Genomic DNA, 72,089 nt, shown 5'->3' with positions numbered 1-72,089 from the left:
CTATTTCTAAATGTTATTCTTCAAAGAAGCTACAACATGATATAGCCTCCCACATAGATTTAGAGAGTAAAATTGTGAAAGCTGATATAGCTGAAGAAAGAGCGGCCGAATTGATTCATGAGCATCTGTAAGGGAAAAAATGTTTGATTGTACTAGATGATCTATGGGCATTGTCTCTAGAGGAAAATATCTTATATAAACTTGGTCTACCCAAGCACACAAATTGTAGAGTTGTGTTGACCACAAGAAATAAGCAGGTTGCTCAAATTTCAAAAGCTCATATTTATGACATGAAGTTTTTGTCAGATGAAGATAGTTGGAAGCTATTTTGTACCTATGCATTTCTGGATTGTAAAGAAAATAGAGCGCCATCTGACTTGGAAGAGGTGGGTAGTTGGATTCTGAAGCAATGTGGACATTTGTCACTCGCTATCAAAATGACAGCAGCATCTCTTGCCAACACTAAATCTCTCAGCAAATGGAAGTTCAAGCTTCATTAGCTGGAGAAGATAGTTACGCACTTTGGTGAGCATGACGGTGTGATTGATATATTAAGATTGAGCTATGATTCCTTGCCTCAACATCTCAAAGTTTGTTTTGCTTATCTTTCTTTATTCCTTGAGGATGCAAAGATAGAGTGTGAATATCTGGTGTGTCTATGGATAGAAAAGGGGTTCATCCCAATAGGAGCAGGAGATCATTTGGAATATCTAAGGGAATTATGTTTATATGGTTGTCATTGTGTTGATTATCCAGAGTTGCAAACAATGCCCAATCTAGTGATGTTGGTGTTGCACATGAATAACCGGTACAAAGAATTACCAAAGGTGTTTGGAAAGTCGGGAGCGTTTCCAAGCCTCTGCTTCTTCATAGCCATTGGGTTTAGAGAATTAGAGGAGTTTCCAGATTTGGCGGAGGGAGCGATGCCAAATCTTGAGGATTTGTAACTAATTATTTGTGACAGACTGAAGAAAGTGGGAGGGGGACTGGAACGTCTGAAAAGATTAAAGGAGTTCACTTATTCAGGTATCAAGGAATTGGTGGACAGATTATGGTGGAGAATATTGTAACAAATCAAAGCCATGAACTCCCACCTGACATTGAATGACTGGTCTAGCTAGCTGGTTTTTAAATTAAATTTTCTTAAATTGTAACAAGAAAAATAGTGTTTTATAGATAGAAAAGAAGGTTGTAAAGAGAGAGTTAAAAGAAAGTATATTAATATAGTAAAGGTACAATGATTTGTAAAAGTAGACATTTTATAGAAGTAAAATTTAATATAAACAATGTAAATCTAAAAAATATATTTAAAATAACAAACATAAAAAACTAAAAACTAAAAATTAAATTTAAAATTTTATTGAGTAAAATTTTATAAATTTTTTTTTTAAAATATAGAATTTGTTAAAAAATTTGTATATGTGTTTAGAAAATGTTTATTTGATTATTATCCATTACATTTTTTTAAAAATAAGTTAAAATAAATATGTTGACAAAAATATAGAGCAACGATGAAATTCTAAAAAATAATTTCACAACATAAATAAATAAATTAACATACAAAATAATAATAATCATATTATAGCCAAATAAATTTAGGAGAACATTTTTTATTTTTTGGAGAATTATTAAAAAGTGGATTAGAAATATTAGAAATGAAGAGAAATATATTGATTTCAACCCATAAAATCAAAATTATTTTGTTGATTTTTAAAATCCTCTAATATAATAAATAATAATTAAATTAAATTGTATATGTTCAATAAATCTTGGAAATAGTGGCGACTTTATTGTAAAAAACTCCTCTAAATTGCTTAACTATATAATCTCAAATTTGTATTTATCTTTTTATTGTAATTATTATCATTGGTTATAAGTTCATACAAATATCATGGCCCAAAACAATATAAATAAATAAGTATGCCGAAGGCGTACTATACTGAGGAAACCAACATATCATTTTTGATCAATGGTTTATAGGTCATTAAACTTCTTGCAAGATGTTTGCAATCACTATGGTCATTAATTAGCCCTCTTCCACTTTACTCGCACAAAGCCTAAATTGCAAGTGACCATAATTGTTCATTCACATGAGGAGAAAGTTATGTGTTTGACACAACTATTGATGGCAAGCTCTGTGTATCTACGTAGGCCCCATGTTTGAATTCCACAAGTCTTGAAACGTTAAAGAAATAGCTACCTACGCTAGTGACAAGTTCAGATGACCTTGCATCCAGCATGGAATTCAGGGGTCTCAAAACATTATGTTGAGGTTGTAATCAAACATTTTAATTACTTAGGCATGTATGTCACGCTTCCCTCCCTCTTCTCCAACTATAATTGATGTGTGTGCAAAATTCTCCACTTTCCTTGCAATTTGTAGTGGTTTCCTAATGTTGCATGCTCTTTTGTTATAGTCTATAAATGTCTTCCTTCCATCTTTAGAAAATTACATCCATGACAATGACATTTACAATTACGTGCAAGGAATTTTAATTTGTAAACTCTTACTCAAGTGTTCCAAGATGATTGAACTCATTTCATCCATGGCCATTATTGGATGCACTCTTCAAATCCACATTTCATTTGTGGACATTGTTGGTTGAACTCTTCAAAACCTTACATTAGTAAGTTTGATTTTTATAGCCTATGTTTGCAAGTTCCAGAATTGCATTTACTATTGAATTTTTCTTATTTCCCTGGCCATTTATTGTTATCTTTTGATTGATTGAGTAGATTTGCATTTGTTTATGAATGGAATGAATTATTTCTTCCCTCATCAATTATGTTTTTTCAATTGGTTTTCCTCTTCATTTCTATGTATTTGATTGAAGAAAGATGAATAGTTTCTTTGTATATGGTATATTGTAAAGTTGTTTAACGGTGTTCTAGTTGTTTTGTGTATGCATTTCTAATGATTTATGTACATTATATGAAATTCATTGTCTGAATTGTTTGGAAAATAGGATGAAAGTGTTTGTTTGTGGTTCAGGGGCTTGTGATCTACATATTTTATTTTAATTTTATTGAATATCTAGATCTTATTTTACTACTATTTATTGTTCATGATTCTATGCTAAGAACATATTTATTTTTGTAAGAATTTGGCTTAGGGTAGAATTCACCCAAGACCAAGGAACTCAGACACAAGCACAACAGTAGACCAAGAATAGAGAGTATTATCAGAATGATGATATTCATTCAATATGCCAGCTTGAGAGTACACTAGGAGTGCCTGTATATAAAGGCCTCAGGAGAGCTTCTAGAATGCATAGAAGTCAGCAACATGATAAGTCATACAACCAGGCACATGTCCACCAGATATGGATTATCCTCCATTAAGCATGGGATTGAGTATGATGATGTGAGGATAAGCCTACAATGGTGTATCATGAAAATCAATGATGTAGACAACATGTGCTAAATTAGGAGTACAAATAACTATGTTGTCAACACGACAACTTAGTGAATGATACAAACTCTTGTGTTGTAGACACCATGTGCTTAATTAGATTTGTGTAACTCATGAGAGTACACAAACTCCTAAGTGTCTCACCTAAATAAATAATAAAATAATGCAAAATAATTAAATAATGCATTAACCTAAGTAAACTTAAGTAAGTGTAAATAGTAAAATACTTATTTACACCAACACCTCCCCTTAAGTGCAACTTAGGGGAATGCCGTTAAGCTTACGAAATCTAGGATGATATGTAGGATGGGTCCCGACTAATAGGCCATGTTAGGTACACATGTACATAATAATATGCAATCTCTCATAAAGTGGGAAAAGAGGGAAAACTTCATGGGAAAAACCCTTCCCCCAAAAGAGAGATAAATAGGGATGCATGGATGGATGGAGTAATCAAGACCCCCCCATTACGACATACATCCAATATATACATAAAAGAATGATGAGAAGAGGAAGAGAGATAGGATAGGCTCCCCCCCCCCCCCCCCCCCCCCCCCAAAAAGAAGAATGTTGAACAGTGACTGCTTCGATGAAGAAGCTGATCCAAGATTGTAGAATGGTGTTCCTCCCCTTAGGAAGAAATAATGCCAAAGGTACAAATGAGACACTCCTACTATGCATGGAAAGAATCTCATGGATAAGTGATGTCTCTGAAACTTGCTCAATTGACTGAAGAACTTGTCTCAAAGAATTGTTTGTCTCTACAACTGATGAAGAACCCTATTGCAACTATTGATCATCAGTATCCACAATCACTTCAACCTGTGAGAATCGATCATGTAGGGAATGAACAAGAGAGTCAGATGGAGCCCTCGTGATAACTAAAGAAGGTGCTTTTGTATCAAGAAGAAGAGGCAGATCATCAATATTGTCCCCCAAATCTGTCACTAAACCTATATCTAGAAGATGGATGTACCCTGTTGTTGTAGACCTATCATTGTGGCTATGTATGCATGTGGACTGAATTGATGTAGTGACCCCTCACTGCAACTATTGATAGAACCCTATGTGTCTGAATCTATTGAAGCACTATCGTTGGTGTCACTATCAGTTTCCACACTGTATGATGTGCAAAGAAGAGTAGATGACAAGCTTGGTGAACTTTCTTCAAAGATACATTCTTCTCCACAAAAATCTAATGTGTCTCTAGATCTAGAAGTTCGTATGCCTTCACACCCTCTTCATAACCAATGAAAGTACAAGGCTAAGGTGACTGTGCCTTGCATACCTTGGAAGACATCTTTGCCCATGTAGGACAATCGAAGACTCTGAAGTGTGTCATAATAGGTTTTCTGTCGCACCATGTCTCAAAAAGAGTTTTTTCATCTAAGGTTGGATGAGGAGAACGATTAAGAATGTGAGTAGCACTAGAGATTGCTTCAACTTCTAATGATGGATCTAGAGACTTGGCATGTATCATGCAACTTGCCATAGACTTAAGAGTTTGAATCCTCAAAGCTGCAACATTTGTCTTATGCAAACTGAATGTTGGTGGATTCTGAAGATCAACTCTCTCAAGTCTACATAAGTCCATATGTCTTCTATTCACATACATGCTTCCATTATCCATTTGGATTATTTTGATGGCTTTCTTGGATTTCTGTTCTACATGAGTCTTGAAGGCTAGAAATTTGTCCAACACTTCATTCTTGTTATGAAGAAAGTAGACCCAAGTGAACCTTGAAAAGTCATCAACAAAGGTAAGTATGTAGTGACCTTGGTTGAATGCAAAAGGACCTGCTAATACCATGTGAACCATTTGTAGAACACCTAGTGCTCTTGAAGACTTCCCTCTTTGTAACTTTCCCTTTGGATGCATATCCACTAAATCTATTGAACATTCTGTTAGGAATAAGGTGTCTCAACCTTGGATAATTCCTATTCTTATTTGTTTTGTAAAATGTATTTATTACAAATAATGTTGATGTGTCGGCATCTTGAATTGTGTATAAGGAGATCATCGCTAAAATGGTTATGATAGATTCCTATGACACGTAAGAGCTATGTCAGGAAGATTCAATGATAGGTGAAGACATGTGGCAACTAATAAATTTGAGTACTATACACTCTACACAAATTTTTGGTGTTCCTATTTTCTTGGAGAATGGTAAAACCCTAATATGATTACCTTTGGGAGTAGCCCTGAAAGTGAAGCGCATGTTATAAGAGTTTTTAGGGTTGTGAAGAGGGGATGCAAGAAAGTGTATTGTTGGTACTGTGATTTGCTACTGGAGTCTTCTGTTGTCACTGTTGAACTTGCATTGCAAGTGTATTGTAACCTTGTGTTGAAGATAATACATTGTGCAGATTCTAGAGGGGTGGGGTTGTTTTACTAAAAAGTTTTTCCCCACCCAAAAATCTTTGTGTTATGTGTTTTCTTTCTCTATCTATTTTTTTTATGCTTGGTTGGCTGAAATATTGTTGTTTACATGACATTGAATCTGTAAGTGTAAAAGAATTTAATAGGATTTGCACCATACTTCTCTTAAGAGATTAGTGTAGGAAGTTGTTTCCGCACCTAAGTTTCCTTACAAGTGGTATTAGAGCCTGATCAACTTTTGATCCTAGCTGTTGGGTAGGGTTTTTTGAGCTAATCTCAAGTTGAGTGGGAGTCTTGTGCAGAGCATCCTGAATCTTATTTGTAGATTGAGATGCTTCATCATATGGAAGAATGGAGGTGGAGAAATTTAATGGCACTAATTTTGAGTTGTGGAAACTCAAGATGGAAGACATGTTGGAAGATCGTGACCTATGGGAAGTGACTTCAAGTGCTACAAGACTAGCAATTGTAGCTCAAGTAGATTGGGATATAATAGATCGTAAAGCTAAGGGTCTCATAAGACTCTGTTTAACCAATGCAGTTCTTCTGAATGTTCTAGATAAGAAAACCACATATAGTTTGTGGGAAAGACTTGGGGCCATGTATCAGGCCAAATCTTTGGTGAACAAGTTGTTCCTGAGGAAGAAGTTGTACTCTCTATGAATGGAGGAAGGTGGATCCTTAATGGATCATTTAAATGCATTTAACCTGCTAGCTGCATAGTTGACATCAGCTGGTGTCAAGTTAGAGGAGGAGGATCGTTGCTACACACTTTTGTGTTCTTTACCAAATTCATGGGACCATCTTGTGATGGCTCTCGAAAGCACATTAGTCACTTTCAAAATGGATGATGTGGTTTTTTCGCTACTATCAGAGGAGATGTGGAGAAAGGCTTCCATTTCGAAAAAAGAAGACCTTGCTATTCATGGGAGATCGATGGAAAGAGGGAAGAAAAATGACAATAAGGGTAGATCCAAATCCCGTGGGAAGTCAAAGACTTCCAATAAGTCCAAGGCAAAATGTTGGAACTGTGATAAACCTAGGCACTTTCGTAAAGATTGCAAAGAGCCGAAGAAGAAGAAGAAAGGTTCAGATTCAGCTTCAGAAAGATCTCAAGAAGATGGCGATGCATTCATCGTAGCTTTGGTAGCCCATGCATATGATGATGTGTGGTTGGTTGACTCGGGTGCATCTTTTCACATGACCTCTCATCGAAACTGGTTCTCAAAATATGAAGAGTTCGATGGTGGAAAGGTGTACTTGGGTGATGATTCTCACCTAAAGATAGTTGGACATGGAAGGGTCACTATCAAATTTCTTGATGGACAAGTAAAGGGAATCAATGGAGTTATGCACATTCCAGGTTTGGCACGAAACCTATTATCTGTAAGTATGCTGAATGATGTAGGTGTGCAAGTTGTTTTTTCGAAAGAAGGATGCAAGATGATGAGAGGATCGATAGTGCTTGCAAGGGGTACTAGGAGAGGTACCTTATTTCAGCTAGATGCATGTATTCCTCTATGTAATAGTTCTTCATCCACACCATCTGAACAAGCAGTGAAGAATTCTGTGGTTATTGGTTCTGATGGCAATGCAAACGCTTTGGAAGGAAAGCTTTTTGCAGAGAAGACAATGTTGTGGCATATGAGATTTGGTCACATTGGTGAAAAGGGTCTCAGAACCCTGAAAAATAAAAATCTCGTTGAGGGGTTAAATGATTGCAATCTCGAGTTTGACTTCTGTGAACACTATGTCTATGGTAAACAAAATCGTGTTCAGTTTTACTCTAGTTCTCACCAATCTTCTGATGTTTTGGATCTTATTCATTCTGATGTATTTGGTCCTGGAAAAGTTCCTTCAATCTCCAAGTCTGTATTTTTTGTATCTTTCATAGATGATTATAGTAGAAGGACATGTATTTATTTCCTTAAAAGTACTTGACACAAGTCTTTAGTCGATTCAAGGAATTTAAAGCCATTGTAGAGAATTAGACTAGTAAGAAGATTAAGTGTGTGAGAACTGATGATGGTGGTGAGTTTTTCTCAACAGAGTTTGAACAATTCTATAAAGAACAAGGTATCGAGAGGCATAAGACAACTCCTTATACCCCATAGCAAAATGGAGTTGCAGAGAGAATGAATAGGACACTGATGGAGAAGGCTAGGAGTATGCTTAGTGGAGCTCGTTTAGAACAAAGGTTTTGGGCCGAAACTATGGCCACTACCTGCTATCTGGTTAATAGATCTCCTACATCAGCCCTTGTTGGTAAGACACCCATGGAGGTGTGGTCTGGTAAGAAGCCTTCAATTAGACATCTTTGTGTTTTTGGTTGTGAAGCTTATGCACATGTTCCAAAGGAGAAAAGATCTAAGTTGGAAAATAAAGTTGTTAAATTTATTTTCATTGGATACAGTGCTGGTGTGAAAGGATACAAGCTTTGGGATCCTTTGACTAGTAAGGTGTTGTATAGTAGAAATATTATTTTTAGAGAGCAAACATCTTCTCCTATTGTGCTACAACCAAATGAAAAAGAAAAGGAAAAAGATGTTGTTCAGTTGCCTCCTACCCTTGAGAAGACTAAACAGAGAGACCATGTTGGGTCTAATGATGAGGAGAGCTCTAGCAGCTCTGATAGTTCTAAAGAAGAGGAAGAACAACCTCAACCATAGCCCTTGAGGAGATCCACAAGCAAAAGAAAGCAACCAGAAAGGTTTGGTTATTCTATGTTAGATTCTAGTTGTGCTTTTTCTTTGATTACTAACACTGATGAGCCTAGATCTGTGAAAGAGGCTTTGGGCATGGAAGATGCAATTTCCTGGATTGAGTCTATGGATGATGAGATGGCTTCATTAGAGAAAAAAAAAATATGGGACCTTGTACCTTTTCCTAAAGGGAGAAAATCTGTTGGCTATAAATGGGTGTTCAAGAAGAAATTATGTGCAAATGGCAGTGTTAAAAGGTACAAAGCTAGATTGGTTGCAAAGGGGTATTCATAGGTAGAGGGAATAGATTATGGTGAAATATTCTCTCCTATTGCAAAGTTGACATCCATTAGATTTTTTTTATCTCTTGTTGTATCATATGATTTAGAGATAGAACAGATGGATGTGAAGACAACTTTCCTTCATGGTGATTTGGAGGAAGAGATTTATATGTCACAGCTTGAGCACTACATTGTTAAAGGTAAAGAATCCTTAGTTTGCAGATTAAAGAAATCTCTATATGGTTTGAAGCAATCTCCTAGGATGTGGTACCTTAAGTTTGATGCCTTTGTGATGTCAATTGGATTTGTAAGATTGAAATCAGATCATTGTGTTTATTTCAGAGTTGAAAATGATCGCCTTCTTATTGTTGATTTATATGTTGACGATATGATGTTGTTTGGGAAGGGTAAGGGTATGATTTCTGATTTTAAATCTCAGTTGTCAGCACAGTTTGAGATGAAATATCTTGGGGCAGCTAGGTACATCTTGGGTATGGAAATTAGTAGAGATAGGTCTAACAAAAAACTTTGGTTGAGTCAGAGTAAGTATGTGAAGTCTGTGTTGGACAGGTTCAGCATGGTAGATTGTAGACCATTATGTGTTCCTATTTCTGTGAGAACAAAGTTATCTATAGATGATTGTCCAAAATCTCCTAGTGAGGTGGAGGACATGAGTAGAGTACCTTATGCTAGTGCAGTTGGTAGTCTTATGTATGCTATGGTTTGTACTAGACCAGACATTGCCCAAGCAGTGGGAGTCTTGAGTCAGTTTATGGCTAATCCTGGACGAGTACATTGGGATGTAGTTAAGCGAGAATTTAGATATTTGAGGGGTACATCAGATTACTCCATATGTTATCATGGTAACTCTTCTAGATTTTTGCATTTAGTTTGTATTCGTGGGTTTGTGGATTCAAATTGGGTAGGTGATATTGACCACAGGAGATCCACCAATGCTTATGTATTCACTATGTTTGGTGGTGCCATCAGTTGGATGAGAAAGCTACTCATGCTTGTAAGGAAGCCATTTGGCTTAAGAGATTGTGTTTTGATGTTGGTGTTGATGTAAAACAGTACTATTTGGTGTGACAGTCAGAGCACTATTTGCCTTGCGAAGAATCCAACTTTCCATGCTAGAATGAAGCAAATTGATGTGCAGTTTCACTTTGTGAGAGATATGGTGGAAGATGGAAAGGTAAATTTGGAGAAGGTAGATACTGTGAAGAATGTTGCAGATGCATTAACGAAACCAGTGGGCATTGAGAAGTTCAGATGGTGTTCGGAGCCTATGGGCCTTTTGGCCTATAGCAATTAGTTCCTATTATGTTCTTGTTGCTCTTACAAGGTGTTCAACAAGTGGGAGAATGTTAGGAATAATGTGTCTCAACCTTGGATAGTTCCTATTCTTATTATTTGTTTTGTAAAATGTATTTCTTGCAAATAATGTTGATGTGTCGGCATCTTGAATTGTGTATAAGGAGATCATCGCTAAAACGGTTATGACAGATTCCTATGACATGTAAGAGCTATGTCAGGAAGATTTAATGATAGGTCAAGACATGTGGCAACTAATAAATTTGAGTACTATACACTCTACCCAAATTTTTGGGGTTCCTATTTTCTCGGAGAATGGTAAAACCCTAATACAGTTACCTTTGGGAGTAGCCCTAAAAGTGAAGCGCATGTTATAAGCATTTTTAGGGTTACGAAGAGGGGATGTGAGAAAGTGTATTGTTGGTACTATGAGTTGCTACTGGAGTCTTCTGTTGTCACTGTTGAACTTGCATTGCAAGTGTATTGTAAACTTGTGTTGAAGATAATACATTGTGCAGGTTCTAGAGGGGTGGGGTTGTTTTACCGAAAGGTTTTTCCCCACCAAAAAATATTTGTGTTATGTGTTTTCTTTCTCTATCTATTTTGTTTATGCTTGGTTGGCTGAAATATTGTTGTTTACATGATATTGAATCTGTAAGTGTAAAAGATTTTAATAGGATTTGCACCATACTTCTCTTAAGAGATTAGTGTAGGAAGTTGTTTCCGCACCTAAGTTTCCTTACACATTCACCCTCAGAAAAGTTGATTTGAGGTATACCTTTGACCATTTTGTTTGTGCAAAGTTGTTGAAGGTAGCGAAAGTTAAGATGACCACACTGTTGATGCCATAATTGCATGTTTGAATTTGATTGTGTTAACAAGGCCTTTGAAGGAGACTTGGGCACAAAATGGGAGAAAGAGTACAACCTTTTATTATGATTCACTTTCCCCACTACAACCAATGAGTCATCTTTAAGACTGTGCACCTTTACAGAGTCTGGAAGGAACTCAACTCTATTTCCACCTCCAAGGTGAGTGATTTGGTAGATTGAGAGGAGATTTGAACTTAGATTTGGAACATAGAGAACATCTTGAAACTCTCCACATTTGCTTTCCCTTCAACTTCCATTTTGCTATCATCTCCCATGAAAATGTGTAGTACCTTTGAGTGATTCAATGAAGAAAAATCCTCCTTTGAAGAACCCATATGATATGAGGCACCTGAGTCAAATATCTATTCCTTTGAAGAGTTTGAATTAGCCATGAGTGCTTGCCCTTTGCCCTTTGAATCTGAAGAAGACATTTTCTCCTTATAAGCATTAGGCAATGGAACATTATGTTTCTTCATGATGTTGGTCAACTCATCAATCTTTTTGAGATAACACTCATGCTCTTCATGACCTGATTTCTTGCAATAAGCACACTTCTTCTTCTCCTTATTTTTGTCCCCCTTCTTTTTGGAATTCGAGGACTTGCCTTGTTGATTGGATTGTGGTGTTGTCTTTTCTACATCCTCTGATTTTTTCTTTCACTTTTGCTTACCCTTTCCTTTATTTGAAGATTGTCCAGCTGAATGTTGAGAACCCTCATTGTTGGCCACCAATGCTTTAGACTAAGGTGATTTGATAATTCCCATTGATTTCATCTTCTTTTCTTCATCATCCAACAGTTTAGCATATTCATCATAAGTGAATTTCTTGTAGGCAAACCCTAGGTAGTCTTAGAGGTGTTAAAAGAAGATAAAAATGTGGAATACTCTGATGGAAGCTTGTTATGTATGAGATAGATCAGTCTGTCATCTTTGATAGAACTCCCACAATCAGTAAGATGTGTCCTTAGTTCATTCACCTTGATGATGAAATCTTGAATTGATTCATATGACTTAGGATCTAAGGAGACAAGCTCATCTTCAATTTTGAAAACATCCTCTTCAAACACTTTCCCATAGAGGTTTTCGAGGGTATCCCAAGCTTCCTTGGATGTAGAACACTTCTTGATCAGATACATGATCTTATCATCTACCCCCAAAAATATATCACCTAGGGCTTTCCTATCCATTGCTACCTAATCTGAAATATCACTATCTAAAACTTTATCACCTGCTAGTTTAGGAAGAGTACCATCTACATACTGTGAAACTCCATTATTCATCAAGTGATACCACATTTTTATGGACCGTGTAGCATAGTTATGAGGAGTTAATTTAGGAAACTTAAAGTTGCCCATAATGTAGAAAATGAAAGAAAGAAAAGTGTAGAAAAGAGAGATCACAACACCAAGAACACCCCCCCTTTTCACTAAATCAAGAAACCTCCACAAAATACATGCTTTGGACACTTTATCAGTAGTGCAATTACAATGGGCCACGTACCAATTTTGGCATTTGTGCACTTCTAATTTTTCTTGTTACAACCTCTTAATTGATTACAAATTTGTAACTTTACAATGTGCTACAATTCTCAAGCAATACAAAGCAAAGAAAGGCCCTATTGCTGAAAGTCACACTTTTGTCCACACAACCCTACAATTTGATAGTATATCTAGAAAGTAGACAAAAAATAACACACTTTCAAAAAAATAGAACCTATTTTCGACTCCAGATGTGCTCGTACAGAGCGTTTGAAGTTGTAAAATGCAGGATTATGCAGGTACGATCACCAAAAAATGCAAACTTTGTACAATCTATGCACCAAAACTAGAAAAAAGTTGCACCACTAAATTTTTTAGGAATTACCCAATTTCAAAAAAAATTGCACCTAATTTGGAGTTTGAATGTCTGAGTTATGGCCTCCCAAAGTCAGACTACAAAAACCAAAATCAATCTAGAGAGCGGTTACATCAAAAAATGACGGAGTTAAATCTGATAGTCATATAGCCATCGTAGTAGTTCAAATTTTCCTTGAAATGATGTCCAAATGGGCATCAAATTTAAGCTAGTGAAAGGATGATGTTAGCAATGTGTAGGCATGTGATGACATCAGCGTGACATTAATAGATGATGTGGCAGTGCGATCATACGGTCCGTGAAAAACTATATGGAAAAATCTAACGTGGCAAGGTACCAATGCTAATAAGATGCTGACAAAGTACCTACATGGTGGCTGATTGGGACGCCAACTAGGTCGTTGAGTGGGCAAGTGCTTATGTGGCAATATCCACGTGTGCAAGTTTATTGATTTCCATGTGGCGAGATCTTCCTTCATAGAATAGGTCGCAGCAGTGGCTAGAATGTTTAATCATTGGTGGAATATCCTTTTTGCATAGGCGGGAAACACTTAGTCCTGCAGTCAGATAACTATTATGGAGCTTCCAGATTCACACCACATGGCGAGAGGAGAAGCCTGGTCCAGGTGACGGAATATTCACGAAATATTGGTTGTCAAATTTTGAATTTTTATCCCGCATGTGTGGGAGATGCGCTTTGAGTGTTGTTTATATAGAAGCCTGTGCTATATGGAAGATAAATGTACCCGCAGTGAGTTGGTAAAGCCAAGTCAAGTTAAGGTAAGGCTTGGCTGGTGCAGGGATTTCTAAGACTTGCTAGATTCATTGTCAAAATTAATAAGGCCTGAAATGTAGTACCGCTAGTATGCAAGGTGCCCACACAATATAATAAAATCCCTACATAAATAATTAAAATAATCCTCCAAAATTGCAGAGATGGGATCTAACAGCCCAGTTCCGCAAAAAATATTTCTCTAACTAGGCCAACTATTCTATTCTGAAACTATTTTATTCTGAAAATACCCAATAATTGCAAAGAACAAAATAATTTAGATCCGAAAATTAATAATCAAATCAAATAAAATGACCATACCTAAACTGCAAATCGGGGCCTCCAGGTTCTGATTTGCAAAAAAAATTGCCTCACGATCAACTTTCACTCAGCATAGGCAAATTTATAGTTGATCTTCACTAAATCGACACTCTAGACACAATAGTGAGGTCAGATCTAGCTCTAGACGCTCCCAATTTCTATGGATCCTCCAGATTCAGGTTGAGGTGATGAAGCATGAACGGTCATGAACGACTATGTGTAGAGAATCTCCCTCATTTGATACCATGTAAGAATTTGGCTTAGGCTAGAATTCACCCAAGACTAAGGAACTCAGACACAAGCACAATAGTAGACCAATAATAGAGAGTATGATCAGAATGACGATATTCATTCAATATGCCAACTTGAGAGTACACTAGGAGTGCCTGTATATAAAGGCCTCAAGAGAGCTCCTAGAATGCATAGAAGTCAGCAATATGATAAGTCATACAACCAGGCACATGTCCACCAGATATGGGTTATCCTCCATTAAGTACAGGATTAAGTGCAATGATGTGAGGATAAGCCTACAATAGTGTATCACGCAAATCAATGGTGTAGACAACATGTGCTAAATTAGGAGTGCAAATAACTATGTTGTCAACATGACAACTTAGTTAATGATGCAAACTCTTATGTTGTAGACACCATGTGCATAATTAGAGTTGTGTAACTCATGAGAGTACACAAACTCCTAAGTGTCTCACCTAAACAAAAAATAAAATAATGCAAAATAATTAAACAATGCATTAACCTAAGTAAACTTAAGTAAGTGTAAATAGTAAAATACTTATTTACACCAATAGTTTTAAATGTAATAAGTATTTCAATTTCAATTATTTTTTTGAATTTATTTATTTTTACAAAGTATTAATTTATAATAAGACTATAGTGTTTAGTTTAATAATATAAATGACATAGGGAATAAACATTAACTAAGTTTATTTTTTCCTTGGAATTTTATTTTATTTTAAAGTAATAATTTACAGTATTTTTGTTTTTGAAACTTATATCATAATAACCACAATAATATCTTTAGCAATAGGAAGAGTCATGATTTGTAGTATGTGTTATGTGTTGTTAAATTCATTTGACATTATGATTCATGAAAATTTATCCATTGTTGTACAATCTGATATGTTGTGTAATTGTTTCATTTTACAAATTTGCCTACATGCAAAGTTATTGATTCTACAAAGTCGATATCTCAATCAATTTAGGTTACACAAGGATGACAACTACTTCAAACATTATATTACTAAAGTATATCAATAATTAAGTGAATTACAAGTTAGAACAATTTTAAAAGCATTAGTTGTCTACCAAAATTTTAACAATATTTTCTATGCACATAGACCTTTGAAAAGGAAAAATTATATGGACACGAATAAGTAAACATTATTAGTAGTAGAATGCTATTGATAACTTTAATTGGTTTTTAGATGGTGACAATAATTAAAACAAAAAGGAAAAGGCTTTGCCATCTGATTTACATAAAAGTTGGAAAAGAAGTGGTGCAAAAAGTATGATTTATCAAAATGTGATTTTTCTAATAGGGAAACTTTGATAGAGGAATTGGTGTGCATTAAGGGGCAAAGGAAGAAATGGACCCCAATATACAAGAAAAAAGTCACCACATCTATTTTGTCTTTCCTTTTACCAAGGACTACTTTATCCATAGAGGCACTAGTAATTGATACTTGTAATTCAAACAAACCTCAATGTGATCCACCAAAAAAAAAACCAACAATTGTAATAAACAAGCAAATATAACTTCACATACCCACTTCAGGTTATAGGCTACTACCATCTAACCTAGAGGGCCAAGAAGAGCTCATAACTAGAAGTGATTGTAGCTCTGAATAGAGTCTAGAGAAGTCATCTATGAAGGTGAGCACATATCGAGCACATAAAAAAGATGGAGTCAGAAATGACATAAGATCAATGTGTATCAACTCTAGTGGTGCCTTAGCATGTGTGGATCTACCTATCGAAAAAGGATCTTTGTGATGTTTGCCAAGTGCACAATGTTTTTCTTCATTTTTCAAAATATGACTTCATATATGCTTTTTAAATACCATACTTGAGATAGGCTCCAATAACTTAGCTTAGATCATTTAACATTCTTAAAATATTGACAAATAAAACATTGTAAATCTCATTATTCACATATACATAAAAGTCTGAAAGACAAGTATACAATGGAAGTCTGTACTGACAAAGAGGATGCAAATAGGGCTCAACACAATGAGATGCAATGAAAAGGTATGATGCAAGAGAAAAAGTTATCAACAAATAACGATGAGCAAAGAAATAAACTGTGCAATTTGTAAGTACTAACATTGCAATCTCAACATCAGAAAATCACACCTTTGTGCCAACATTTCCACCTCAACATCAAAATGCTATACAAGATAGCAACCCAGTTCAATCCAATGAAAGGCCACCACAATTCACTGATGCATATTATAAAGGTAGAAAAAACTTGTATTCAAAGTTAGATACACCAGCAAACATGTCCACATGTTTAATATGCACAGAAAGATACCTAGGAATAAAGACTAAGGAAGTTGATGGGAAAACTACATGTTATAGATGTGCAATTGTAAAGGATGGACATCACTTCTCAAAATGGAACAACGTGGACCCTAAAGAACAACCTCCTTGTTTGGAAATGCTTACTCAAATTGAAGAGATGTTAATTGTGAGAGTTAGTCCTATACTTCAAATCACTTATTTACGAGGTGAACAACTCAAATATAGTGGCCACACTATTTCACTCCCTCAAGATATAACATCAATTGCATCTTAATTGCCAAGTCACATTGGTGATTTAGATATAATAGTGGTCAATAGGGAAAGCATTGGCCAACAATAATATAATTTCTATGTTAGTAGGGATCGAGTAAATGCAGCTTTTAAGTACAAGATACATAATGATCCATACTACAGAGACGTAGAAGTAGATGAACATGCATTATCATCTTTACCTAATGTACATATTGACATATCAAACCTTCTATTTCAAAATACAACAAGAAATGATCCTCAAGAATTAGAATACTTAGAAACATGAGCCATAGAAGAAGACCTTTTATAGAACATTGTAGAAACGCAATCCTCCTTTGTGGCTAATCTTCCACCCACATCTACAGAGGTTTCGGTGGTGTGCTCATTACTCTAATTAGGAAGAGAATGTCCTTCACAAAAAATAGAATGACCAACTATTTCACCAATCCCCATAAATGAGTATAACACTGAAGGACTATTTGTAATGGCATTTTCGGCTTTCTTTCCCAAGGGGAATGCAAATTTCAAGCAACAATGAGTGAAGGAAATAAAAATGCATGAATATGCTCTCCACCTCATTTGGTACCATGATAATAGATTTGGTCAACACCCACACTTCAAATACTTCTTACTAAACTTACTTATGAGGCATTGAAGTCAAGAAACAACCTCAATTTTTTTACAACGTCAAACAGATCACTCATTACCCCCAACTATTGGTGCCCTCAAAAAAAAACTAAAGGATTTTCCTAATGAAAATCTAGTAGATTAGCTGATGTGATTCACATCAAAGGTACATGGAACATGACCCTTTTGGAATGAAAGAAGAATGGAGCTATCTAATATGGATATTCAACTAGGATGCCCAACACTATTCTTTACTCTTAGTGTAGAAGATACAAAATGGAAAGACCTATACAATTGAATGCCTTAAAAAACACCATCAAATCATCTTGTAGCTGCTAAATGGAGGTTACAAAATATGATTGAGAATCTGCATCTTACTACACTTTACATGCATCATAGATTTACTATGTTTTGTGAAGAGGTCCTCGAGAAACTACTAGGGGTAACTAATTACTGGTACAAGTAAAAATTAAATCACATTTTTAAATATCAATTAATACCTTCTTAAATTAGTTGCTAATTTTTATCTCTTTAGGTATGAATGGCAACACAGAGGTTCTGCACACATCCATGGCTTTGTTTGCTTAGCTAGTGCACCAAACTTTGACAAACTAGACTGGAAGAATGCATAATCTGTAGAAAGTGCAATTGAATACATTGATAAGTATGTCTTTGCATGGAACCCAAGGAGCACTAAAAGTAGGAATCAAACACTCTATCAATCACCAACAGAGAACCCTTTCTTAATGGACACAAATAAGATATTGATAAATAACCCTCTCAAAGATTACATTAAATTACTCAATCGCGTCAAGCGACATACAAAATGCTCACCAAAAACGTGTCTTCAAATGAAGCAGACAATTATGGTATGTCGATATAAAGCACCATGGGCCTTACAAGAAAAACTAAATGCCTCAACCTACACAACCCATCAATTTTGTCCATTTGGAGAACCAATGTAGACTTCCAACCTATTATATCACTAGATGTAGTACTCAAGTATATTGCAAAATGTGTTGTAAAAATAGAGCAATAGTATAAAACATACCATTCAATGTTATCTCATATTTTCACCAATTTTCCATCTGATACACCAGCAAAAAATTCTTTTAGAAAAATGTTAACTAACATACTTGTTGAACGAGACATTGGAGCACAAGAGACCTCCCACCTCCTACTTAAATTGTCACTTTCCATTAGTAGTAGGATATTTTTTTCTCTTTCAGTACACACAAAAATTCTAGATCATATTTCCATCTCCCCTACAACCGCAAAAATGTCTCCAAACCATATGGACATATACATTGCTCAATCCACACATCTTGAAACAATGTCACCTTTAGAAGAAACTCAAAAAGTGGTCTTAAGAATCGTCATGCAAAAAACATCAATGGAAAGAATGTCCAAAAAATATAATTGTTCTTGTCTCTCCAAGATTCATCACTATCTTAGCAATTCATGAAAAAATATATTCTACATTTTGTTGGATATAATTAAAGTTATACCATCCTTTTAGAAATATTGCACAAGATTTGGGAAAGTTAGATGAAGAAATAATACACAATTGGGAAAGGTTGAAAAACATGTATAGTACATGGCATGTCCATCGAACAAATGTACCAATAGTTGCAAAAGATGGTCTAGAAAGTCCACTTATGGAGACAAATAATATAGAAGAAGACATACGTAAAGAATGACAACTTCTTTTTAGTCTCCACCCAGGAAAGCATATTCATGTAGATGAAATGGACATGTTAGGCCAATGCAACATAGGTATCGACCATGATTGGGGAGAATGTGAAGTCAGCCCATTAGAAGAAGTTATAGCTACTTCCTTTATTGACTCCAAGCATCAAAAATTTCATGCTAACAATGTATCTTACCAAATCTAGAAAGCACACTGGCACCTACGCAAAAAAAAGTCAATGAATAGTTGGTTCACATGCAAATGAAAATGCATCCAAATTTCTACTACAAATGATTGTTCAAGGAACAACTAGAATAGGAAAATCACTCTTGATTAGATGCATCAAGGAAACACTAACAAAAACAATACCAAATGGAAGAACACCACTTATTCTCCTTTCACCAACAGGTGTAGCAGCATTCAGTGAACAAGCATCCACAATTCATTCTGAACTTTGAATACCAATCAAAGAAATGATACCACTACAAGGGGAAACTCTCATAGCATTCCAACAAACAATGTAATTCATACAGTATATTATAATAGATGAAATGAGCTCCATCGAGCCAAAGCTAATGAAAAAAATACATAGACAGTTACGAGAAGCATTTCCATGCCAAAACAATGTCCTATTTGGAGGGTGATATATGCTTCTATTCGATGATTTGGGCCAATTACCAGTGAAAGACATTCCAATGTATGCGTCAACATCATATGGGGGAACATTATGGGGCAGCTTCAATATAGTTATAACTTTGAAGAATATATTTTGTCAAAATGGAAAGGATGTTGCTCAAATAAGGTTTCATAACCTTCTCTCAAACCTATGAAATGCACAACCAAAAATTTCAAATTGGAAACTTCTGATGACAAGATCAAACTCCTCAATGACCACTAAAGAGCAACATATGTTTTTATAATCTACACACTTATTTGTCACAAATGAAATGGTTTCATTACATAATAAACAAATGTTATTATCTAAAACAAAGCCAATAGCCCTTTGCATAGAAGAACACCTTAGAGGTTCAACAATTTCAAATGTAAAAGATGAGCAACTACAATCAAAGATACTTCTATGCAGAGGGCAAGAAGTTATGCTATCCTCCAATTTGTGGGTTGAAATAGGACTTGTTAATGGTGCACTTGGCTAAGTAAGAACAATTGTTTACAAAAATAATGCAACACCACCACAACTTCCCTTATTTTTTGTTGTATGCTTCAAAAAATATAGTGACCCACCATGGGATTGTAATTAGCCACAGGATGTATCAATAACGCCATTGAGTCATGGAAACCAATGCCAAATACCAGTAAAAATAAAATGAGGATTGACCATACACAAAGCACAAGGGATTAATTTGAAACCTACCACAATTGACATTGAAAAAATTGACTAACAAGGAATTACGTATGTTCACCATAATTTCAAGAGTTAAAGATATTGCCTACTTGCGCATAAACCCAATTTTTACATTTGACAGATATGCATGTATGAGCACAAATCCATTTGTAGCTCGGAGGATACAAGAGCAGGCATGCTTACAACAACTATGAAATCAAAAAGCATCTACATCAGGATAAAAGATAAATCCAGGTATGACTAAGTAAATATAGGCAATCAAGACAACTCGAGAAAGCTGAGAAATATTGATTGTAGCCCATGATATAAAGGTATTTCAAAGGTCCCATCTACCTTCTCTAACTTTGCATTCTTTTGTATTTGGTAAGGATTGAGGTTTTTCTTGCTGGTTCTTTCCCTCATGAACCTTGAACCAATATTATTTATTAATATATCATGGCTTGTCACTTTTGGGGAAAAAAAAACTTATTCAATAAACAAGAATGAATCTACATCCAAACACATTAGAAGGAACTTTGATGAGTTCAATGTAAAGTACATACTATAATTAAAGATTACTTTGTTTTGATTATGGATTAGCAAACCTAAATGTTTAACAACTTTATTGTGAATGATTTGAGCAATATAAATCCACAAAGCTCGAAGAATACCTACATGCAAGAACCTGCCACAGAGAAGAAACAAGGGTTTTGCTCTGAAAATATGCAAATTGTATTCTCAAAAATGAAAAAGTTAATGAATAATTACAAAAGACCAATCCTTAGAGAAGAAGGTCAAAAAATTAAAAGGGAAACCCTAAGAGGTAAATGACATTTAATAATTACTAATTAATTATTAAATGGAAATGCAAAGTGCATAAAGTGAAATCTTAAGAAGGGAGTAAAGGTAATTTAATAAATTAAATTAAATTAACACTTTACTCTAACACCCTCTCTTAATATGAGAAACAATGTAGCTACAAACAATGCATAAAAAGAAAGGAAACTACAATGCAATGGTGAAAGCAAACTGGGTCCTAGAAAAAAGGCCTAATGAGGTACCCAATCACTACCAAATCTCTATGAAATGGAGAAATGGAGAAAATCCAATGGGAAAAACTCTACTCCAAAAAGAGATAGAAAGAAAAGAAGGAAGGACTCATCACTAAGACCCCCTAAGGATAACTTCCTTCACCCCAAGCATAGAATGCAGTTGAAGATACCGCAAGGATGCAAAAGGTTTATTGAAGATGTATGCAAACTACTCAACAATGGGAATGTACTCCAAGATCAAAGTGCCATCCTAAATCAGATGCCTGATGAAGTGCATGTGAATCTCTATGTGCTTCATCTATTGATGCTCAACTAGATTGTAGGAAATGTGTATAGCACTATGGTTGTCACACCACAGAAAGGTGGGACCTCCATACTAGTCAATACAACTACCTTGTACTCTACCTTTGTAGATGATAATGTGTGAGCATGCTACTTCTTGCAAGACCATTTGATAGGACCAAAACCAAGATAGAAGAAAAATCTAGAAGTAGACTTGTGATCATCAATATCACCAACCCAATCTGAGTCTATATAACCAACAATGTGAGGATCCCCTTATGTATAGTGAATTTTATAACATGTTGTACCCTGAATGTACTTCAATATATGTTTGGAAGCTTTCCAATGACTCTCATGTGGATCATGGGAGAATCGAGAGACAAGTCCAACCGCAAAAGAAATATTAGAACATGTGTGTATGTCAAGTACAATAAACTACCCACAAGTTGTCTATATAAAGAGGAATCTACTGTAGGAGTAGAGAAAGTGGTAGATAAAACAACACCTAATTGAAAAGGTGTAGGAGCAGGCTTGCAATCAAGCATGTTGAATCTCTAAAGCATATCAAGAGCATACTTTTGTTGCAGTATGGTTATCCCATCCGAAGACTAAACAACCTGTAGGCCCAAAAAATAGTGCAGAATTCCAAGGTCTGTCATCTCAAACTACTCTCTCAAGGCTTATTAAACACTCTGTATCATGGAGACTGAGCTACTTGTAATAATGAGATCATCTACATAAAGAAAAAGTATCAATAAGTCAGCCCTATGAAATTGAATGTAAACTGTAGAATTGAAATGACACCGAGTGAACTATGAAACAAGCAAGAAGGAATCTATCTTCTCATAAAAATCTTGAGGGGCTTGTTTTAGACCATATAAAGACCTCCAAAGCCTGCATACTAATGAAGATTCCTACACAAAACCATCAGGTTGCTCCATATAGATCTCCTCATGAAGGTATCCATGCAAAAAGGCACTCTTTGTGTCCATTTGATAAGTTGTCCATCCTTGTGAAGCTACAAGAGAGGTACAAGGTGAATAGAATTCATCTTGGCAATAAGGGAAAAGGTCTCAGAGTAATAAATACCCTTAACCTATGAAAAAACCTTTGCAAAAAGACATGCCTTGTACCTATCAATAGAACCATCTGCAACATACTTGATATGGTACACCCACCAATACTGAACCAACTTTCTTCCTTGTGGAAGAGGACAAAGATCCCATGTGTGGTTCTTCAATCAAGAAGAGTACTCCTCATCCATAGCCCTATCTCACTCTAAGTGTCATGTTGTCAGAGAAAAACTCTATGGATCATCTAAAATGGCATGACTCAAGAGGCCAGTACCTACAGTCTAAGCATGTGCGCAATGAGCATCAATAGGATCACCTACCAGAGTTTTGGCTTCATCAATAGTATCACAAGATCACTTGGGAACTCACTAAAAAAATGGTGGAGGTGGTGAGGGGGATCAATGTCAAGATCTTCCTCAGAGGATGCATAATCCTTTGGAGGAGTAGAGGAAGTACTGGGTAGTGGGGAAGAAGCTGGTGATGGTAGGTCCATCTGAGGATAACACTCATCAAACTGAACATCTCATTGAAACAAGACATCTCTGGAATTAGGATCAAACAACCTATACGCCTTCACATCCTCAAAGTAGCCAACAAAGATGAGTGGTCAGCTCTTCTTCTCCATGGATTTCCACTAAGTGTCTGGAATAAATTACCAAGCCTCACTACTAAAAATGCAAATAGTAGAAACATCAGGCTTGAAATGAGTCCAAGCCTCCTTAGGAGTTAAGTGTAACAATGCCTTGTGAGGCATCTAATTCTGAATATAATTGGAACAATTGATAGCCTTAGCCCAAAATGAAGAATTCATAGCTCGAGGTTGTATCATACAATTGGCCATCTCCTATAATTTCCCGTTGTTTCTCTCTACAACCCCATTATGCTAAGGGGTGTGGGGAACTGTGAACTGATGTTGTAAACCATGCTCAATGCAAAAATCTCTAAAAGACTAATTCACATATTCCCCCCATTGTTAGTGCATATACACCTGACAGAAAGACCAAACTACTTCTCCACAAATGTCTTAAAGATTCAAAATGAATCAAAGACATCAAACTTGTACTTCAAAAAGTACACCCCTGACACACACCATCACTACAAGAGATTTGAGGTAACCCAATCACTATCTCTTGTGTACTCATCTATTATAGATATTTGTAGTTGCCATGGCCAAAATGTACCTGCTAAAGCTTTCTCACTGTGTATGCATGTGTAATGAGAGCAACACCTATAGAATCAGAGCTCTTAAAGTCATCTAACTGATATCAGTGAGACTAAAGATCAACACTCCCTATAGAAATAACTAGGTCAGGATCATGGAGGTCTCAAATAACCACATCATGTGATGAGAACTCAATTGTCTTTCCAGAGCTAGAATGAAAAATTTGAAAGATAGATAAGAGGTTAGTAGAAATGGTCGAAACCAAGAGAATATCCTATAGTGAACCACCTTCTAAAGAGATAGTTCTTGAATGTGTGACTAAAATTTGTGTAGAATCACCAACTGTAATCTATGTAGTAAAACTCTGAGCAAGTGAAGTAACCAAATTAGGTGAGTGTGTCATGTGATGTGAAACTCCAGAATCAAGAATGCAAGTAACTATAGAAGATAATGCTCATGTAGAAAGAGCATGTCCTTTCCCTGAAGGAGGAGGTGGTGGCTTCAGAGAAGCAATATTGTGCTATTGCATGGCCTCCTCTAAAGCCTCAAGATGTTTCCAACACCTGGAAACTAGATGTCCTTCCTTGCCACAAAAATTGCAAGGATCACCTGTGAACATCTCAGTCTTGGAGGAAGACTCACCAGACTTAGAAGGTTTACCCTTTTGAGAGGGTTTCTAAGAATCTAATTTAGGAGTAGGCTTGGAGTAACTCTCACTACTTGTTGAATTTGTCTTGGGCTTCGATTTATGCTTATGCTTTCCTATAGATGTTTGAGCAACCAATGCCTATGTCTTTGAACTGGTAATAGTATCCAACTGTGTAAGCTTCAACTACTCTCTATTCAATCAATCAAAAAAGACCTCAAAAGTTGTCATGGTAAATCTAGGACCCAAGGCATCCATAGTGGAATGGAAGGTAGAAGAGAACATTTAAAAGTTTCCTCAAAGATTGGAGAGAATCGAGTAGATGCACTTCTTATCTATATTCTCTTCCTCTCATCCTTGTAACAAATTCCTCTATTGTTTGAACCTCATAAGAAAGTCCTTAATAGTTGGAAAAATATTGGGTACTAGAGAAGTAAGCTCTGGCTCAATCTGAAGTGCTTTGAACTCATTGATGGTGCCAAACAAGTTGTTAAACTTGTCCCACATTTCTTGAGGAGTGGAACACTCATCAAGATGAAACTATAAGCTATCTGAAATACTCAAAGAAATCAGACCCATGGCTTCATCCATCTTATTCTTGTGCTAAAAAGTATAGTATTGACTCTGAAAAACTGGTTGCATTGTATCTAGATGAGACCACAAACCCTTTGAGTGGAGAAGTCACTACATATGGTATTTCCATGTATGGTAGTTGTGTGGTTTTTAGAAGTACTAGACAAGAAGAGGTCTCGAGCATTATTTTAGAAGGGGTTTTTGAAGTTTCCTGGTATGCTGATATAATAGTAGAAAGTGACATAAAAACACCCCCTACAATGCAAATAACCAAACCCCAGCTTACAGAAGGAATGTGTAAACAAGAAAAGAGCAATATAGATTTAGATGTGAATCGCAAATACTTGGTATAAAATATTGGTGAAATAATAGAGAATCTATAAAGTTCTCAAGAAGAGCTTTCCAGCACTTTTTCTAGATCAAAAAATGGAGCTATAACAATGAAGTTATGCCCCCCAGAAGATAGAAGACATCAATAGACTTCAAGCACAAAAATAGGTACCGAATTGGAAAAAAATCAAAAAAATACCTTCTCCATTGTCTCCTTCTCTGAACTAGATTTCCAGTGCTTCTTTCGGATTGAAAAAAGACCCCCGTATGCTCAAGATATCACAAAAAAATGACAGGGCCCTCGGAAGAAGAAGAAATGAATTTATTTATTTATTTTTTAAATTAAAAAAACAAATTACCACCACTAGTGGTGTGGTGGTGGCTGGGTGGTGGAGCCAATGGAGGAGCAACCAGTCGAGTGGAGCATAATAGGATCGATGGTCGGGAGGAGTGGTGGGCAATGGGTGGCGGTGGTTGGCAGAGCAGTAGCTAGCTATTGGAGCCGCAATGGTTAGGATGACCGCTAGCGGTTGCTGGGACCGTTGGCAGTTTTGGTCACTGTTGGTAGTTGCTGGTGTAGATCCAGAATCAGTATGCAAAGAACATTAACAAATAAAGTAAACATTCACAAACCAAAAACTAAATTCACATATATGCTTAGACAAAGGAAGAAAACAAGAAGTGCAAACCTCACAAGAAAAAGCACTCCATGCTTTCTTGATTCTGTAGATGTGTCCTTTTGCTGTGGATGTATGCTCAAGATGCTCAAAAGCTGCTTCAATGGAGATGGGTAATGGAAAATTGGTAGCTTTGTGAGCTCTCAATTTGGCATTATAAGGGTATGGTTGATGGCTTTGGTTCTCAAAATAGCATGGTAACTTTAGCTCAAAGATTGTTGATAAAATGGCTTGGGATGGGATTCAATTTATAGGCTAAGGGGTAGAGGGATGGAGGGCTTAGATGCAAGGATGGATGAAGGCTTAAGGAGGGCTAAGATGCACTCAAAGGGGAGCACATGGATTGTGCTTGTTTAGCACCAATGGGAAGGTGACACTTGTCACAAGGAGGATGAGTGTGAGAGGGTAGGGTAAAGGGTCGGTTAAAGTCATGATGAGTGGGGTTGAGTATGTAAGAGGGATGTAAGAGGAATGAGTGTGGAAGAGGGAAGAGTGTGGAAGATGGGTGTAAGAGTCATGAGTGGGCTTGTAAGAGTCTTTTATGTTTTGTAAGAGCACTCATGACTTAGTGGTTGGGTTTTTTGAGGGGAGACTTTGGTTTGGATTAGGAAAGTCTTAAACTTGTTTAAGGAATGTGACAACATTAGGGGGTGGATTAGGCTTGGGTTTAGGATTAGATTAGGGATGTTAGAGATGTGCAAGTGGATGGCATTAATGAGGGTGGGCGAGTTAGTGGCTAAGCTTGGTTAGTATGGGTGGATGGGGTGGATTAGGCTAAATGGAGGATTAGAGATAGGTTAGGGATTTTTGAATTTGAGGATTTCATTTATCAAATAGATTTATTTAATAAATGGGGATTTTTGGAATTAGATAGAAGAATAGGATTTAATTGATAAATAATAGATTATTTGATTTATCAATTAGGACTATAGATGATTAATTAAATTAATCAACTAGGGATGGCAAAGGATTAATTAAATAAGAATTTAATTAATGATGCCTTTAGAGATGGCTAAATTAGATTACCAAAGCAGTGTAATCAAATTTTGGTGTCTACAGCTGGGACCGCTAATAGTTTCAGTGACTGCTAGCCCTCTTTTCAAATTGTAGGGGCCAAAAATTCATTATTTTTTGCAAATTTTTTATTTGTCATCTCTTGGATTGTGTGTAGAGGTTGTGCAGCCCTATTATACCAAAAAAATTGCCTCCCAAATCAACGTTGTCCAACATTGACAAAATTTATATGAGAATGGGGGTGTTTACGCCTTTTGAATCTGACCATGAGGTTTGTTTGGCCTCAAAGTGCTCCAAAAATCAAAGACCCCCCTATTTTCACAAAAAAAACCTGAAAAAACACTAGATTTGTTCTATCAAACCCTCATTCTTCTTTTTCTCCAAATACCTAACAAGTTGCATCAGATATGGCTCTAATACTATGAAGTATTTGAGCAATACAAATTCACAAAACCCGAAGAATACCTGCATGCAAGAACTTGTCACAGAGAAGAAAAAGGCAAGAAGAGGCAAGGGTTTTGCTCTAAAAATATGCAAATTGTATTCTCAAAAATGAAAAAGATAATAAATAATTACAAAAGACCAATCCTTATAAAAGGAGATAGAAAAACTAAAAGGGAGAACCTAAGAGGTAAATGACATTTAATAATTACTAATTAATTATTAGATGATAATGCAAAGTACATAAAGTGAAATCTTAAGAAGGGAGTAAAGATAATTTAATAAATTAAATTAAATTAACACTTTACTCTAACATATTGTTTACTTTGTCAAAAAATAAACAATACACAGTTGGGTTATGCAAAACAAAGATTGTTTAAAAGGAATTTAAATGTAATTTAAGTTTAGCATTTCTCTACTATTAACACAATATAAACATAGTTTTAACATATAATCAACAAAAAATTTAACATACCATCAAATGTGCTCGATTTCAAAAAAAAATCATTACTTGCTACTAATTAAACTTGACTCAATTCAAATACCAAACTTATTTGTAACTATTTGACCTTAAGTGTGATTGCTAGGTATATAAGGGTGATATTTCAAGGCTTGGCTTGCACTTGTCAATTCTATTTTTGAACTTGGTAAGAAAAATAAATGGTGATTTAATTATTATTGATTAGACATACAATTGATGAGGTGGAAGATAAAATAATTATTTTTAAAAAAATTAATCAACTTGTTACAATTCTAAACAAGATAAAGATGTCATTAATGCATCATAGATTGTTGTTGGAAAAACTATTTGTATTTTTGATGAGGAAAATTGAATTTTCTCCCTACCAAAAATAGTGTGGTCCAATAGAATGAATGCAAAATGTGATTTATAAAATAATGAGAAATGAGAAAAAGATTTAAACATTTAAAGTTTCATTCAATCTTTTAAATTCCATGATTTGATTGGTCAATTTAATTGAAAAATTGAAGTGAATGAATACATTAGTATCCTACCTCTAGCATGAACTAATAATATAATACAAGAATAGCTAGGGCAACCATTCAAAAAGTCAGAGTTTAATTGAGCTTAACTTTAGCAAAGTGGAATTAAAATTCTTCCTTTTGCTTACATTACAATTAATTATTTTAGAAGAAAAATATTTCCTTCTACTTATACTATTGTTAAAATATGAAAATATCTTTTTCCTTTCCATAAGATTGAATGATTTTAAATAATATCTAATTTTAGAAAGATATTTTGATTGTTTAATAATGAAAATATTTGTAAATTTATATAATTTAAATATTTATAAAATGATTTTTTCTCAAACTTAATTTTAAAATTGAAAAGGAATTTTATGAAATTTTAATTTAATTGTATAATTTAAACATTTTATTATTTAAATTATATTATAGTTAGTCTAATTAATATTTACTTAAAACTATTATTGAAATATATTTCTAAAATTTTATTAAAAATTTAATGAATTATATTTTATTAGATGTAAAAATATAGACATATTTAACTTTAATGATAAAAGATGATAACAAATATATTAAGTATTTTGAAAAAAATTATTTAGTTTGATATTGATTATTATAGAATTAATAACTACTATAGATGTTTTGTAGTTTGTATCTGAAAAGTGGATTGGCATTAAGAAATGAAATTCATAAACTTTTGAATCTATAAGAAAGTGCATGCTACACAAGGAGAATATAAAATGATATAATGATGTAATTAACATTGCCTACTACCCATTCATCAATCGCCTTCCCTCCCTTAGACTTTTTTGGGCTTTCAAAGATGTCCATCATTCATTTCATTGCTTCAAATCCTACTCTCTCTTTTTTCTTTGTTAAAGTTATAAATGTTTCTTTTATTAGCATGCATTTTCCTTGAAACACAATTCCAAGTCCACTCCCAAGTCCTTACATTGAATTTACCTATTGGATCTATAATTTTGGCTTTTTCCCTTAATCAAGTACCTTCCTATTGTATTTTTAACTCCCAAAGTTTGATACTTACACACTTTTGTTTTATTTATGTCACCTATTTCTTAACATGGCCTAAACCATCATTAAGAAAGTTCATTATGGCATCACAACTACTCCATGAAAGGGATTTTCCCATCTAAAAGTACAAGGGATTTTCTCATATAAAATTATAAGGGATTTTCCTATCTAAAAGTATATTGTTTAAATGAAACTTGCAAATTCACATATACATTTGGGCATTAGAGGATGAAGAAAAGCATGCATTGAAATTGTGGTGGTTTCACCACTATTGGCCCTTGGTTGTGATGTAGATGAGAGTCATTATTTTGGGAGGTCATAAATTAGCTTTGAAAATCTCCACACCATTTACAATTAGGGTCAATGAAAAAATCTCCCTATAGGCTTTGAGGAACTCCCACAAATTAATTTCAATAACAAATAATTAGCCGATAGGCTTTACTTGTGAGGGAGCTTGCGTATGGTTGCTCCAAATCTTGTCTTATGCCAAAACCACTAAAATCTCCAGTATTGAAACCATGTTCAGAAAGTTGTTTTTGTCTTCTAGGTTGTACCACATGCTAAAAATATTTTAACGTACACGTTTGCAGAACTCTATTAGGATGTAAGGAATGGGATAGATTGGAATAGATCTGTAGAAACTATGTTGCCCCTACCAAGCTCATGTTGATCTCATATTGATTTTGACAAGTGAGTGTCTACACACTTAAGTCATTTACTTAGTTCATGTCAAACAAGTAGTATATGCTGAGCACAACATGTATAAGTTAGACCATGTTGAGTCAACAGTGAGTGTTGAGTCACTCATGTGTCGAGTCACTCAAGTGCTGAGTAGGCAGTGTATGCCGAGTGATTCAGGAGCTGAGTAGGCAATGCTTGCCGAGTCATTCAAATGCCAAGTCACGATATTGAAATCAATATATGTCGAGCATCAAAGACTTCAGATGCCAAGTAACATAGTTTTGTCATAGTTGTTTATATTAGCACAAACTACTATGTAAACCATTTTTAAGCTGACTTACAAATTGAATTACAATAATGTGGTGATAAGGATGAATCTTAAGTTGGAATGCCTATTAAGTACATGCATCCAATCAGGTAAAGGGAAGGTTTAAGTGGCAAAATGGATGAATCACAGTCATTGATTCATACCTAACCCTAAGTCACCTAGGTCTTCTTAAGGAGGACAAACCCTAAAATTTCTCAGAGCATGAAAGGGAATGAATGAATGATCAAGCAGAGTTTTGCATGCACAAACTAGGACATTCATGGTGACCAAGATATTATGATCTAAAATTTTATTGTAGAATCAATTAAAGGAGAACAAAGGAAGGAAATAGTGAGTAGCAAAGAGACATCTGATCAAGAAGGATCAAGAATACATCATTTTAGAGGTGATTTGTCATCAAGCAACAAAGTGCTAACTATAGGATCAATGCTAAGACATTATAAAAAGTGAGTCAGTTAAAATCTTTTAACAGAGTAGTCCTAACAAGCTATATTGAAATCCTCTAACAAGGTGCTTACTTTATTGTGAGTTGAAGTCCTTTAACAAGGCACACTTTTAATAGGGTGTTGAAATCCTTTAATAGGGTAAGACCTCATAGTCTTTGTAAACCTTTAACAAGGTAGATCATGTTTCATGATCAAAAATCGTAACCTTCATTGGATACACTTTATTACTATAGTAGTGAAGATTTGTGGGTGTCACCCCCACCCTAGTTTTACCTTCTCATTGGAGGGTTTTTGGGTAATCATATATGGTGTCATATATGTGTGAATGCTTATTTGCTTACATGATTTAGATGTACATGCTTTACATGGTATTTCAATTTACTTATTTGAGATGGATGTGTGGTGAACATTTTATGGGTTAAAAGTTTAAACTATTGATTCAGCCCCACCCCCTGCCCACCCCCACCTCATAGAAGTTTTCCTTTCCTATTATAATTCCAATAGTTGGTATCAAAGCCTAGTTCTTTGAAAGAGAATCTTTGTAGCTTTGAGGAAAGATCTTAGAAATGGAAGTCTACAAGTTGGGAAAGATCACTGAGAATTGAGGAATTGAAATACAACTCATTCTACATCAACTGAATGAAGTAAGAGATGATCTAAAAAAATCATTGAAGAGAAGGAAGGAAATTTCTATTGAGGAGAATGACACACAATATAGAGAGATGGACACTAGTAAGCTATTTGCAAATAGAGACTCCAATGAATTTGATGTAGCAATTGCAAATCTAATGGAAAAGAACAGAGCCCAAGCTGAAGAAATCAGAAATCTCAAGTTAGAGCAAGAATCACAAGCCATACTACTATGTGAGGTGACTGAACAGAAAAAGAAAGCTATGGAAGAAAAATCCATGATTGAAGATGAAAAAAGAGTTTTGACTAGCACACTAGAAGAGAAATCATTAGAAATAACTAGGATTGCTAACATGCAATTAGAAAATTTGGGTCAAATGATGAATGCCAACCATGAATTGAATGCTAAGGATATTGAGATAACAACATTGAAGTTGCAAAATGAGCAATTGAATAATGAACTAAAAAGGGAAAAGGAACTTGTTGAAAGTTTTAATAAACCTAGTGAAGCCATCAAATACTTTGAGCAATTAATGAGATTCCCTAGATCCAACAATGATATATCTAGACTGGGATACGCAAGTACTAAAGAAGGAGAGTCATCCAAAATAATTGAAGAAAGGAATAACAAAGGTAAGAATTCCAAACCTACTTGTCATAACTATGGTAAGAAAGGACACACTGCCAATGTATTTAGGAGCAAAACTATAGATCAGAATGTTAAGCAAAAGAGAATGGGTCACTGTCATAAGTGCAACAAATAAGGTCATCAAGCACATGAATGTAGAACTAAGACCATGCACACTCAAAGATTTGAAGGACATTGTTATAACTATCAGAAGTATGGACATAGAGCTTTTGAGTCCATATCCAAACCCATGTGGCTATCAAATAGGCAAACAAAGGTAAAGAACAATGGTAACTTTTACAATTGGGACTATAATACAAGGTATAGTTGTTACTACTATCAAGAGTACAGACATATTCTTGAGAATTCTATAAGAACACACTTCAGGAGTGACTACAAAAGGTGGTTGAGTCAGACCACATGTTTCAGTTGTTTGAAGACTAGTCACATCAGTCAATATTGTCCAACAAGGTCAAAGGCACCAAGTTGTGAGTTCAATAAAGGCAAAGGTAAGGCAGACATTGAAAATGTCAGAAATGAAATGAACAAGACATGGAAGAAAAAGGAGGATTGTAGCACATCAAATGGAGAAGGGACCACTTCACCCAATGGGTCAGGTGATCACATCTCATGAAACTAAGCAATCAAGAGGTATGTGGGACTAGTATTCAAAATTTATATCATACATCAGTTCCAAAGAATTTAGTTCTAAAAATATTACATAAGCATGAATAATTATGCAAGGTGTTATTATGAATTAAAGAAAAATCTTTATGTTTTTCATCTTACTATCAAGCATGAAAAGTTTCCTATGATTGCCAAGTGAAATTGTAGAGGATGTTGAGCCAATAGACTAGCTACTTGTAGCCGAGCTCGTAATGGTTGATGAATGAATGAAAAGACTAGTGGATGCCAAGTGAGCCAAAAATTAGTTGATGTCGAGCTTATAGCTATGTAAGCACTTAGCATGAATTGCAGTATTTGATCGATTTCTGCTCATTTAACATCATTCAAAATTAAGAGAGAGCTACAAGAGCTAAAGGAAATTTGGAAATTTCATCTGAAGTGTTTGTAGGAGATTTGAGTAGCCATTTGACATTATTTCATCATATTTTGCAAGGTATTTATTTTGTGTCGAGTTATCTTATTTCTAATTTCGTAAACCCTAGTTTTGTAAAATGGCGTCTAGTTCTTGGAAAGAAAAAGGTGTAGAGGGAAAAGAGGTCTTAAATGTTTAGTTGGTTAGCAATGAGGTAAAACAACCTATTTTCAAGGCCATTCTAAACATAGCATTCAAACAAGATCCCTCTGGTGCGCTATCTATGATACCACTACAAGTTTTAATGATACAGGATGTCAAAAAATGTTATAATTGTAAAATTGGTAGTATTGGTGACATGGAAACTAGAGAAGCATATGGAAAACTATGTGAAAGTGGTATGTTAAGGGAAGAATTCAAGAGTTTAGAAAAGAAAGGGTTAACTCATGCCCTAGATTTCCCTAACATTTTCAAAAATGAATGGATTGGGATTGTTTTGAGTAGAATTCATGATAGTTCTGTGTGGTTGGATGATGGGCCAACCAAAATCACAAAGAGAATAATCCATAGAGTAACAAGGTATCCAATCCTAGATTGGCCAAAGACTATGAGAAGTGATTCCAAAGAAGTCATTGAAAATAACACGGGAGTTGTGTGGAACAAGAGAGGAATGACCATAGACACCATCATAGATCCTCTAACAGATTTTTTAGTAAGGGAAATTGCACATAAATTTTATCAATCAAGCAAATTGAATAGTGTATCCTACATTGCAGTAGATATGGGTTACAAGATTGTGAAGAAGGATCATACATATGATCTTGTCGAGCTGCAGTTACAAAAATTGATTGAAAACTTAGGAGCAATAATGAAAACAAAGAGTGCTCGGTATAAATTTGGATCTATTTTTATATGCATCTTCTTTTATGTTCAGAACAAATTTCCTACATTTGGTACTATTGCATGGAAGACAAATAGGTCTATTGTAGTTCAAATTGGAGAGTTCATTGAATAGTTAGGTGAAAACTTTGAGTCAATAATGACTAGTTATTTTGAGGACTTCAAGTAATCCATGAAAAAGAGATTAAGGATTCCAGTGTCGTTATTGGAAAAACATTATGATGATGTTTGTTTCCTAGTTGATGTTGATTACACATTTGTACGAGCAGAAATTCCAAGAGTAAGATGTTTGAGGCCATTAGGTTATGAAATTAATGTTGATGAGGTCTTTGCAGCAATAACAACATTACTTGCAGAAGAAGTAGACAAAGATGCCAAAGCTTTTGGTAACTATGAGATGGCAAAATCAAAGATTACTATGGAGTTGAAGAACTGCCTCTATCATCAAAAGGAAGGAGAAACTGGTAAAGAAATTAAAAGCTAAATTTAGTGAAGATGTCAAGTAGGAAGCTGAAGAAGAAGAGGAAGAGGATGAAGAGGAAGAAGACACTCAAATTAAAGCAACACTTGCATTGACACATGGAAAGGGTGAAGATCAGCAAGAGGAAGAAACAGAAGCTGCAGAAGGTGCCAAGGAGAAAGAAAAAGTCGAGGAAGCACCTATTGCTACTAATCCAAAGAAGAGAAAGGCTAAGGCACAAATAGTGACAAGACTTAAGAAGGTTGCTAAACCAAGCTAGCCCAAACCTACAACATCTACCACAAGGGCTAGTACACATTTCATTGCACAAAAGGCTAAAGAGAAAGCCAAGCCTATAGAGCAAGAAGATGGAGCTCAAAAAATACCAAGGAGAAAATATATTGCTCAGGCTGAAACTGATGAGGAAAGGACTGAATATGATGAAAACAGCCAATTTCAGGTGGTGAGTCATAATCCATCTTTAGATCTAGACAACCTATGTGAGAATGTTAGAAATAATGTAGATTTATCAGGATTTTGTCACATTGATTTTGAAAATCTTGGAAAAGTTGAAACCAATCAAGTGGAGGAGGCAATATATGCCATGATGGCCAATTTTAAGAAAGCCCCTCTAGAGATTGCCAACTCCATGCCTAAATGTTTATATGAAAGAGTTGAGAAAAAATGGCATTATTGTTTGAACTTAGAAAGGAAAATAAGGGAAACATCCCTCGCTCAAGTTATGCCTAAACTTAGCAAGGCACGGATAGCTAATTCCATAAAGAAATATGTTTTTAGATTTGTTCCTAAATATAGAGCATTCAACATACTGCAAAACAACATTGAAGATGTTGTAAAGAAGACTACATAGATGTGGAAAATTACATATGGACTACCTACAATCAAAGTAGGAGAACAAGAGCCTATTCAGGTTAAAGATGATGAAGATGATGATGATAATAATGAAGGCACAATTAAGGGAGGTACTAAAATGAATGTAACTGATGAGGCAATAGCTGAGAAAGAGTAGCAATAGGAATAGAGTGTACAAGATACACAAATGCCAAATGTTAGCCCTCCACAAATAAAAAGTGTAAATACCGAAGTTGTCACAGTAAAGGATGTTTCTAATCTCACTGTTCAAAACATCAATCCCCTAACAGAGGAAGACTTGAAAAAGATACTTAATCAATCTACACTATAGGCTAAATTGTGTAACAACCCTGTATTGGTGAGTGTAGATGAACTTCAAAAATTAGTGACTAAAATTATAAGGGAGGAAGTGAAAACATAAGAACCACCTACCATCACCCCTCAAGTCACAAGTGTACCAGAAGTTGCACCAGAAAAGTTTGAGACAATTGGAGAAGATAAGGAGGATACATAGAGTCAAACAGGTCAAATAGATTCATCTGCACCTCTAGCACAAGTTCAAGGTACAATTCAAATAAATGAGGCAAAGAAGGACAAGCCTGAAGAGATTGAGTTGACACCCAAGTCGAAGGAGCAAGTAGCAATTCAAGCACTGGTAACTTTACCAGCATCTAGCACTCCTTCCAATCACACTCTTCAAAGGCCAAGCACAGATGCAACACCTTTGCAATTCTTAGTGTTGAGTCCAAGTTCATCAAAGGTAGAAGAGTAATAAAATATGGAGATGTAAGCCTAGATAAAGAAATTATTTGCCTAAATTTGATCTTGCAACAATAACAATTGAGCAGATGGGTATACTTCAAGAAGCCTTAGCTAGAAAGAAACATCAAGAACTACTTAGAAGGGAGCGTAGGTAGAAGGAACCTTTGCTTGATATTAAATATATCTTCTTGGATGCATTCAGTCTACCTACTCCAGATGAAACAAAGTCACTTATCGAACAATTGACCAACATAGTGGAAAAGGTAAGTGATGTAGACATTGATACTAATGCAAAATTATTAGAATGGTCTAAGAAAAAATTTCAACATTAAGTGAATGAGAAGATATCCAATGATATAGCACTTATACAAGTTGCATTGGCAACTAAGATAGACAGTGTGAAGAAGGTACTTGAGAACATTTTCTCTCTATACACCAAATTGTGTAATCCTACACTCTTCACACAAGAAATAAGGAATCACATCTTGAGCTTGGAAAGTCAAATGCAGTCATCTGGAGCTAAATTTCCCATGACTCTGGCTCAAAGTGAGAAACACTTTAGGACCCTATTGCAAACCTAGAGTCAGTTAGCGGCACTATTTGTAGATGAAGCCAACATAAAGGCCAAACTGATAAGCATCCAGACTACATTGACTCCTCACATGGAGATTTTGCACAAAGAGTTAGGCTATGTAGAAACTCTTATCAAGAAATACCCCAATCTTTCTACATTAGATGGCCTAGTTCACTTTGCTGTTGAGCTGGCCATCCAAATTAAGTCTTCGGAGGTAGCTTGTGACAATTGGTATGCCACTCTTAAGATTATTCTTGAGGTCCATAAATATTTCTTGGAAAAACACACTATTAGTGTATAACCCATTGACATCAGTGTCAAAAAGAGGGAGAAAGAGCAAGGTGGAGTAAGAGCATGGGAGAGAAAGCACATAACAACAAGCAAGTGAAAGAGTATCAGTTGAGGCACATCTACTCAGTAGGAGTAAGATTTTGAGCATAGAATCATATCAAACAACTCAGGGGGAGTTATAAGATTTTTTCACAGTTGTTTGTATTGGCAAAAACTACTATGTAAACCATTTTTTAGCTGACTTACAAATTGAATTATGATGTTTTGGTGATAAGGACAAATCTTAAGTTGGAATCCATATGAATTACATGCATCCAATCAAGTAAAGGGAAGGTTTAAGCAGAAAAATGGATGAATCATAGTCATTGATTCATACATAACCCTAAGTCACCTTGGTCTTCTTAAGGAGGACAAACCCTAAACTTTCTAGGAGTGTGAAAGGGGATGAATGAATGATCAAGGAGATTTTTGCATGCACAAACCAGGACATTCATGGTGACCAAGGTATTATGATCTGAAATTGTATTACAGAATTAGTTAAAGGAGAATAGAGGAAGGAAATAGTGAATAGCAGAGAGACATATGATCAAGAAGGATCAAGAATACATCAGTTTAGAGGTTATTTTTCATCAAGTAACAATGTGCTAACTGTAGGATCAATGCTGAGACATTCTAATGGGTGAATCTGTTAAAATCTCTTAACAGCGTAGTCCTAACAAGCTATATTGAAATCCTCTAATAAGGTGCTTACTTTATTTTGAGTTGAAGTCCTTTAACAAGGCACATTTTTAATAGGGTTTTGAAATCATTTAACAGGGTAAGACCTAACAATCTTTGTAAGCCTCTAATAGGGTAGACCTTTCACAGGGTAGATCATGTTTCATGATCAAACACTGTAACCCTCATTTGATACACTTTATTAATGCAATCATGAAGATTTGTGGGTTTCATCTCCACCCAATTTTTACCTTCTCACTAGAGGGTTTATGGGTAATCATATCTGGTGTCATATATGTGTGAATGATTATTTGTTTACATGCTTTACATGGTATTTTAGTTTACTTATTTGAGATGGATGTGTGGTGAATATTTTATGGGTTAAAAGTTTAAACTACTAATTCACCCCCCCCCCCCCAGAAGTTTACCTTTCCTATTGTAATTCCAACAACACATTCTTCCAGGATCTCTTTGCAGACATAAGGAATTTCATTCTAATTGCCCTACCAAGTATAAGGAAAAACACACTACATTATATGGATAATTATCCACTTTTTTCCTTGGCTTTTAATTTCCACGACATTAAACAAAGAAAAACAAAAAAAAATCTCATTCTATAAAACAAAGCACAAATTAGAAATTTAATTTGTAATGGTCAGAATTAATCAATGATCATCTAGGATCTCTCCTTCTCTCTATGTCATCCTAGCCAAAAGTTAGCTATCAATTACTAAAGATTTAATTTAAAAAATTGAACAACCATCCTTTTGATATTCCTGATTGCATGTCTGATAGCCATCATTGTCTTTCTAAAAAGTCAAAAATGTAGACTCCCAATAGGAAGAGGACCCTTACAAGAACCACAACTATCTATTGAAACCACATATTAAACACAGGACAACAGTTGCTCATCTTTGCTAAAAATATGATATTCTCCCTTCCACAATTTATTTATTGCCTTATTCTCTTTTAAGAAATGATGGTAACATAGATTTGGCCATACTTTTCTTAGTTTTTCATATGTTGTGGTAATTAGTTAATAAGGATCTTGAGTTATCTATTGAGTTGTGCCTCCATGAATATTTTTTGTCTTCCTCTAGAGATATTTTTTATAATTGAACAACAAATCATTTAGAATTTATTTTGAATTTTACGTACAATTATTTCATGTTTACATTATTGTTCTATAGATTAGATCAAACTCAAGAATCATTAGATCAATTTAGCTCCACCCATAGTTCTCTACCCAATCTACAAATAAGGTTTCCTCTTCCACAACATGCTAACAATTTCTTTCTTCTGCATAGCTTGGTTTTTAAGAATGACTTTGATAATCACAAGAGAAATTATTCATTTCTCTCTTTAAAATATGGGTAGACTAAAATTAGGATTTTGGGTTATGTTTCATCATAGCGTGCATAATTATTTCAACACAATTTTATTTGAGCTTTAGCTACAAAACCGTAGATATTTCTTCTCATCAGATAATTAAAAATCATGTTCAAATTAATCAATAAGATATATTGTGCACAGATGTTGTTCTTTTAAAATAAAGCGTATGTTTTTTATTAGATTGATTTTGGTAAAACAACATCCTAAATTTGTGATGGTATCTTGTTCAATACAACTGCCAAGAAACATAACAAATAAATGGTCTAGATGGAGAACAATTTCTCTTTTGAGAAAAAAGAACTAAAACTAATCCTGTTCTCTCATAGGATTCGTGTATAGAAAAACTATTCTTAGATCTTCCTTTATTTGCATCATAGTTTATCAACAAATTTAGAGAGGAGACTATCAACTAAAAAGAAAAATGAATAATAGTGTGTCAAGGATAAGATAATGCAAAAAACATAGCCATGCTAGCTCATTATCAATACTATGTAGTTGTGTTCTCTACTTCTCGCTACAACATGCACTTGTACTCCTACTTTTATAGCTTCAAATAAGTAACTCGATGTCTACCAAAAAAATAATTCTTAATATTAAAAAAATCAAGAAAAAAATAGAACTTTAATTTCAACATCTAATTCTTTCTTAAGGCTGCTCCATTCCTTTCATTCTACTAACACTATCAAAGAGAACTCTTCCAACAATACCAAACTAACAACAACCGGAATATGTAAGTTTCAAATAATTTATTTTCATTACTTGAAGTACAAATAGAAAGTTACTAATTTAAAGTTGATAATGACAAGATGTACTAATTGAAAAACTTATTTCAACATATGGCTCAAGGATTTAACTGTAGGATTTAGTGTACGAATGATGCAAAACCCAACTTCACAGAATCCACAAAGATCACTTGCAAGAAAACGACCTGTTACAAGGAAGAGAGAAGCAAAGAAGAGAAGAGTGGCTCTCAAAGATGAAAATATTCAAGAGAGAAGATAATTAATCAAAAGTGTTACAAAATACAAGGGAGTCAATCCTTATAAAAGGAGATCAACCATTCCCAAAAAGGAAACCCTAAAGAGATAATGTGACATTTAATAAAAGAAAAAATATATATTAAATGTCACATTCATGAAGAGACAAAAGTCAAAACTCCAATAGTTAAATCTTAATAGTAAGTAAAAGATAATAAACCCTTTACTCTAACATTTACATGCCAAATAAAAATTTGGCTATCTAAATATGATTGTTTGTTACAATGTATATGATACCAAATAAGACAAGCAATGACATAATTGTGCATATTGAAATATGATGAACACAATATGTATCACTTCTTAAGCCTTTTTATTAAATCTTTTACAAGTTTATCTACTCCATTTCTATGCAACAACTAGTAATTCTATTTTTTTAATCTATAACAATATGAAATCACTAAAATTTTCAAAAAGTTATTAAAAAAAAAGTGCCAAAATAAAAAATAAAAAATTCTACTTTTAACTTGTTTTGTAATAAATAATTATAGTGTACTTATTGCAGACTAATTAGGTGTCATTGCTAGTATTGAATATGTTGAACTATTTGAGTTGACTATATAAACATTTACATCACTATATAAACATTAGTAGTATGATTTAAAATATTCATTGAAAAAAGTTTTAAATAGTCAAATTCAATTCAGTTTTCTTTTTTAAAGAAATTTAGAACAATCACTATTGATCATACATCACATTGTAAAGGTAAAATTCAAATAGGATATAGCCTTACCAGTGGAAAATATACAACCACAACTGAAGAAAGCTGAAAACGAAGATTGAAGAGGGATTGAATATGCTCCATGTGAGAATTGTTACCTGCATTGATCAAAGTAGAGCAAAAAAATAATGGCAAATTTGTAAAAGCATTTTTCTATGCAGCTAATGAAAGCATATTCATGGGTACCCAGACAAGTGTGGTTGTAACAATGAGGAACATAAATCTCTTGTCAAGAAATGGAATGAAAAAAGAAGGAAATTATGAAAATGGTGGAGGATATGATTCAAAAGGAAAATGATTTGAAAGAGGTGTATGGAAGTTTACAGTATAAAATTGGGGGTAAAACTATGGGAGAATTGATATTGGAGAAGCTTGATCTTGATGTTTGTAAGTTAGAAGACAAGGTTGTCATGATTGCATTGGAAATTAAATCTTGTGGATTGTAGGGTAAGTTTATTAAGGGAACTAACTAACTTTTCTAATTGAAAGAAAAAAAAATTGAGAATACTAATTAGTTGGAAAGATGTTGACATTGTTTATTTATAATAATAAGAGTATTTGAAAAGGACGTGACATTTAACAATACAAAGCAAGTTGTTATAGATATTATTGAAATCACAAATAAATTATATTTTTGTGTGTTTGACTTGTATGTAGACCTATTTTAGGTTTTAAATATTGAATCATAAATTATTATTATATGTTGTTGTGTTTTTGAAAGAAGAGTAGAAAGGAGGTTCTACTTTTTAAATGTTAAATCATACAAACATTATCTTACTAAGTAAAATGTGTGTTACCTTTTCTTTACATTGTTTTATTTCATATTTTTTCTATATAGTTTGTAGTAATTTACTCATATTTTATAATGAAAAAAATAAATTATAATATAAATATTGATAATGGTCTTTTATTTAATATCAAGTTCTTACTCAAGGAGTATAATTAAGTTCATAAAATAAAGTGTGTATTTTTAATAGAATCTTTATTTGATAAAGAATAAAATTAATTAATTATTTGTAATTATGAAATGAAAAAAATAATATTTTTTTGACTATACATGTCATTATGTCATTCATATTTTATTTTGTACATGTCAATATTATCTAAGTTTTTTGTAGGCTTTTGTATAACATGGTTGGAGATAGTTTTGTATTTACTCTACTATTTGTGTCTTGATGTTCAACTTGTTCATAAAATTTTAAGTTTTTCATTATAATTTATTTTCATGAAATCACTTGTTACAAAAGCAATTGCAGCCAAATAAAACCTAAATATTTGTCTAAAATTAGAAAGCTTAAACAAAAGTTAATCTTAGTTGGGTAAGTGCACAAAGTTGTGGACCAAAAATATGCCATTTTTTTTTTCTAATGTAAGGTATAGGGCGATCATGCTATGGTCTGGGCAGGACAAGCCTAAGATAGGTAGTGCACTCACGCTATTTAAAAATAATGAATCAAGTAGTGTGATCCTAATGTTGATATTTTTTATTTTAAAAAAACCAAGACCCATTCCTTATTTCTCTCTATGAATTTGTGTTTTCTCTCTCTTCCAAGGAGAAAGGAGCATGTACACCCTATCACTACCCTTTTTAAACTATAACTTACATCAAATATGGCTCCACAATGTTAGAAATCCCAAACTGCTCAAAGTGGTATGAATTTTAACTCTTGTTTTTGTTAAATTTTGTGTTTTTTAATGGTTTTTTTAAATTTTGATTTGGGGATTGTTTAGTTTTTTAAAAATAGTATTTGTTTAATTGCTAAGTAATGTAGAGAATCCACCACCAAATCCACTTTTGAACAATCAACCACCTAATCCACCAAACCCTCCATGAAATTAACCTAAAAACCCTCAAAATGAAGAACAACCACTTCCACGACCTCTAGCAATTGAAAGACCTCCCCCAAGAACCCAAGAATTTTTTTTAATGAAATTGAAAGATGGAAAATGGAGTTAGAAATAATTGTTAGGAGGTTAAAGGTTTTTCTTCATAATAATCTTGGTAGGGAATTATTGTTATAATCCCTTGAGACCATTTTGGGTCAGGTCACGTCAGTTAGTGGTCAACTGAGCCTATGGCATAATAAAAGGGAAGAACAAAAAAGATATTGTGCTAATAAATTTTCCTATGAAGATGTAAAAAATAAGAAGATTACCAAAGATGACATAAGTGCTTTGTTTAAAAAGCTTAGAGATCAAGAGACATTGAGAACTACAACTAAAAGGTTTCCCATCCATTGGTGCATTCATGAAGGTATTAAAAATAACTTTTGGGAAAAATGGTTGATGGTGTTTGACGCCCCTCCTTGTAAAAATCATGAGGTTGCAAGGTATTTATTGAGGAAACTATACTGTGATTTTGTCCTTGGGGAGATCACCAATTATTTTGATATTCTTCCTTCTTAGGGTAGAGGTGGGGGATCATCATTTGATAGGCCAAGGGCACTTTGTAACCCTAATGTTGTTAAGGAACCTATTGGCAAGCCGCAAGTGGAGCATGTTACTATTCCTTTTGTTGTGAAGGAACACTTAGAGGCCAATACTTTAGGCACTATTAGAGCTTTGATTCAGGTTCTAAGGTATTTCTTGAGGAAAATGTATTATGAGTTTTGTCCTTTGGGAGATCTCCAATTATTTTGATATTCTTCCTTCTCAAGGTAGAGGTGAGGGGTCATCATTTGACAGGGGCACTTCGTGACCCTATTGTTGTTACGGAACCTATTGGCAAGCTGTAGGTGGAGCATGTTACTATTCCTTCTATTGTGAAGGAAGACGTAGAGGTCGACACTCTAGGCACTATTAGAGCTTTGACTTAGAGCCTCATTCATTATGCCTCTCCTTTAGTCGAGGATGAGCCCCCTCATACTAGTGGTCACATGTGCATGTCATGTAGATCTCTATGCATAATTGACACTTGTAGGAGACCAGATGAAGATGTTGGGATGATGACAGATGACTTCCTCAGTGCCATATTTGGCATTGATACAAAGGTAACTATAATTAATTATATTTTAAACTATTTTGATCACATCTTATATTTATGTGAATGACTAATTAATTACTATGTATTGACATTGTTCAAAAATCAAGGCTAAAGTGTTATTGGCACTAGTACTAATCCCTTGGGCTCTTTTTACACCACATCGATGACTCCATAGATATGTATCAATGTATTCATTTAAATTGATAATTTTTTATAATGCATTCATATCAAAGCTTAACTCAAAACTTGTATCCATCTAAATTAGATTTGTGCTAGACCATCGACTTTCACATTGGACTCTGAGCATGGGCATGATACCACTCATGTACAAGTATATTCATTTGCATGTTAATTTGTTTCAATTAAATATATTTATTTAACAAATAAATTAATAATTTACTTGTTTGGCTTATTATATGATCATATGCAGAGTCAAAGTGGTCACGATGATGTTGATTTGGGGTCACCTGGCTTTCGAATGAGTTCATTTTCCTTAGAGGTATATACATATTCCAATGCATTTTAATTTGTATGTCTATATTACATTATTTTGCACATGAATGTGATTAATTTGTGATGTCTAATAGATTTACATACATTTGCAATAAGTAAATGTTGTACCTTCAAGACCAACACCACACAATGAAGTACATGGTGCTACATTCACAAAGGTGCACAGATATTTTTATTGATAATGTGGCATAAGAAAATATGTATTCTTGATAACTGCATCTAATTCTCGTGTTGTATCATTTTTAGCTAATGGCATTAGATGCTCCTCCATATCTTTGTCATTGTATTGATCAGGTAGTCATTGTTGTTGTTAGTTTTGAGCCATTGACTAAGGTATGAAAGAGTTTGCATTACAATTTAGTTAGTATTAAAATTAGATATGATATTCATAAGTACAATTGGGTGATAAATTTGATAATTGTTGTAGAGTCTTAGTACTCTCGATCATTTGTGTGCCAATGGGGTGGATGTAGATCAGGATTATCAGCTAGTGGTAAGAAAATATTCTATTTTATGTGTATGTCTATTTAATTTGTGATTTATAATAGTTATTGATTCACATATAGTTTTTATTGTAACAAGTCAAGTTACAGAAGAGTCTAGACCGACTCACTAGTGACCATGTTAGAAAGACCCCATCATTTGCAATATCTCCCTCTTCTCAATTATCAAAGACAACCAGGGATTTTCTTTCTTCCCTTAGTGGGAAAGAGTAGATATCTAGGGATTTACATTTTATGCCTATATGGTATTATTAGACATACATTTTGTATATTGTTTTTGATGTATGTCATTTTTAAAATATATTTCATGTATGATATTATTAGAATACGATTATGATGTTTCAGATTACTAATGTATGACATCATATGATATTGTATGAGATTTTTGGATAATGGAATTATTAGACCTTATGGAAACAACTTTGAGTTTTTATTATCTCATTGGATTTGATGCTTGTATTATGGGATTGGTTGATTGAATGCTAAGATTTGATAATTGTGAATTTTAAGATGCAATGTTTTGGAAAATCAAGAAATTTCATAATGCATATTGTCTTAGACCTATGAGAATGTTTGTTCATTTAGAGATTAATAATTTAGAAATTTTAGTACCTTTATGTTGGCTGAATTCTTTGTTGAAATTTGTGTCTAGTGCTACATGAATGATTTTAATGTATGGTGGATGTCCCTCTCTTTTTTTAAATTCCAATGTTATGCATGATTCCATATTTTGCACAAGTATGAGTAAGGGAGATCAATTCCATTTCTTTCAATTATATTTGAACATGATTAAATAAATATTCTTCAACATTTAACTCTATCATCAAGTTTTATTCATTCCTCCTCACATTTTAGAAAATAATTTGGATGCATCACCCATGGCTCCTTAATTACCTTGGAGAAATTATTCAAACACTTCATAATGTGTCATCTCTTCTTCCATACAATTCACATTCTTTGAAGGTATTTTGTCAAGGAGTTTGTGTGCTTTATATATTCTCACATGACCAATATTAATGGTGCAATACTCATAAGCTCTTGGGGACACCTAGGTATGACATGCATGAAAGAATTCCCAATGCTCAATGAGGGAAATGGGATGTCCCCTAGAAGTTACCTTGCCAACTAGACCTAACAGAGCTAAATAATGGTCTCACGATGAATGGATTGAAAGATGATCCATTTAGCAAATTTGTGTTGTGCAAAAGAGTAAGATTTTGTGTCAATTGAAATGTATTTTCCAAAACCAAACCATTAGGACCATCAAAAAAGTGGAGCTACATGCACTTGCACCTTGGGAACACCTTACTTGTGCACTTCATGGAACTTCAGTAACTGTCATGAGGTCCAAAATATTGCCCTTAAAAAATTATTGTTTGGTTTGACTTAGTGCATCTTGGGGACACTTAGGTATGACATGCACAAAGAAATTTTGATGCTTAATGAAGGAAATGGGATGTCCCCTAATGTTTACCTGGTCAACCAAACCTAACAAAGCTAATGGAATGGTCTCATGATGAATGGATTGAAAGATGCTCCATTTAGAAATTTTCCACTATGCAAAAAAAGCAAGATTTTTTGTCAACTAAAACATGTTCACCAAAAAAAAAAATGAGGGCCATAAAAAAACAAATCTACACACACACCTTAGTTTTTCACTTCACGAAACTTTGGTAACCGTCATGAGGTCCAAGATATTGCCCTTCCAAAACTATTATTTAGTTTGACTTAGTGCATCATGGGGACACCTAGGTACGACATGTATAAAAGAATTCTCAATGCTTCGTGAGAGAAACAGGATATCCCCTAGTGTTTTCCTAGCCAACTGGACCTGACAGAGCTAACATAATGGTCTCACAATGAATAGATTGAAAGATTCTCTATTTAGCAACTTTCCACTATGCAACAAAGCAAGATTTCGTGTCAACAAAAATTTTTTCGCCAAACCAAACCATGAGGACCATCAAAAAATGGAGCTACATGCACTTACACCTTGAGAACACCTTACTTGTGCACATATGGAACTTTAGTAATCGTCATGAGGTCCAAGATATCACCCTTCAAAAATTATTGTTTGGTTTGACTTAGTACATCTTGGGGACACCTAGGTATGACATACATGAAAGCATTCTCGATACTCCATCAGGGAAATGGGATGTCCCCTAGTGTTTAGCTAGCCAACTAGACCTAAAAAAGTTGACAGAATAGTCTCACAATGAATGGATTAAAAGATTCTTCATTTAGCAACTTTCCACTATGGAAAAAATAAAGATTTTGTGTCAACTAAAAGTTGTTTTCCAAAACTAAAACATGAGTACCATCAAAAAATGGAGCTAGACACACTTGCACCTTGGGAACACCTTACTTGTACACTTCACATACATTCGATAATCCTCATGAGGTCCAAGATATGGCCCTTCAAAAAATGTTATTTGGTTTGACTTAGTGCATCTTGGAGGCATCTAGGTACAACATGCATGAAAGCATTCCCAATGCTCAGTGGGTGAAAAAAGATGTTTGCTAGTATTTACCAGGCCAACTGGACCTAACAAAGATGACAGAATGGTCTCATGATGAACAGGTTGAAAGATGCTCCATTTAGAAACTTTTGACTACATTAAAAAGAAAGATTTTGTATCAATTGAAATTTGTTTTCCAAAACCAAATTGTGAGGACTATTAAAAAAATAGCTACACACACTTAAACCTTGGGAACACCTTACTTGTGCACTTCACTGAACTTTAGTAACCATCATGAAGTCCAAGATATGACCCTTCAAAAATTGATGTTTGGTTTGACTTAGTGCACCCTGGGGACACTTAGGTATGACATGCATGAAAGTATTCCCAATGCTTGGTAAGAAAAATGAGACCTCCCCAAGAATTTACCCAGTTAGTTAAACCTAATGGAGCTAATGAAATGGTCTCAAGATGTACAGATTGAAAGATGCTCCATTTAGCAACTTTCCCCTACACATAATAGGCCTTTATTACACTTACTGATATAAAAAGACTTGAACACATGAAATAACCTATCTTACTCTGCATGATGGAGTCATTTGCATTTGAAAGTGAAATAAATATCTTTATATCAATGCAATGAATTTGTTTCAAAAATCTATAGTTTGGAATATTGATTGCAAAATTAAAATAACATTCATCTCTTTATATTAATATTATGAATATCTATTTACAACTTAGCTCTATTTAAAGCATCGATAGGAAAGAGGTAAGGAGAAAAACCCTCTGGTCTTGCCCAAAACAATATATGACATTTATAAACTTTGTTAATCTCATGATTTTGTAATTACATCTAATTCAATGAACCATCCAGATCTTCTCTACTCTTTATTGTCTCAAGTATTTCCTCATGTTCTAACTCGCAAACCTTCTAAAGAGTCTTATTATGTGATTTTCCTCTGTATTTGATCAAGTGGACATTTGATGCAATGACAAGCTTCAAATTTAATGAACAATCTTCCTCTTGGTTTCCCAATTCTCAAATAACCACAAGCTAGGGTTCTTCATACCATACCATCTAAGTTATATACTGGTTACCACCACTGCACCTATATGGTATTTTAAACCTTTACCATCTATAATTGATTGATCCAATTCATGTTTTTCCTAGACACAATAACACAAATAATAATATGTCCCTTCTTCATTTTCTTCAAGTACAAGTACAACAAAAATATGACCTGCAATAATAGAAACATAATGTGCTCATCAATTTACCAATTAGTTAGATAAAAGTACAAAGTTACATACTAAATTTACATTGATACACACACACACACACACACACACACACAACCTAGTTGGACCAGATCAAACAAGCAATTAAAGTCAATAGATAATTCCATCTCTACCATTTCCAATGCTTGTGGGGGGCAATAGGTGTCAACTAGAATCAAAACTCATAAATGTCATTTGTCCACCCATTGATTTGATTCACATCCATCCCAATATTCCTCTGAACATGATTGGCAAAAGCATGTCATTTGTCATGTATGGATACTCCATGAACCTGCATCAGAGCTTTTAAAAGAGTTTATCTCACTCAATCCTATCAATGTACAACAATCCTCATATGGTGCAATATTAGTATTATCTATCAGCCAAAAAAAAATTGAATTATAGATTCACCTTCCTTACGTAGACTCATTGTAGTATTACACCAGTCTACGATACTTTTTGCATCTGAAAATGTTGCTCCATCTTTGTACTTTAATTCTTCATGAGCTAAGGCTCTTTTGATATGCATCTGCACCATCATGCTCTCCCTTTCCATGACCAGCCTCTATGAAATTGCACATATACTAGATACTAGTCAACCTATGCATACATCTCAAACAATAAAACATTAATGCATTCTTGAATTGGGATGCACACTTGTTTGACCAAATGATGTGTTAACGATATGATATGCCCCTATTAGCCAAATCGCCATAAAATAGTTGAAAGCAACCATGTACAAACTCTATAGAATAAGATCAATCATAACTAATGTAAAAATGGCACTCCCTCAATATCTTCTTGTCCTCCTTTATGATTTTAGGTGAATGGATGAATTCTATATGAGAAATTATGGAAACTCCTTGAGAAGTATAATACTCTACTTGCACCTCATTTTGTGGTATAGTGTGTAGTTCTCTATGAATTTTACAACTAAAACAATGGTATCTAATTAAAATGTGTACTTGCACAACTTGAATTGAAAATCTAAACATCGTGCCCTATGTGTATGCCTTGCTTATTCATAAATAAATTTTCTCCCAAAATATCTTCATGAACTCATATACTAGAATCTTTTCAATCACTAAAACACATATTTTTATTGGAAATTTCTTCAATGCTCCCCTCAAGATTTGTGACAAGGGCTTAACCACCTCTTGTATACTATAAGTTGAGTGGTTATTGTATGCGTGAAAAATCTACATGTTAGGAGCACACTCAAACAAGGAAAAGTTAGTTGTAAATTTTCATATAAGAAAGATTCAAGCAATGAAACAACTAAACAACTTGTGTTTTACTAAGCTAAACAACCGACAAATATGATTCCCACACAACCTTAGAGTAGCTCAACAAGGGCACCCAATGTGGACCTTGTTGGTGTGCTCTAGTTGGAGGGATATGGATGTGCTCTCCCAAACACAACAATTTGAATCCCAAAGAGGTTGAAATGCAATGCAAGATGAGATATGAATCTAACTAAGATGAGTGAGGAATGCTTCAAGAGGAGGCTATGGAAGAAGAAATTCTCAAAACATCCTAAGAAGTGAAGGTGAATGCAAGAAATAAAACTAAAATATCAATGCAAGAATGAAATGAAATCTAGCAACTACCAAGGGGTTAGTAACAATGCATAAAATCACTAAAATTCACTACAAAGCTCTAAGTCTAAACTAGTATGATAACAATGCAAATGGAGGAGGTGAAAAATGCTTGAGACAAGGGCTCTATTTATAGGTTTGAGAGAGGCCTTGGGGAGGTGGAATCTATGTGGCATCCACATAGGTGCCACAAGGGAGACACATGGGCTAAGGAGACAAGACATGCAAAGGTCAACATAAAAAATTTTAGTGAAAGTGATGGCTCAAGGTCTGCTCACACATGTATGAGAAACCTTGAAGAAAGGAAAGGGGGATAAGTGTGTAAGAGATGTAAGAGGTGTGAATAAAATAATAACATGGAAGCTTTATTGGATCTTGAGTTACTCGCACATGTATGAGCAAATACTTAGGGATAAAAAGGTATTTAGAAAGGTGCTTAGGATAAATTAAGTGGGATTAATTAATAGGTAGGCTTAGGAGGATGAGAGTGATGGGTGCAGGCTAGGTTTTAGGATGGGATTAGGATTAAATTAAATAGGATTTAACTTAATCATAGGATTAAAGAATTTAATAAAGTGGAGTGATTTAAATAAATTAGAATTTATTTAAAAGGGGATTTATGGAGCACTATGCATTAAATAAATTTAATACATTAGAGGGGAAGTATTCAAATTAAATTTAAATACATTAGGGAAATGAACCTATTTAATTAAATAAATGTAATTAAATAACAAGAAGAATATGACAAAATATAATTAATTAATCAATTAATAATTATAGTGTCAAGGGGAATATTAAATCAATTAATATAGTGTTTAGGACAATTTTAAGTGTCTACATTTTACCCCTCTTTGATATAGTGTCGAGATGACATTATATCGAAGAAAAGAAAATATAGGTTGTCCCAGAGAGGATAGGAGTGGAAAGAGTCATGTTGTAGCGATGACAAGGGAGGAGGGTGCCCCCTCAAGGAAATGGGGTGAAAGAGGAATATATTTTGCCCCATTTTCTTGAAAATAGACATGGGAAGGAAAAGGAAAACAAAAAGGCTCAAAAAATGACCTTGCATGTCTTGTTGGTAAGATCAGAATGAAGCAGAGTGAGGTGGATAATGATTAATCTAAATGTATCCCAACTACATGAATGCATGGGATTCAGTTGTGTTCATATGGGAGAGCACACCCTAGTTTGATATTGCAAGAGGAGTTATGCACCAAATGCTATAGTAGCATAGATGACAAGATTCCTTTGTGTGGACTAGACTCTTGACAAAATAGAGACTTTATGATAATAGATGTAGTTTTCATAGTCATGATGGAACAAATGTCATGTACACATTGGAGAGGTCTAGGCACACCCAAATTCTTGTTAGGGATCTTGGTGGAAAGTATGCTAACCTATTGCCCTCGGTGAGCAATGCATAACCATAACTTGAAACTAACATAGATGTGCTAAAGAATCATGAAAACATATCATATTGCAAAATGACCTATGTAGTCAATGTAAGCCATTCAAGAGTCACTAAGATATTGATGATCGAGGCAAACTTGAGGAGACAGCCATTGACACACAAAAATGAAATCAACAAAAAGACCTTATGACCAAGTAGTCATTCAATCCATAGTTTGTACCATGAACTTTATTCTGATGGTGAATTTTTAAAGCCTGTGTAGGAAGGATTCATCCTGTAAGGAAAAAATTGATTGTTTGATTGAATTATATTAAAATGTTTGTGATCATTTGTCGACAATTGTGTGAAAGGAACAAGGTTCTCAAATCATTTAGTTGGTGTGAACTTGTGTAAGTTTATTTGCAATCAATATTTTGATAAGCTCATTTTGATGGGTTGAAACTCAACATCATGAGATTAGATGATTAATAGAAGAATTTGGACAAGATGTGATCAGATGATGGAAGAACTTGATTGGATTAGGAAAATGATGTTGATAAGATTGGGTCGTTAGTAGAAAAAGATAGTTAGATAGGATGGAAATTGATTTGTATGAAATGACTGGAAGAAGGGAATTTGATAAGATTAGAGGATAAATGAATTGATTGAATTCATTGGAAGACTTGTATGGAACTTGTTATCAAAGAATGTAGATATAATGGATTGTGACCAATGACAAGGGAGAATCAGGGAATGGTAAATGAATGGGAAGGGTGGGGAGACTTGTATAGATGGGATGATATAGGGATGAAATGAAAGGTGGAAAAATATGGGGGACCAAAGGATATGGGATTGGAAAATGGGGAGCCAAGGACCATGTTTCAAAGGAGTTAAAATGCCCCATACCAAGGATAGGAAAATGGAAGGAAATATGGTGGGAAAGGATGCATGAACATGGAAAGATGGTGTGAAGGCTATTGTATGGAGGAAGGTAAGGCATGTGTATTTCCAAAGCATATATGAACATTTTTTTGGTGTGCCTCTAGTATTGATCATGAGCATAGGCCTGAAAGTGGAATGAATAAGGGATATGGGAGGGAGGGTATGAAATAGGGATAATTATATGAAGAGTATGGATGAAATGCAAGACATGGAATGGATGAAATGGATGGGATAACCAAGACCAAGGACATATGAAAGAAGAATGTAAGTATGTAAGCGTATGGATGGAGGATAGCAGAAAGGAAAATGCCAAGGACTATGGGATGCAAGATATTGATAGGATGTCAAGATCAAATATGTGAACGGATGCTGGGAGTATGTAGGATAGTGTGTGGATAATGTGCAAGGAATATGTTGAGTGAGCATGGATGGATGTAAGGAAAATGATAGTCAAGATCAAAGATGGAAATATGGAAGACATATAAGGCAATGCGACATGGATTGAGCTTTCCCCCAATGTAGAGTGCAAGTGGAAGAGGAAAAGTGAGTGGATGGATAGGTGTAATTGGAAGATGTTGGATTCATGATATGAAAACAAAGGGAGGAATCAAGCATCAAGATACATGGGTGGTATCCCTTTTTATTTTCTTTGTCTTCTTTTCAAGGAATTTTAACTATTTTCTCAGAGATGTTGGTAGGAAAGGGAAAAGAAGGATGAAATGGAGAACAATGACTTATGAAAAAGTTTGGATTAAGGGGATGGAGTGATTTGGAGAGAGACATGGTTGATGGATTCTAGGTTGGAAGACTTCTAAATGAGTGGATGAAGGAGCTAGAAAGATCGTCATTGACACACACCTTGAAGGGTGATGGATAGGGGGAAATTTTGGAGGATATGTTAGAGAAAGTTTGAATTTTGGGTTATAGGGACCCAAAATGGATAATGGATTTATGATGGTGGACTTGGGAACATAAGGACCCAAAATAGATTTGGTAAATGGAAGTTTTGAGGATTTATGGATTTAAGGATTTAGGGATTAGAAAAATTTGATGTCATTTTGAACTTTTCTTTCAGATTCATTGCTTCATTAGGTGGCTTTGGAATCCACATGATTTTTGAACTTTTTATTTTTAACCATTGTGGCCTTTGGATTTTGTTTTGGATCATATTTTTCTTTTCTTGAACATGTCTTTTAGAGGGGACATGTTGATCCTTGGATTTGTGCTGATTTTTGGCTTTATTCACTTTATCTTTGGTATCCAATTTGCTTCCATTGGCCATGGTATGGGTGTATAAGGATAAATGGTATGGAGAGCTTATGGATGGTGAACATTGGAAGGAATTATAGGATGTGTGCCTTTGTTGATCTTTAATAGGTATATGAAAGGATGAAGTGGAAGAATTGGATATTGTGGATGGATGTATGTAAAGACCCAAAATGGATGGAAGGGATAAAGGGCTTGGCTTTTGGACATAAGAACCCAAAATAGATGGAAATGAGGAAGGAATCGGAATGTGGATATAAGGGCCCAAAATGGACTTGGAATATGGATTATGGGAACATTTAGGTTTGGATGGAGTAATTTTGGATTTGGGAGGAGTGGAAGGTGTACCAACATCTCGAGATGTTATTTCTTCAATGGGATACTTATCATTTTCACTACAAGGTGTGAGTCCATGTGTAGGGGGTTCATGAGTGGATTGGATAGGTATGGAAACGTCTTTTTGAGGATTGGTATCATGAAAGGAATCATGAGGAATAATAGGATCATGAAATGGATTGGGATCATGAAATGCACATGAAGGGGTACTTTGGTCTTGACTTAAAAGAATGTCATGTAGTGGGATAGAAGGAATTATTGGATCATCTAGTAGGATAGGATAATATAATGGAGTAGATGGAATGGAATTATGAGATGGAACATTTTGATCTTGATAGGCAAGAGAGCTAGTGGATTCTGTAGAAGGAACATCTTCATGAGGTGGAGAATCTATGGATGCTAACTCTTGAGACGGAATAGAATTAGTAATGTGCATGGTACATGGAATGTCTTGATATTGATTAGAAAGGGGATCATGAGATAGATCTTGAGGGATAATGGAATAATGGGATGGAGAAATGCTCAGATTTAGAGGAGAAGAGGAATCTATAATGACATGCTTTGGAACAAGTTCTTGAGATGGCATTGGGTGTATGAGTTTGAGTTTGGGTGATTAGATCACTTTATTTTTGTTTTTATACTTAGACAAGGTTTCTAGTGAGATAAACCTATTACAAGGTGGGGATGATGTTGATTTTGGAGGATTAGGATTGTGTGGAGGTGGAGGTATGGGTAGGGGATTGGGATGATGTTTTAAGACATTAACCTTAAAGTATGGGGAATTACATGGAGGATTTGGGTGGGATGGGACATGAGGATTATGGTCTTGGAAACATGGGGGAAGAGGACATATGTATTGAAAAGTAAATTTTAGCTTTTGACTTGCTAGGCTCAAGATAGAATTCTTGAGTTACTCAATTTCTTCAGCAATGACATTTATATTTGAGGAATTGTGTGGGCTATGAATGGAATCATATGTGGTTGAAGGACAATGAGGTTGATTTTCCTTGTCAAAGGTAGAAGAATAATGAACATGAGATGGATTAGAATTAGATATGAAGTTTTGAGGATTGATTTGATATAGGGTTTGTGCTGGAGGTGTGACTCCATATTGCCTTTGAAGGTCCCCAATCATTTGGTTAAGCCAATTTTTATTCATGGAACTTCGATGAGGGGTGATGAAAGATTTGATGATGAATGAAATATGAACTTTGGACTATGAGAAATTTTGGACTTTGTGTTTGATTTGATTTGGATTGGATTTGACTTGATATTGATGAAGGTTTGAGATAACTTTGATGTAAATAAAAACCTTATGATATTGCAAACAAGTGAATGTTCAATTTGAATTAAAGTCCAAGGTTTATGATGGTGCTCCTATGTCCAAAGTAGATGATTTGATGAAAAATTGAAAATAGAAGAATATTTGAATAGATGAAATTAGAAAGACTGATTTTGGATGAAGATATAAATGGATTGAATTAGGAATTGATTAGAAATGAATAAATTTGACAAGGGATTGGGTTTAGAATTATGAGGATGAATCATTGAATGAGGGAATTGGATCTTGATGTGGAATACGAATTGTGGCTAGAATGAAGATTAGGAATTTGATAGAATGATTAAGGAGATGAGGAAATTATTTGGATGATTAGAGATGATTAAGATTTTGAGGAATGACTTGAATGATTAAGAAGGTGATTAAGACAAGAGATGCATGATGAAGATGAGATGAATGGATAGAAGAAGTTATTTGGAAATGATGTAGAAAACACGAACTTGTTTATGTTATTTTTGAAATGTCTTTATTTTTCTTGAATTTTGAACTTTTAAGAACTTTTTGGATTTTTCAAAGTTTTATATATATTTTTTGGATTTTGAAAGTTTTATGTTGTTTTTGGATTTTCAAATTTGGAATGCAAAATCAAACAATGAAATATATACAATACAAGTGTAAATGGTGTGTCCCCTTCAACTAGAGAGGGTTTTGAACACTCAAGAATGTCAAACACACCAATAACCCTATAAGGTTTTGACTAGGATATACAAGCTCAGCTAGGGGTGTCCTCAATATACACAAGGTATGTGAGGCCCAAATCTATAGATGAAAGAAAATAATGCCATACATCCAAGAGGAGATGGTAACCCAAATCTCCACCTTCACTTCCCAAAGGTATAAAGTTCTTTGGGGCTTAGCCAAGAGTGACAAGATTTTACTTCTAAGAGAGGTGTCTTTCGATTCACCTCCTGATATTTATACTCCACCAAAATGCTAGAGTTGAGGTTGTCCCAAGGGGTGATGAAATCCCAAGCAGGCCTCCTAAAAAGTGCAAAACAAGGCCACTTATTTTTTGTGCACTCAAGATCACCTGAAGGCGTGAGAGGAATGAATACTTAAGTGGTCTTAGGTTTAAAAGACACTTATTCTTTCCCAATGGAACTTTAGGTTTTCTATTTTTGAAGACACTCATGTTTATAACATACAATGTTCTTTCCAACTTGACCACGTTGTCAACATAATAAAAATCAAGAGTTTTCTAACATAAGAAAATCAAACATAGTCAACATAAGAAATTCGATAAGGAAAGAGTCAATTATTTTATGCATTCAAGATTGAGTGAGTGTTTTTTTTAAGCACCTAATCAAAATGTGCATTGCAATGTTCTTTGTTCCTTAAGAATTCAAGATTGTATGAGAATATTTTAAATCCAAATTAAAATATTTCATTGCATTCTCCTTTGATCCTTAAGCATTCAAGAGTGTATTTTCTATCTAACCATTCATTCCAATGAGAAGCATGTCAATTCCTTAAGGCACTCAAGATTGCATTTTGCTACTCTACACATCCATTCTAATGAAAAGCTTGTTCATTCCTTAAGGCATTCAAGAGTGTATTTGAACAACATCCATTCCAATGAAATGTGTGTAAATTCCCTTAAAACATTTAAGAGTGTATGTTTAATATTACCTTTAAATACATTCAAGATTTTGTTTGGTTTTTTGGTATTAGTTGCAACATGCATTCCAAGGAGAAGTGATTAAACCATACAAGTTTATTCCCAAGAGCAATAAAACATTAAGGAAAACCTACAAAAAACATGATTAGTTATTTCTAGGATGCTCCAATCTACAAAAGTTGCAATAAACAACTTGATTAGCCTCACAAAAATCTCCAAATTGAAGGCTTTACTATGGGAGAATTTATTTTAACTTTTTTTAAAAAAAATTATATATGTAAATGAACTTAAAATATCTCATATCCTACGGAACACTAAAAGTCAATTTTTATTTTATATTTTGACCTCAGAATGTAGGCACAGATGACAAAACTTCAAAGACAGTAGAATATCGCAAATGAAAAATTTTAGAGATGACAGAATATTGTAGACAACAAAAAACTAACAACATTGACTTTTTCATTGCGGACAATGCAAGTGACAAAATACTGAAATTAGAGACGACGGTTTAATGCAATGACAGACTAAAGTTCACCCACAATGTAGACAACAATCTACTGCTAAAATTAGAAGACGACAGTTTATGATTTTGCAAATAATAGGCCGCCCACAACGGAGATGATAGACCAGGTTAAAAAATGCAGACGACAATAAATACTACAGAGACATCAATATACAGCGGAGACAATAGAATGGTTCTAGTTAACAGTATAAAACAATTTCAAAAAAATGTCATAGTTGGAGATGCCAAACAATAGAGATGCTGATCTATGAAGATGACAAAGCATCTTTGCAGATGATAAAGTGTCTTCACAGACGACACTGTGTCCAAACGGAGATGATAGTGCACAGTTTTCACAGCAAAATTTGAGTTTTTGATCGAGTTTTTGGAAATGGAAGGGGGATGTGGTCCCACCAGGTGTGCCAAAATGTATGTGTGAAAATATAACTTGTCAAGAGCACATGTAAAAAAGAAAATGTTAGTTGTACATGTGCATATCAAAGATTAAAAACAAATCAAAATACAACTAATGTTCAATTTGAGTTTTAAAACTATGCAACCGAAATGTTAGAGTCCTCATGCAATCTCAAAGCAGCTCAACAAGGGTGCCCATAAGAGGCCTTATTGATGTTCTTAAGAATGAAGGATGTGGATGTGCTCTCCTCAAATACAACTATGGAATCCCATGATTGATAAATGATATGCAATGATATGAAACTATGCTAAGATGAATGGAGAACACTTCAAGCAATGGCTATGGAAGCAACCATGCTTGAAAGCATTCAAAGGAATATGAAAGTGGATGGAAAAAATCAAACTAAGTTAACATTTCAAATGAAATCAAATCTAGCAACTACCAAAAGGTTAGTAACAATGCCTAAAATTCACTAAAATTCACTAGAAAGCTCTAAGTCTAAACTAGCATGATAACAATGCATATGGAGGAGATGAAAAATGCTTGAGACAAGGGCTCTATTTATAGGTTTGAGAGAGGCCTTGGGCAGGTAGCATCTATGAGGCATCTATGTAGGTGCCACAAGGGAGACGCGTGGGCTAAGGAGACAAGCCATGCAAAGGTCAACATAAAACTTTTTAGTGAAAGTGATGGCTTAAGGTTTCTCACACATGTGTGAGAAACCTTGGAGAAAGGAAAGGGGGACAAGTGTGTAAGAGATGTAAGAGGTATAAATAAAATAATAAAATGGAGGCTTTATTGGATCTTGAGTTGCTCACATATGTGTGAGAAAATACTTAGGGATAAAAAGGTGTTTAGAAAGGTTCTTAGGATAAATTAAGTGGGATTAATTAATAGGTAGGCTTAGGAGGATGGGAGTGATGGGTGTAGGCTAAGTTTTAAGATGGGATTAGGATTAAATTAAATAAGATTTAATTTAATCATAGGATTAAATATTTTTAATAAAGTGGAGGGAAATAAGTTAAAATTTATTTTAAAAGGGATTTATGGAGCACTATGCATTAAATAAATTTAATTCATTAGAGGAGAAGTATTCAAATTAAATTTAAATACATTAGAGAAATGAACCTATTTAATTAAATAAATTTAATTAAATAATTAGAAGAATATGATAAAATATAATTAATTAATAAATAAATAATTATAGTTTCAAGGGGAATATTAAATCAATTAATATAGTGTTTAGGACAATTTTAAGTGTCTACAGTTGTATCAGACATTGATAGATTGGTCTTTTGGTGCAACCGCAACTCCACTCTAACAATGGTAAAAGAGTTTGGTCACAGGTTCGAATCTTCAGACCCTTGGGTAACATTGAGGGGGAGATTGTTAAAAATTTGTTAAGCAATCCCCTTGAGATTCATGACAAGGGCTTAACTGCCTCATGTGTACTATAAGTTGAGTGGTTGTATTGGGCATTGACAGATCGATCTTTTGGTGTAACGACAACCCCACTCTAACACTTTTACCCTCTTTCACATCTTTTAGAGCCTATGTCATAGTCTTATATTTTCCAAAATCTACTATTTTTTTGCCAATTGCATGTGTACTATTCATATGTTGGCAAGTTGATAAACAATGCAAACCACCATGATTGAAACATGTAACATTCAAGCACATGACAACTTGTAAAATAATTAACTATGCCCTCTTTCACATAGAATGGTAGAAATGAATTTTCTTGAAGATCTAGGTGGCTCATTTATATAAAACTCTTGTATAACAAAGTTAGAATGCAAAAAAATGCATATATGCCTAAAAATATCAAAATGGTTAGAAAAATCAATGTGAACCCTACAACAAAAAGTTGTACATGTGTGATTTATTTTCACATAAAAAAGTTTACCCATTTCTAAATATCTTTTACTATTTTTAATTTGAGGATGCATACCATGAAATTTTTCAAAGAATTGTGTCTAAGTTGAATCTAAAAAATGTTTCGCATGTGGACCGCAATTTTTACTACCAATCATCCTTTTTACCACATCTCTTTGATTAAGTGAAACGTATGTGTTACTCTTCTAGAAATCTTCGATCAATGATTTCAAAACTTCACTAATTTATTTATCCTTTCATGGTAGTCTACCACTAAATGTCCATAACTCATCTTTTTTTGGATCTTGCACTCTTTCTCGCCTTCTGATGGCTCTCATTAGAGTACCTCTAGCTATTTGCATTGTTTTTCTTGTGCTTCTAATGAGTTAAGCTTTCTTCATTTGATTTACTATTATTTATGTAAGTACATGTCTTTTAATATATTAATGCTCTAATAGTTTCTACTACCCTAGGGCCCTACAATTTTATGGCCCTGTAGGGTTCTTCAGCAACTAGTAGAGAGAGATTTAAGTTGTCGATCAATTTAGAGAGGTTCCAAGCATAGCTCCATGCATGCAGAAGTAGATGGACTGAAGAAGGATAAAGCCCTACTATTCTATGGGGATGGAGCGAGACAAAGCCTACATGAATTAGAACTCATTTTGTCATATGCACTCATTAGATTCTTTACAATGTTTTTTTCATTTGACTCATCAATTGTTCTTAGCCCAAGAATCTTCATGATGGGCCTAAATTTCAAATTCCTCATTAATTCAATAAATAATTGAAATCTTCCTATCACATTTAATTGTTCACAGAATAATCTCCAGATACGATTAACTTTTCTTTGACAAGTACATTGTGGAATCTTATTAGGAATTAATTGCAAAATATTAGTATCAATATCAATCAAATATCCTAGCTTTCTAAAAAAAATTATAGAAGGTGTTCTAATCTCTTCAGTGGTCTCAACATTTTGAACATCAACAGAATTGTGCATGATTTGTGTACCTAAAAAACTAAAGATGACGTGCCTTGGCAATAAGTGAAAAAGGTGGAGTATCACCTAGGTGGTATGTTGATGTTGTGCCTTTAACATGACATGATGGAGTGTGCACACCCTCCAACATATAACATGGTATCTCTTCAACATAAGATGATGATGTGACTCCAATATTGGAAGATAGTGTACCTTCACAATTCAATTATCTTGTTGACCATAAGAGTCTCATGTGTTCTCTTTGTCTTTCCAATTCTACATCTTTGTTTCTTTCTCTTGGTGGTTCTTGTTCCTCTTCCAAAGCCATATTTTCATTTATTGATTCCAAATTTCTTTGTTCACACAGTACTCTCATTATTTCCCTTTCAATTGCCAAATCCCTCTCCTTCTTTTTCAGTGTTCAAATTTTTGGTTTCTTCATTGGCATGATGACGATGTCTACATGTCAAATCATTCAAACACACATATTACAACATTTTGAACAATGAATCATGAAAGCATGACAATGAAAATGATATCTATGAATACAATATATTACAAATGCCAAATCAAAATAAAATTTGTCTCTATAATCACAATATACATTTAAAAATTAGTCCACTAACCTCAAATGTGTTGCAATGTTTATTAATAGCTGTAATAGTATAGAAAATGGTTTATTTTGGTACTTCCAATACCACAAAACTCATGTTTCGGTCGTAAAAACACAACTAAACATACTACAAAACAAACAATGTGGGCTTGTCTCAACAATCACATTGTTGATTGAACATTTTTTTTGTGTATTTACATAGTGCAATCGCGCAATGTAAATACACCTTTTCTCTACCTTACTTTCCATCCTATCCCCTATAGGTCTTCCTACCCCCTTCTCTCTCCATCCTATATCATTCTCTATCATTCTCTCTCTCCATCCTATCTATCCTTCTCTCTCTTCCTACCTTGTTCTCTCTCACTCTATCTCCATCCTATATATCCCTCTCTCTCTTCCTATCTCATTCTCTCTCGCTCTCTCTCTATTATGTATAAGCCTGTCTCTTCCTATTCCATACTCTATTTCTCTCCATCCTATCCCTGAGCAAGATTCTATCCCATACTCTCTTTCTCTCCATTCTATCCCTAATAAAGCTTCATATCCCATACTCTCTTTCTCTCCATCCTATCCTCAAACAAGGTTCCTACCCCTTTCTATGAATCTTATCCCCTACTCTCTCTCCAAAAATAATTCTCTCCTTCTCTCCATCAATCTCTCTCTCTCTCTCTCTCTCTCTCTCTCTCTCTCTCTCTCTCTCTCTCTTCATATCCCTTCTTTGCATCCTATCCCCTTCTCTCTCTCTCTCTCTCTATATATATATATATATACACTATTCCCTCTCTGTCCTATTCACCTCTCTCTCTCTCTCCACTCCATATCCCCTACTCTCTCTCTCATACACACACAAATAGAAACACACACATCAATCACTCTCCCACTCTATCATATCCCCTACTCTCTCTCTCTCTCTCTCTCTCTCTCTCTCTCTCTCTCTCTCTCTCTCTCTCTCTCTCTCTCTCACCCTTCCTATCCTTAATGCTCTTTCTCTCCATCATATCCCCTCTTTCTTCCTACCCCCTTCTCTCTCTATCCTATCTATTTTTCTCTCACATTATCTCTCTATCCTATCCCCTCCTTCTCCCCATCATGTACTATTCTCTCTCACTTTCTCTCTATCCTATGCCTTTGAGTTCTCTGCCTATCCCCTTGAGCTCTCTTCCTATCTATTACTCTCTTTCTCTCCATCATATCCCCTTGAGCTCTCCATCCTATCCACTCCCTTTTTCTATCTACATGGAATATCCTCTCCCTCTCTTTCTCTCTCCTTCTAGATATTTCCCATCCCCTCTCTATATTCTTAACCCCTGTTATATCACTCTCCATCCCATCCTTGCCTCTTTTTGTCTTCCTATATCCATGATCCTATACTCTAACTCTTTGTTTATTAGTCAAGCTCTCTGTACATCCTATCCACTCTCTATCTTCTTTGTTAGGATTAACCTCAGACAGAAATAACAATTACATGCAAATATAACCAATATCAAAAAATAATAAATCACAGAGAAGAGAACACAAGACACCAAGATTTAACATGGTTCACCCAAACTCTCGGCTATGTCCACCAAACAACAAGTCCAATATTATTATGATCCAATGATTACAACCTAATTATAATATATAATTTCTTACAGCTCAATACCACAGTAAGAAGCAATTTTTGCATCACACCTTATTAAAAAATCCCTAACCCTAAGCCCTTTTATACAAGTATTTTTGTCGCTTTAGGGTTAAAATTAGTTACAACATGTCAGCCATAAATTGGTGAACAATCGACCAATTGGCCAAAGAATTTATGAAGTATGTACATTACTTCCCTAATCAGTCACCACAAACTAAAAATCTCCCACTTGGGGATTGATTAGACTCCACACTAGATAACAATCTCCCACTTGGAGACTGATCCTATAGCAATACTGCTACCACATGGGGCTCCCACTAGATCAAACCACCTGGACTCAACTATTATTTTATTTTTTTTAGTCTAGAAGATCAATCAAAGCTGAAGAGGAATTCAATTTCTCCCCCTTCACTACCTTTGTAAACATATCTGATGGATTGTCATATGTATGTATCTTGTCCAGCCTTAACTATCCATCGTCCAAAACTGATCGACTGAAATGGTACCACAATTGAATGTGTGTTTTCTTTAAATGTAGAGCAAAATTCTTTACAAGATGAATGGCACTCTGACTATTTGTAAACAAATAATTATCCTTCTATGGATATCCCAATACTTCCAAGAAGAACTAGAGCCATATCATCTCCTTGGTTGCCTCTGTAGTGGATAAAGCGTTCACTTTCTGTAACCTAGAAACCTAGCTCACAACTGCCCCACCAATAATAAATACATAACCTATAGTATTCCTCTTGGTATCAATATCCCTTACCAAATCTGAGTCAACATATCCCTGTAAATCAATAGTAGAGCCCCCAAAGTGTAAACACTTACTAGATGTCCCTCTCAAATATCTAAGAATCCATTTGACTACATTCCAATGCTCAATTCTTGGGTGACTCATATACCTAGTAATGACTCCCATTGCATGTGCAATATCTAGCCTTATACATACCATAGCATACATCAAGCTTCCTACAGCTGAAGCATAAGATACCTTAGACATCTTGTCCTCATCTTCTTGTGTCTTTGGACACATCTTCTTTGTCAACTTCAAATGACCAAGTAAAGATGTGCTGAAAGCTTTAGCATTCTCCATAGAGAAATGTTTCAACACCTTCATAATATAATAAGCCTGAGATACTATTAATTTCTTGTACTTTCTATCTCTTCAAATCTTCATACCAAGGATTTGTTTTGTTGCCCCCAAATCCTTCATAGAAAATGCATGTGCTAACTAGCATTTCATCCCCTTAATGTGATCCATGTTAGACCCAATTGCAAGCATATCATCAACTTATAACATAAAATAATGTAGTTTTCATCATCCAACGTCTTAAAGTAAACACAATGATCTAAATGACACCTACTCTATCTATGTGCATGCATAAAAATGTCAAATTCTAGAGACCATTGCCGAGGTGTTTGCTTCAAGCCATATAGACTTTTGCTCAATCTACACACTAAGTTTTCCTTACTCTTGACCTCAAATCCCTTTGGTTGTGCCATATATATCTCTTCATCAAAATTACCATGAAGAAAGGTTGTTTTAACATCAAGCTACTCCAAATGCAAATCTTTAGTAGCCACAATACTTAAAACAGTACTGATGGAAGTCATTTTAACAACATGAGAGAATATTTTTGGTGTAAATAAGTATTTACCTATTACTTTTACTTAGGTCAATGCATTATTTTATTATTATGCATTATTTTATTATTTCTTAGGTGAGACACTTAGGAGTTTGCATACTCTTATGAGTTGTCATGTTGACAACACTAGAGTAAGCAACTCTAATTCAGCACATGGTGTCTACAACACTAGAGTTTGCATAATTAACCAAGTCATCATGTAGACAAGATAGTTATTCGCACTCTTAATTTAGCACATGGTGTCTACAACATTATTTTGTGTGCTACATCTTTGTAGGCTTATCCTCTCATCATCCCACTTACTCCTATGCTTAATAGAGGATAATCCACTCTTGGTGGACATGTGCCTAGTTGTATGACTTATCATGATGTTGATTTCTAAGCATTCTAGAAGGATTCTAGAGGCCTTTATATATAGGGACTCCTAGTGTACTTTCAAATCAATTCATATCAATTCATATTGAATGAATATATCATCATTCTGATCACACTCTTTCTGGTCTACTGTTGTGCTTGTGTTTGAGTTCCTTGATCTTGGGTGAATTTTTCCTAAGACAAATTCTTACATGGTATCAGAGCTATACCAAATTCTTACATGGTATCAGAGCTGAGGGAGATTCTCTTCACATAGTCATTCGAGACCATTCTTGCTTTAGCACCTTGACCCAGATATAGAGAATCCACAGATATTGGGAGTTTTTAGAGCCAAAGAGGACCTTAGCATTGCATCCAGAATGTCAATTCAGTGAATTGACTATAAATTCACCTATTTTGGGCCATAGTCAAAATTGAGGCAACAATTTTTTTGCAAACCAGAACCCAAAGGCCCGATTTGCAAAATTGGTATGATCATTTAAGATATGTTCGTTTAATTTTCAAATCTACATTTTTTTTCATCTGCATCTCTACAAAAAAAATTTGGATCTGCATTATTTTTTTGATAATTTTTTGGTCATCAGGCCAATAGGAGAGATTTTTGTAGGTGAAGATTGAAGCTTGCTGGTGCAAATCAGCTATTTACATTATATTTAGAAGGTCATAAAACCCCCAAATCAGATTTTGTTTCATCCAAATTGGATATTTGAGGCAAAATCTAAAGCCATTTCATTTTTGGAGGCGCGATGATGGCGATTCAGGAAAAATAATTACAACAGCAATTGTCAAACATTGATATCTCCCTCATATGGACTCCTTTTTGCAAGCAATTTGTTTTGTTTTGAGGTAGAATTTTGTGATCTACACATTGATGCAGATGGTTTAAGATCTCTATTCCTAAATTTTTCTACAACTCACAAATCCCAATTTTTTCCACTTCAAATGCTTAGTATGGGCTCATCTGGACACATAATCAGGTTCTATTTTTTTTGAAAGTTCATAATTTTTTGTCTACTTTCCAGATCTATAATTAGATTATATGTTCTATGGATAAAAATATTACTTTTAGAAATAGGCCCTAAATTGGCATGTGGCTATTGCACTAAGTGCCAAATCATACATTAGGGGGCATTAATGATTGATTATTTCTTTATTTTGTGGGGTGCATACATTTATAGAACTCATAGAGGCTTATCACATATGCTAGTCTAGTATAAGACCAAAGTTGACATCAAGGAACTATAAAAAATGGAATGCCTTAATCATTGTTCATCTAAGAGAACATCAGGAAGTGATTCCTTCTCTTTGCTCGAAGATATCACCGTCGTTCAAATATGTTTCTAAACTTCTTAACTTTATGTATAACAATATGAGTATTAAATCCTTTTCTCCTCTTCTTATGGCAAGTTTTCCTCATGATGTTTGGATGGCTCTTTGGGAAGCATATCGAGATCCAAATATTCCTCCATTTCCAAAGGACATTCTATCTCCAGTCACTCTAGTTATGGTACCTTCAACTCTAGATGAGATCTCACCTCCTGATTCTCCTATTGATTCTACTGATCCAGTTCTAGCTACAAATACTTCTGATTTAGTGCAGTAGGAAATTCCATGTCTTCCTACTTCAGCTTCATGGGACTACTTCCTTCCAGACATTTCAAGGTTGTTCGTAGAGTCTCACATTGAAGATGAGGGAGACATCATCAATGACATTTGTCTTCTCTTTGTTGAGGAGACTATTTCGTGCATTGTGAAAAGTGGTAGTAACACCAGTGATAGTGCTTCAACATATTCAAACATGTGGGGTTCTATTGACAGTTATAGTGAGAGGTCACAACATCAACATTCTCCACATGCATATATAGCCATAGTGATAGATTCATGTACTTTAGCACAACAAGGTATACTTTCTCTTCCAGTTCTAGCCTCAATGGATGACTTCTTGGTGGACATTGTAGGTTTGTTCATGGAGTCACACACAGCAAATTCGAAGGACTTCTTTGATGATATTCAGCTTCTCTTTAATGAGGATGATCCTTCTACAATTTTTGTGAGGGCTCACTCTGACCCTCATGTCCATTCTCTACATGATCAATCCTTATAGGTTGATGTGATTGTGGATTCTTATGTACAACAGTTGAAAGAGGTCTCTTTATCATTTGAGGATAGAGTTTTTTCTTTGGAATAGGTTCTACATCCATTCTTGCTAGATCTACACTCATTCTTCTCCACAGTATTGGAAGGAGCAACCATTAGCATCGACACAGAGACAATTGAACAAATTTCAAAGACACCATACATCTTCAAGATTCTTTCTACACATAGGGAAAGCATCTCACTTATACCTCTATCATTGTTTCTTCTAAAGGGGAGGAACATTATTCAGCGCTCATGGACCAACTTCTATATTGGAGCAACTCTCACTAATCAGCACTCTACATTTAGGGGGGGGACTATCTTGTCTCCTTCTTCTTCTCTTTTATGGGGGGTACTTTTTCCTCTTATGGATTTTTCTCCTTCTTCTCTTTTGTATATACTTGATGTATGTAGTAATGGATGGTCTTGATTACTCCATCCATCCATGCATCTTGTCTTTTCATCTCTCTTTTTGGGGGAGGGTTTTTCCCATAAGGTTTTCCTTCTTTCTCTACTTTATGAGAGATTACATTGCATTATGTACATGGGTACCTAAGATGGCCTAATAGCCAGGACCCATTATGCATTTCATTCTAGCTTTCGTAAGCTTAAGTGCATTCCCCTAAGTTGCACTTAAGGGGGGTGTTGGTGTAAATAAGTATTTACTTATTACACTTTACTTAAGTTTACTTAGGTCAATGCATTATTTTATTATTTCTTAGGTGAGACACTTAGGAGTTTGCGTACTCTTATGAGTTGTCATGTTGACAACACTGGAGTCAGCAACTTTAATTCAACACATGGTGTCTACAACACTAGAGTTTGCATAATTAATTGAGTTGTCATGTAGACAACATAGTTATTCGCACTCCTAATTTAGCAATGGTGTATACAACATTATTTTGCATGCTACACCTTTGTAGGCTTATCCTCTCATCATCGCACTTACTCATGTGCTTAATGGAGGATAATCCACTCATGGTGGACATGTGCCTGGTTGTATGACTTATCATGATGCTGATTTCTAGGCATTCTAGAAGCATTCCAGAGGCCTTTATATATAGGCACTCCTAATTTACTTTCACATCAATTCATATTGAATGCAATATTGAATGAATATATCATCATTCTGATCATACTCTTTCTAGTCTACTATTTTGCTTGTGTTTGAGTTCCTTGATCTTGGGTGAATTTTCCCTAAGACAAATTCTTACAAATGTCATCAAAATCAATGCATTTTTTCTGTGCAAATCCTTTTATAACTAACCTAGATTTAAATATTTTCTTACCTCCGTCCTTTTCTTTCAATCTATAAACCCATTTATTCTATAAAGCCCTTTTACCTAAAGGCAACTTTCATAAATCCTAAGTCTTATTTTTTAGCAAGGAGTCCATTTCATCTACCATTGCAGACTCCCACTGAATCTTAGTATCCACCTACATAGCTTCATCATAGCATTCAAGTTCACCAACATCTATTAGTAAAATAGAGTACAAAGAGGGAGAAAATATTTATGGAGGTCTACTTAGCCTCATTGACTATCTAACATTCACTGGTGTGTGTGGTATTTGTTGTTGCAGTTGTTGCACATCATGAGGAATTTCTAGAACATCATATTTTGCAGAATCATCCAACACTACATTATCATCTTCTTTCTTCTCATGCTATTGCAATAGATCTTTGTACAACACTTTCTCATTGAATATGACATTGTTGCTTCCTACAATTTTATAATTTTTAAAATCCCAAAGCCTATAACCAAATTCATCAATGCCATATCCAGAAAATACACATTTCTTTGACTTAACTTCCAGCTTGGTTCTATTTTCATAATCTATATGAGCAAAAGCTTCATAGCCAAAGGTTTTGAGAAAAGAATAACTTGCCTTCTTACTAGTCTATGCTTCCTCTAGAATACCACAACCCAAGGGAGAAGAGGGACCTCTATTAATCAAATATATAGCAGTATTGATAGCCTCTGCCCACATGTTTAAGGGCAACCCAACATGTAACCTCATGCTCCTTATACGCTCCATTATTGTCTTGTTTATGTGTTCAGCCACTCCATTTTCCTATGGAGTCCTTGGAACATTTTTCTGTCTATAAATACCATTAGTGGAGAAATAATATTCAAATTCATGAATGCAATACTTGGTACCATTATCAGATCTGAGATATTTCAATTTCTTACCAGTCTCATTTTCAGTTAAGTATTTTCATTTCTTAAAAGTTTGAAATACATTAGATATTTGTCTAAGGAAATAAATCCATAATTTTCTAGTTGCATCATCAATAAATGTACCATAATAATGAGAGCCACCAAGGTAAGATATCTAAGCTGGTCCCAATACATCTCTATGTACAAGCTCTAATCTCTCTCTTTTATTTTCCTTCCCAGTCTTCACAAAACTCATTCTCTTTTGTTTTTCATACACAACTTTCACAAAAATCCATATTAAAACATTTTAGACCTAGTAAAACTTTCTTTGAATGAATTAGTTGCATAGCTTTCTCACTCATGTGCCCAAGTCTATTGTGCCATAGCGTTGTATCAGAATCTACAATAACTATTTGTTCTCCCTGCTCAACTATAGCAACTATTCCTGAACATTCACTTTTCTCTGAAACGATCAACGTAGAAGGAACAATATGACCTATACAAAGATATAAGGTGCCTACTTTCACACCTTTTGCTACTACAAGGGAACCTTTTGAAACCTTCCAATTTTTATCATTAAAAGTAACTACACAACCCTCATCACTGAGTTGCCCTGTTGAAATTAAATTCCTACTCAGCCTTGGAACATGTCTTACCTCATGTAGTAGCCAATGATTCCCATTCTGCAACTTAATCTTAACTTTTCCCTTTCCAACAATCTAACAAGGTTCATTATCCCCCAAATAAACAAGTCAAATATCTCATTGGACATAATCAATGAAATAACCTCCATGAGGTGTAGCATGAAATGAAGCACCAGAGTTTAAAACCCATGAATCATCAACACTTTCTAAAGATAGAAGCAAAGCACCCTCTTCGAATTTGTTACTTGCCACATTTGCACCTTGTTCCCTTTTGGTTTATCTCCTTCATTTTTCTTTTGAGTCCAACAATATTTGTTCTTATTCCCTGGTTTCCCATAATACCAGCAATTGTTTGGTCCTCTCGATTGAGACCTCTTCCCCTTTGACTTTCCTCTTGATTTTCCATGATTTCTAGAATTATTTCCTCTCTCAATCATTCTACTTCTACTTTGTGGGTTCAAAGCACTTCCTAATCTAGATCCACCTAAGGTTTTCCTAAAAGTTTTCTCACTCAAAATAACACCAATCACATCATGATATTGTAGGGTATTAGATCCAAAGATAGAATTACTCACAACCACTACCAAGCCATTCCATCTTTCAGGCAAAGAACACAAAATCAAGAGAGCCTTAATTTCTTCATCAAAATTAATACCCACACAAAATAACTAACTAGTAATAGTATTAAACTCATTTAAATGATCTGCAATAGATCCACCTTCTACCATTTTCATATTAAATAAATGCTTCATGAGGAATACCTTATTTGAAGTGGAGGGCTTTTCATACAATATCCCTAGGGTTTTCATCAACTCTTCCATCGTCTTCACTTTTGTAATGTTAAATGTCACTGATTGTGCCAAGAATAATCAAATACTTCTAAGTGCCCTTCTATCTAAAAGATCCCAGTCCTCATTTGTCATAGTTCCCTGATTCTTGGTTTTTCCTTTCAATGGCTTCCATAAATCCTTCTGATAAAGATAATCCTCCATTTTCATTTTTCATAATTGAATGTTCTTCCCATTAAACTTGTCAACCTTCAGCTTACCCTCATTTGCCATCGCTCCCACTCAATCATGAGACTCCCACTCAACTATGAGACTTTCCTATAGAGGATAATTGAAAAACAACCTCGCTCAGATACCATTTGTTAGGATTAACCTCAAACATAAATAACAATTACATACAAATATAACCATTATTAGAAAATAATAAATCACAGAGAAGAGAACACAAGACAAAAAGATTTAACATGGTTCACCTAAACCCTAGGCTATGTCCACTAAACAGCAAGTCCAATGTTATTATGATCTAGTGATTACAACCTAATTACAATATGTAATCCCTTATAGCTCAATGCCACCGCAAGAAGCAAATTTTGCATCACACCTTATGAAAAAATCCCTAACCCTAAGCCCTTTTATACAAGTATTTTTGCCACTTTAGGGTTAAAATTAGTTACAACATGTTGGCCATAAATTGGTGAATAATTGGCCAATTGGTAATAATAGAAAAAGATTTTATGAAGTATGTACAACACTTCCCTAATCAGTCACCACAAACTAACATTCTTATCTAGACGTCCTACCCAAAATCTCTCTCTTCCCATCTCCATTTTATCCCCCCTCTCTCTCCATCCTCTCTCTTGACATCTCTCTCCATCCCATCCACTATATCTTTCCATCTCTCTGTCTCCCCATCCTATCCTCCCTCTCCAACTCTATCTACATCTTATCCACTCTCTCTCTCTCTCTCTCTCTCTCTCTCTCTCTCACACACACACACACACACACACA

The sequence above is a fragment of the Cupressus sempervirens genome, chromosome 3, assembly GCF_028749045.1.
Source record: "Cupressus sempervirens isolate cs-2001-9-10 chromosome 3, ASM2874904v1, whole genome shotgun sequence".
NCBI lineage: Eukaryota > Viridiplantae > Streptophyta > Pinopsida > Cupressales > Cupressaceae > Cupressus > Cupressus sempervirens.
Note: the sequence above shows the minus strand (reverse complement) of the source record.